The sequence below is a fragment of the Chenopodium album genome, chromosome 6, assembly GCF_948465745.1.
Source record: "Chenopodium album chromosome 6, dcCheAlbu1.1, whole genome shotgun sequence".
Classification (NCBI taxonomy): Eukaryota; Viridiplantae; Streptophyta; class Magnoliopsida; order Caryophyllales; family Amaranthaceae; genus Chenopodium; species Chenopodium album.
Window position 1 is genome coordinate 3,111,779 of NC_137839.1, and position 60,675 is coordinate 3,172,453.

At 35.3% G+C, this 60,675-nt stretch overlaps 5 protein-coding genes across 6 annotated transcripts; 3 read left to right on the forward strand and 2 right to left on the reverse strand.

Moving 5' to 3' along the window:
• The first annotated feature begins 276 nt into the window (after nucleotides 1–276).
• LOC145635582 (FRIGIDA-like protein 4a) lies at nucleotides 277–3,741 on the forward strand. Its single transcript, XM_081686889.1, has 3 exons — nucleotides 277–1,219; nucleotides 2,592–2,767; nucleotides 2,871–3,741. Exons 1-3 carry the CDS (start codon nucleotides 361–363, stop codon nucleotides 3,510–3,512), a joined length of 1,677 nt encoding a protein of 558 aa, XP_081543015.1. The 5' UTR covers nucleotides 277–360; the 3' UTR covers nucleotides 3,513–3,741.
• Nucleotides 3,742–4,591: 850 nt separating this feature from the next.
• Nucleotides 4,592–20,994, forward strand: LOC145634284 (DNA mismatch repair protein MSH7-like). Its single transcript, XM_081685707.1, has 17 exons — nucleotides 4,592–4,929; nucleotides 5,672–6,218; nucleotides 6,342–6,437; nucleotides 6,530–6,585; nucleotides 7,571–7,637; nucleotides 8,481–8,576; nucleotides 8,657–8,788; nucleotides 8,881–8,914; nucleotides 8,997–9,044; nucleotides 9,592–9,791; nucleotides 9,879–10,005; nucleotides 10,097–10,374; nucleotides 11,584–11,778; nucleotides 12,131–12,538; nucleotides 12,654–12,750; nucleotides 19,503–19,630; nucleotides 20,322–20,994. The coding sequence occupies exons 1-17, from the start codon at nucleotides 4,592–4,594 to the stop codon at nucleotides 20,796–20,798; spliced, it is 3,324 nt and encodes a 1,107-aa protein (XP_081541833.1). The 3' UTR covers nucleotides 20,799–20,994.
• A 1,130-nt stretch (nucleotides 20,995–22,124) lies between these two features.
• Nucleotides 22,125–26,499, forward strand: LOC145635584 (ARF guanine-nucleotide exchange factor GNL2-like). The gene is made up of 2 exons (XM_081686891.1): nucleotides 22,125–23,122; nucleotides 23,378–26,499. Exons 1-2 carry the CDS (start codon nucleotides 22,125–22,127, stop codon nucleotides 26,418–26,420), a joined length of 4,041 nt encoding a protein of 1,346 aa, XP_081543017.1. The 3' UTR covers nucleotides 26,421–26,499.
• Nucleotides 26,500–26,648: 149 nt separating this feature from the next.
• Nucleotides 26,649–28,698, reverse strand: LOC145635583 (trihelix transcription factor ENAP1-like). Its single transcript, XM_081686890.1, has 2 exons — nucleotides 27,637–28,698; nucleotides 26,649–26,967 (listed from the first exon to the last, which is right to left on the reverse strand). The coding sequence occupies exon 1, from the start codon at nucleotides 28,612–28,614 to the stop codon at nucleotides 27,646–27,648; it is 969 nt and encodes a 322-aa protein (XP_081543016.1). The 5' UTR covers nucleotides 28,615–28,698; the 3' UTR covers nucleotides 26,649–26,967; nucleotides 27,637–27,645.
• A 4,164-nt stretch (nucleotides 28,699–32,862) lies between these two features.
• On the reverse strand, nucleotides 32,863–39,580 carry LOC145635585 (putative sulfate transporter 3.4). Of its 2 annotated transcripts, none has more exons than XM_081686892.1 (13): nucleotides 39,023–39,580; nucleotides 36,925–36,973; nucleotides 36,633–36,840; nucleotides 36,039–36,210; nucleotides 35,610–35,681; nucleotides 35,370–35,483; nucleotides 34,584–34,700; nucleotides 34,321–34,447; nucleotides 33,916–34,202; nucleotides 33,635–33,825; nucleotides 33,459–33,544; nucleotides 33,279–33,355; nucleotides 32,863–33,182 (listed from the first exon to the last, which is right to left on the reverse strand). In XM_081686892.1, the coding sequence occupies exons 1-13, from the start codon at nucleotides 39,356–39,358 to the stop codon at nucleotides 33,030–33,032; spliced, it is 1,989 nt and encodes a 662-aa protein (XP_081543018.1). In that variant the 5' UTR covers nucleotides 39,359–39,580; the 3' UTR covers nucleotides 32,863–33,029. The 2 variants fall into 2 exon arrangements, with proteins under 2 accessions (XP_081543018.1, XP_081543019.1); XM_081686893.1 differs by having other exon boundaries at nucleotides 35,610–35,675; nucleotides 39,023–39,579.
• Nucleotides 39,581–60,675: the final 21,095 nt, after the last annotated feature.

Sequence of the window (60,675 nt, forward strand, 5' to 3'; positions counted from 1 at the left end):
CCATGAACAAACTAATCAACATAAAATGGATCAGAAAAAGGTTTTATTACTATTGACAGACAATTAAACAGGTAATTTATGGTGAAACTTTATATAATTTGATCCAAAATATGACAATTATTCAATGAGCCTATGAGGCAAAAGGACAAAGGGAGTACAATAAGGAGACTGTAGATAACTAGAATGGGCTGGACTATGGTAGGATATTAATGGGCCGTTTAGCCCAATATTCTCCTTGGAAGTACGGGCCCATTACCATAAAATATCATCTTCAACATTTTTCCCTCGCATAATTTATCAGATTGTCACCTTCTCTTCTCCACCGAATTTCTTTCTTTCTCTCTCCTCCTTCCACCATCAATGGCGGCAACAACAGCTAACAAAGTCCATAACATCTTCGAAAATCTCGAAGCTCAGAAAGCTCTCCTCTCCAAATCCACCGACCTTTACAAAGCCCTAACTTCCCATTTCACCAATCTCCAACAATCAATCGATTCCAAAACCCTAACCCTAGAATCAAACCTCCAAAATCTCGATTCAACCCACCAGAAATCTCTCCAAGACCTCCATGATCGCGAAACTTCAATCCCAGAACGGTTGATTTCTCTCTCCTCAGAAATTGAGTCTAAGAAGCAATCCGCCATTGCCGAGGTCGAGAAACCTCTAGATGAATCCGCGCCATTGTCGGAGGTTCTGAGGTCGTTGTGTAGAAGGATGGACCATAGTAATTTGCTGAGGTTTGTGGTGGGTAAGAGGAAGGAAACGGCGTCGTTGAGGTGGGAAATGAGGGAGGCGTTGAAGGAGTGTGTGGACCCTGAGAGGATGGTTCTAGAAGCGGTGAAGGAGTTTCTGGCGGCGAAGGAAGCGGGAATGCGAGGAATGGCGGACAAGCGGTGGGCGTGTGGGGTGGTGGTGACGGGGTTGTTTCCGGCAGAGGAGTTGAAGAAGAAGAAGAAGATTGTTGGGGTTGATTTTGCGAGGAAGACGGTGGAGGAAGCGGAGGAGGTGGTAAGAGGTTGGAGAGAGAAAACGGAGAAGGTTGGCGGTGAGGAAGGCGGTATGGGCTCGGCCGAGGCGGCGATGTTTCTGCAGATTGTGGTGGGGTTTGGATTGAAGGAGATTTTTGAGGAAGAGTTTTACAGGAATATGGTGGTGGAGTTTGCTGCTAGGAGAGATATGGCTAAGCTTGCTGTTCCCATTTTTGGTGATCAAATTGCAGGTTTGTCTTCTTACTTTAGAGGAGTTTGTTTAATTGTATGTCTTAAATTATGTTGTTTCTTAACTTTTATTGTGTATAGAGTGATAATTTTGATTGACAATTAGGCAGAATGCTGAAATTAGTGTAACTATTGCATTTTTATTGCATGAACCTATCTTGTCTGAGAAATTGTGTGATGTTATCAAATTAGTTTGTTGTGTCAAGGATAGGTCTTTATGTTAACCGAGAGCTGAAATTCATGGCGATTTATGCAGTTGGTATTTGTATAAGGGATTAAGGGAAGAAGAATTGGAAGAGGAATGTAGGGTGTGTTCTTAACTGGTACTCTGGTAGTGTTTTTATATATTGAGTTGAGGAAAGTCTTGTTCTTTGTGACACCGAATATTGTTTGGTTAGAACGGAGTTTTTGAGTGATTTAAGAGTTTAAGTGTTTGGAATTGGAAGCTATGGAATTGATTTACAGACTGATCATGCTGTAAAATGTTAAAGCTGCTGCTGCTGCTGCTGCTTAATTAAGTTTCTAGGTAAGTTGTGAAGAGCGAAAATGATTTAATTGCATTGTTAGAAACACTTGAGCCAGTCTATATTCTATCATAATTATTATAGAAATCACTCCTTTTAATCATCATAGCTGCTAGATCCCATCTGCCAAGAAGTATATATATTCTATCAAAATGGAAAGGTTTGACGATCTGTTGACTAGACAAAGGTTTGAGCATATATACTCATCTCTTTTCTTGACTATTCAGTATTGCTAATTTGAATCAATTGACAGCATAAACTAAAACATACCTTACGTGCCCCCTCTATTGAGAAATATGAGTTATCTCACGAAGTTAATTTTTATAATCATTTGTCACACGAAGCTAAGTTTTATACTCATCTGTCACAATTGGCAACTTTTATACCAATGTGTCAAAGAGGTGCTACCTTTTATACCAATTTGGTTGTTTGGCTTATTGGCTATAGGTAATGAGATTGTTCGATATTAAGCTGGAGATTATTCAACGTAACAATGCTGAAGCCTATTGGTTTCATAATACGTTTTTTTTTTGTTTGTTTTGGTTTGGTTTTTTTTTGTTTTTTTTTTTTTTTGCCAGTTTCTCTAATGGGGTTGACTCTTGTCTTGCTTTCCTTTGATGTCTGTGACTTGATCATATTTGCAATGACGCCCTTAACTGATTTGGTTAAACCATGTAAAAATTGACTCTTGTTGACATGTCTGTATCATTTAAAGTTGTTTTAGCACTGCTGCAGCACCATTTCATGATTGTTTCATTGGTGCATGTATACTACATTCCTGCTACCCGTGATAAGCCATATGAAATAAGTTGCATCTTGTAAATTTCATAAGAAAATTTTCTTCTCACAGGTTTGATTGATCAGTTGGTAAAAAATGAAAAGGAAGTTGAAGCAGTATATTTCGTTTCTGAGTCTGGCTTAATTGAAAAGTACCAGCCTGTGTCCCTTCTCAAGTCTTCTTTGCGCCATGTCAAAAAGAAAACCACAGAAATATTGAAGAAAGGCAACCATAACGCTGGTGCAACTGTAAGCTAATTTGGACGATTCTTGTTTTTTCCTTTTTGTTGGATTTCCTTGTTATTATTTTTGCAATTCTGGTTCTGACTACAGATATTGCTTGACTTCTCAGGATGAAGCCAACACTTTTGAGATGAATTACATCAGGTCTATCATCAGATGTGTTGAAGACCATAAGCTTGAGGCTGAATTTTCTGTTAATAGCTTGAAGAAGCGGCTTTCTTTGCTGGAGAAAGCAAAGTCTGATAAGAAAAAAAGTTCTGCATCCAACAGCTCCAAATCTTCTAACAAAAGACCTCACAGCAGTGGGGGCCCCCCTCGGAGCAGAGGTGCACCGCCTCCACGTCCTGCAAAAATGCAAAAATTTCCGAGTCCACACCCAACCTATGGTCAGCGTGAGGCAGTCTCACGTTCACCGGCTCTTAGCCCAGTATCAAGATATCTGGGCCACTACAGTTTGTCTGGTCAGGCTGCCTATGATCCAGGTCTCACTGCATCAACTTATGGGGCAAGTTTACCGAATCAGACTGCCTATGATCCAGCACTCACTGCAACCACTTACGATCAGAGGTATGGTGCTTCTCTTGCTCCAACTGCTGACCAGGTTGCTCAACAACAGTATGGAGTAGCTGGTGGCAGTGCTCCTAGTCCTAGTGTTGGGCCACGGCTTGTCGGTTCTTATGGATTACAGAGTGCGTATGGAACATATGATTATGGTGCCACCCCGACATCTACTTATCAGCCTCCTTACTGAAAATAATATCCAGTACTAGGAGTAGACATGCTGATCCTAAGTTAGTACTAGCATAGAGTATAGTTTATTAGTTTACACTATACATTTTAGTCCAGTAGGTGGAAGTTGTACATTCTCTCTACTTTTGGAGTTGTATAAATTTTTATTTAAGAAAGGAAGTACAAAGAAGTTTGGACTGCCTTTTTTTCAAGGCTAATCCTTGCTTTAAAATATATGTTTTTTTTTTTTTTTTTTTTTTTTTTTTTCAAGTCTAATCCTTTTCTTGTTGCCTGCCTGCATGCCTGTGCCTGTGCTAAGGTCTTTGACCCCATGCCAATCTTAGGTATTCAAAGATAAGATGATACGAGAGGAAGACCAAGTTAATGCCTGTTCTCATACGTTGAAATTCAATTCAGTTCAGTTGAGCTCAGTTCAGCTCCCAATTTCATTCTCTTATGAAATATTCATTTCAGTTCAGTTCAGCTGAAATCAGTTAATGAGAACAGGCCTGTAATTGTTGGATAATGGGTCACCTACTCTATCCCTCACCTTTGTTTCTTTTGTACATTTTGGGGGATTTTCTCTTTTACGATTATGATTGAGGGCTAAAATTAACAAGAACTTCTCAACCACAAATCTCAAGGTTCTTAATTGTATATGAGTATATGACATAATAAGTTGCAAAATATTTTAAAATTACATGCTATTCCCTTTGTCCCAGGAGGCCAGGATAAAATCAAGTTAATATATGAATAATGAAAAAAGTTTTAACGTGTCAATTATTCTGAGATGGAGGGAGTATTTTATAGGTGCAATCGTTTAAACTATGAAGTTTATGTATAAGGCACAATCATCTAAACTATGAAGCACATTCTATTCGTAATTTTGTATATCATTAATTCATTACTCACTTAAAAAATTAGGAAGAAGCCAAGTAAAATTAGGGCAAGGGGGCAATCCAAATTCCAAATTAAGCGTGGCATAAAAATGGCGCCAAAAAAACTTCCTGCAAAATTCTGGCGAACAATGGTGACTACTTAAATTCTGACCCTCAGGTTTCTTCTACTTTCCCACCTTTCTTCTCTTTCTCTCTCCTCAAAATGCAACGACAAAGGTCAATCCTCTCCTTCTTCCAAAAACCCTCGCCGGTAAACCGCAACTCCACCGCCGGCGATAAGATCAACGCCGCCGGAAACCGCCACAGCCTCCCTTCTCAGCCGAGCTTCAATGGCGGTCCTAAGAAACCTAACAACACTGCTTCGGCATCAACTATTTCTCAACTTGAAGAAATCCGAGGAACTGACACTCCTCCCGAGAAAGTTCCTCGTCAAGTTCAATTTGATGATTTAACTCCTACTGACAATAAGAAATCTTCCGTTTTCTCTAGTATTTTGCATAAATTTGCTAAGATTGATCCAGTTGACAAAAATTCTCAGCGGTTCGTTGTTTTTCTACTTAAACCTCGCATTTCTAGGGTTTTTATTTTGATGTTTCTGTTGTTTTCGTTCAATTTTAATTGTTTAGATGAATTTGATTGAAATTGCTGTGTAATGAGAATGGATGAATTAGGTAATTCTAGTGTTAGTGTTGGAAATAAGGATAATTTGCGGATGTGCTGTTTGGAATTATTCTGTAATTGTAATTTTTTTTTATTTTTTTTTATTTTTTATTATTATTTTTTTGATTCAATTGTTATTATATTGGTGCTTTATAGGTTCTAGCTTTGTAAATTGCTTTGACATGTTTTTTTTTCAATTGTTTGGGTGTTTAGAATGAGCCCATTGAAGGATTTTGACAATTGATAGGACCTGGTGAATTACTTCATCTCATTCAAATTGTCTGGCTTCATTTGTGTTGTGTTTAATCATACTCTTCAGTGAAGGATGGAAATTTAAATGTATTATGTGAATTGTCGATTCCAAAAGCAAGTCGGATGATTAAAATGGTATGTTTTAAAACCGAAATCTAGAAGGTATTTGTTATTGTTAAACTTTTGTTTGATGAAAGACAGAAAGACTTGGCCATTCCGAGTCTATGCTCTCAGTAGCTCAAGTATGTTACATCGAAATGTGGAATGTTACAGTTTTCTGCCTTGTGATTTGCAGACCGTCTTTAGTTACTGTACCATTACTCGAGTTTTTGATTTAGCCTATCATGTACTTGCAATATATTCATTTGAGTTGTGACCCTTGCAGGAACCAAGACAAAGGTGGATCATCGGTTGTTTGCTCGATGTTTGATATGTTTAATGAATGCAACAAAGTGCCCAAGGAATCTGGCTCTTGTAAGGTTCCTGAAAAGAATTCTAATGGGGCGCTTAACAAGGACTATTCAGTGAAAAGCAACTGTGAGGTCATTAATCTTGAACCAGATACCCCATTGGGCCGGCCCTTTGTTCCACGCCTAAAGCGAATTCAAGAGGATTGCACTAATTTTGGCAATATAAGTGATTTCAACTTGTTGAACTCTAGCAAAAGAGTGAAATTTGCTGAAAATACAAAACCAGTAAACAAGAGTCCTCAGGAGGTTTCAGAAGTAGCTAGTAAGTTTGAGTGGCTCCATCCTTCAAAGATTAGGGATGCAAATGGAAGAAGGCCTAGTGATCCTCTTTATGATAAAAGGACACTATATATACCACCTGACGTCTTAAAGAAAATGTCAGCGTCACAGAAACAGTACTGGAATGTGAAATGTCAATACATGGATGTGCTGCTCTTCTTTAAAGTGGTATGTTCCAGTTTTAACTGGATTTTCTCCGATAGTGTGTAGGTTAATAACACAAATTTGTTTGTATTACAATGTTAAAGTTCTCTCTTTTGAAATTACTGGCTAATATACTGCACAATGTAGGGAAAATTCTACGAACTATATGAGCTAGATGCTGACATAGGGCACAAGGAACTGGATTGGAAACTGACCAATAGTGGTGTGGGGAAATGTAGACAGGTATATTTGGCTCTTATACTATTTGTTAGCTGCAAATTCTTGGTTTAGCGGCTTTAGTCAATTTGTGACATTTATTTGTCGACTCTGTTCAGGTTGGTATTTCTGAAAGTGGCATTGATGATGCCGTGCAGAAGTTGGTAGCTCGAGGGTAGGGAAATCTTAGCATAACTTATTTCTATTTCCATCCTGTTTGTGTATAAATCGTAAATGTTGCTTATTCTGTTTTAATTATGTATGATTTTTATTGGTGAAGCTGCAAAAAGGTAAATATATACCTTTTGATGTATGATTTTATTGCATGCCTTTTATCTGGTTTTTAAGCATTTTTCTTTGAAATGTGTGTGAGTCTGCATATAACTACTATTTTCCTTATGTTGAGTGGCAAATTGCAATAGATTTGTGATTATTTTTTCGAGTTATCTCTTCCTCTTCTACATTATCTTGGATTTTGGTTCATATTGAATTCTTTGAGAAAACGTTAGAGGCTTTTTGTTTATTTGTTTGTTCAAGTATTATTTTTTCCTAGTCTACAAAAGAACAATGTAATTTGCTATAACAATCTGATACTCTCTCCATCCTTTGATGTTTGCTCCACGTGCTTTGAGAGTCAATGTTTAAAATTGTTGACCACATATTTGCATTAATCTATAAGGAATAAAAAAATATATTTTGATGAATCTTATCTCTTTTTATATTCATCATAGCATTTAGTTTCATGATATCTAATTATTATTTTTATTTAATATTTTTAGTAATACGTAATTTAAGCTATAAACAATCAAATAAGGTTTAACATTAAGGAATGGAGGGAGTACTAAAGTATTCAGCCCAATTAGCTTCTTGCTTTCTATTGTTTGGTTTGTTCAATTCTTCATTTATTATTTATTTTTTAATTTATTTTTATCAATAGACTTGTTATCCATCACCTTTCAATTCAAGACTTTCTTTGTGTAGAAAGTTTCTCTTGTGTAGAACATCCATAGTTCTGGACTTTGGATTGCTCATGTGAACAAACCATTTCTTTCCTTTACATAATCACATGCTTTTGTGAAGGCATATGTAAACATTTCACTTTTGTGTAAATTGCTTGTTTGTGTTACTTATATTTGAGATTTGAAAATTTGTCATTCAAGGTATAAAGTTGGGCGAATAGAGCAGCTAGAGACATCTGATCAAGTTAAAGCAAGGGGTGTTAATGCTGTAAGTCCTCTCGGGCCTGTCTTAAGGTTTAAAGTTGTGTTATCTATGACATTATCTGTGTTTGGACTTTGGTTTCTATCTTTCCAACCTCATATATTATCCAAAGACTTCTCTTGATGAAATTCATCTTGCCTACCCAAAAGACAAGCAGTTTGGTGCATGAAGATTATTAAGACGAGTCAAGTTAATTTATTTTTGTTTAACAGCACACAGGTCACAAGAAAACTGGCAAGGAATATGTGGCTTTGTGTGAAACAAATACTTGATAATTTTTTTCCCATAGATAGCTTTGCTAGACGGGGAACATTAATTTCTTTGAACTTTTTACGACCTCATCCGTGTCATACAGTAGTAATGCAATTTATTGGATACGGGCGATCAACTTTATTAACTGTGTTCATGGTTCAGTTCAATAGCATCATGGAAGTATAAGGGATACTGCTATTTTTATGGATCCATCTATCTTATTATTTCCTCCTCACACTACTTTTGGTTCTTGAAACTGGGCTTGTAAGAGAAGTGATTAGTATAGCAAGTGCAGAGATCAGGTTTGCACCTCTAATGTTCTGCTTTCCGCCTGTGTCATAATCATCATTTCATCATATGTTAAACAGGAATCTTGTTTGGTGACTGGAATAAAGCATGAATACCACTAAAAAAGGCCATGTAGAGGAGGGTTCACTAACTGGAATACCTAAGACAATTCATTCAAGAGCTTTTGCTTGAAATGTTGATGCCCACTTCTCTTTATTATTGCAGAACATTCTAATGTCTCTTTTAGTTTTAGTTTGTCGACTTGTCGTGACAATTATATCCTTAAATAACTACAATCATGGTTTTCAGGTTATCCCTAGAAAGTTAGTCAATGTGATCACACCATCAACAGCAGCTGATGAAACCATCGGCCCTGATGCTGTCCATCTTCTGGCAATAAAGGAGGTTTGTCGATTTGAAGTCAACTAATTTAATTCACTCTTCTTGTTGCAGATTTTATATCATTTTATTTTGAAATACTGCAGGGATCTTGTGGGGTGGATGGTGGTACTTCAGTATATGGGTTTGCTTTTGTTGATTGTGCTGCATTGAAGATTTGGATTGGTTCTGTCAGTGATGATGCATCCTGTGCTGCTCTGATGGCCTTGTTGATGCAAGTACGATCTTGAATTTCATGATAAATACTCTTATGAATGTGTGGCTCGTGCAATTGAGATTTAACTTTAATATTCTAATTTTTTGATTCTAGGTTTCACCGAAGGAAATTATTTATGAAAGTAGAGGTAAACATTATTTTGTGATTGTATCCGTCAGCATACTTTTATGAATTTTCTTTTCCTCCCTCACCTGTGAATTCTTTTACAGGATTATCAAGAGAAGCTCAAAAAGTGCTTAAAAAGTACTCATCTACAGGTTTTTCTACTGATCTTGTAGATTTAGAGTAGATTGCTTTCAGATAATTCTTGATTTTATATCAGACTTTCCTTTTCAGCATTAATTGCTATATTTTCTGTACTAGCTCTCTTGGAGATAAAGTTTGTTTGTCAATATCATAAGCGACTAGTCATATGTATATATTCTGAGAAAGGTTGTATAGTCAAAGCATGTGATAAGTAGTTATAATTTTTTTCTTTGTTTCACCAATATAATGGCCAGGAATCTGTAATGCTCACATGTACTTTTCCCCACTAAACATTTAATTTGAATCAAAGCTAAATAGGAACTATCCTTGACCTTTGTTTTTTGCGGCTAGAGTAAGAATGCTACTGAGTTGATTACCGAGGGGCCTCACTGAACTGGCTCAGCTCTGTTGCAGTCTTACTCCTCATTATGGCAGGATACTGAGTCAGGGTGTCAAAGATGTAGCAAACACTTATATTTTGGCTATTTGTTTATCACTTTAACAGTGATGTCCAATACTTTTATTGTGGAGTATCCCTTAATTTATTAATGGTTTCAGGTTCCATGGGTGTACAAATTACACCCATGCTTCCAGTTAATGGTTTCTTGGAAGCCGCAGAAGTGAAGGCTGTGATCCAGACAAAGAAATACTTCAAAGATTCTGGCAACCTCTGGGATCATCTGCTTGATGGTGTAACAAATCATGAATTTACCTTGTGTGCTTTGGGCGGTCTCATTGATCATTTATCAAGGTTGATGGTATGTTTACTACTTTACTGTTTAATTTGTTTGTTATAGTACAATTTTGTCAGCATCTTTTACAATCCTTGCTGCTTCCTTTTATAGTTGGATGACGTTTTATGCTATGGAGCTGTGTTGCCATACCAAGTATATAGAGGTTGCCTCAGAATGGATGGGCAGACACTTATTAATCTTGAGGTTTTTCAGAACAATGCTGATGGTGGTTCAGCTGGTGGTCCTCTGGAACTTGAATGTATTAAAACAATTAACAATATCATGCTGCTTCAATGTGTATATTAAGAGTTTAATTATTTTGATTTCAGGTACATTATTCAAATATCTTGACAACTGTATAACCCCTTCTGGGAAACGACTTCTGAGGAGCTGGATTTGTCATCCACTAAAAGACATTGATGAAATCAATAATCGGCTGAATGTTGTTGAGGCCTTAATTATGCGTTCTGAAATCATGTTAATCATAGCACAATATTTGCGCAAGATTCCAGACCTGGAAAGGTTGCTTGGCAAGGTTAAAGCTATGGTTCATTCACAAGCTATACTCACGTTGCCCTTGGTAGGAAAGAAAACATTGAAACAAAGGGTAAGGCCGCTTCTATGTTGTTTCTTCTGCACTGTCTCAATTGTATTCCTGCATTTTGAGACCTCTCGCTTTGTGAAACTGAGTTAACCAACCTTATTTATTCAACAACTCTGTTGATTTGTCTGTGTTGATGCTTTTATCAGGCAAAAATAAGTACAATATTACATAACATGTAGAATTAACTAACAATGTCATGACGGATATGAAGAAGGATTTTCAATTCACCAGATGTCTATGTTACTTGTGCTCTTTATTTCACCTCAAGTACGTAGTTGGTTTTGGCACTCATACAAGGGTATGTGCAATTTGACACTTATTTGGGGCTGAGATTGTGAATAGTTGTGTCAGTTACCTGTACACTGCCTGTGTCCAACATGAGAACTTGTGGTCAACATTATACCCTAGTACAAGTGACATAGCCATGTCATATGACTGAAATATTTTAAAGTGCTGAATTTTTGTGAAGATGTGAGGGCTCTGAACCTTCTGTCCTGATATTTGTAGTCTATATAGAAATGTAGATATTTTTGTATAATTAATTGGCTTATTGTGTGTAATCATGTATTTTAGCTTCGCTGCTTGCTAGTGGAAGGATTGATTAGGTAGCTTGTGAAATCAAGTTGATGTTTTCCTGAAAAATTAAAAGTTTCATTTATAAAGTTTAACACATAATTCAGTCAATTTGTTACAGACTCCATTGCTCATGTCACCAATTTTTGTAGTTTTTATGGAATCTGGAGTGCTTCACTATGGTCATTGTTTTGTTTAAATATTTGCATTAGAAGTTTGTGCTTGTTATATGTTGCTAGTTGACTCAGCTTGCTATCCAATGCATTTACCACAAATTAAGACCCTAGGCATTCTAGGGAGCTAGATGTGTTAATTGAGAAAGGTGACCTTATTTATGAACTCTCTGATGAGTTAAGAGAAGATTCTCTACCATAAGCTCCTTCTTAAAAATTGTAATTTTTTTTTTTTTTTTTTTTAATGCACCAAACAAAATCTTAAAAGAAGGATTCAATCTTATCCTATACATGGTTAGCTTGTGTCTTACCACATTGCTGAAATGGCAAAGTACATCATTAAGTTCCTTGAAATTGTGTTTTGGGCCTCTTGGCTATTCAATTATGAAGTATTATTTATCATGTGTTGCTGCCTTTTTGCAGAGAAATTACAATATATAGAAGCTTTATGTTTGATATGCTGCAGGTGAAAGTATTTGGACTGATTGTTAAAGGTTTGCGGATTGGGATGGACTTAATGAATGTGCTATACAATGAAGAGCATCTCATGTCACGGCTATCGAAAATAATGGACCTACCCCAACTTAGTGAGCAAAATGCGCTTAGTGAGTTTCTTAGCCAGTTTGAAGCGGCTATAGATAGTGACTTTCCCAAGTATCAGGTCAGTTTCTTTCAGATTGGTGCATATTGGGTTTTAGAAAATTCTGCATTAGGTGCTTGAGATACGAAAACAGGAATGATCTAAAAAGCTTTCTGTTTTTTCTAATCTTAGAAATCCCCCTTCCTTTTTGTCATGTTATGCACCAAAGATACAGTAGAGGCCTCCTTTCCAATAACCATGCTATCATCATACATTTAGTAGAATAAGTCACCTTTACTGCTATATTTCCTCAGGAAATCAGAACAACCTATTCTCATCATATTTCTTGTCCACATGCCTGAAAGGCTGAAATCTAATTTTTTTTTAATGTATTTTTTTTATATATTAACTAAAAGTTTGTCTAACATTTCAGGATCATGATGCGACAGAAGCTGATGCGGAGACACTTTCTATTTTGATTGAGCTGTTTGTTGAAAAAGCTAGTCAATGGTCTAAAGTAATATTTGCTCTTTGTTGCATAGATGTCTTAAGATCTTTCGCCGCCATTGCTATTGATTCAAGTGGATCTATGTGTCGACCTTCTATATTACCCCAGTCAACTTCTATTGTTTGCCAAAATAATGAAGGACCTACATTGAAGTTCAAAGGATTGTGGCATCCATTTGCCCTAAGAGAAAGTGGGTTGCCTGTGCCAAATGACATAGTTCTGGGTAAGGATACAAATGGCCATCTTCCGCGGACTTTGCTGTTGACTGGACCAAACATGGGGGGCAAATCCACACTCTTGCGTGCTGCCTGTCTAGCTGTTATATTGGCACAGGTTCTTATATACTTTTAATTATTTTTGGTTTAATAAAGGACTGCCTGTCCAACTATTGTATTGAAGTACTAAATTGTCACATATTTCTAATTTTGTTGCTTATATTTTCATTCAGCTCGGATGCTATGTTCCATGTGAGACGTGTTCTCTATCAGTTGCTGACATTATTTTCACAAGGCTTGGTGCAACTGATCGGATTATGACCGGTGAAAGTAAGTTTCATGACAGCTTTTCCCACTGATTTTCTTGATTTAGTCTCTGATGCAATTAGATATAAGTTGATTGGATTGCCATTTAATGGTCCAAGTCATAAGCCTTCAGCCCAGGAAGAAGTTGCTTGTAGCTACATTGTCTGTCTTCTTGTCTTGATCAATTATGGACTGCTAAGAAGATAGTGCATCCAAACCTCAAACAATGCACTCTACTACTGGCTTCTGTGCTTTGTCACTGACATAATATGAACTTTCCTTTATATTAATATTATAGGTATGTTTAGAGCTGTCAAAAGTTAACCTGACCCGAAATACCGACTCAAACCCGTTTATTAATTGACCCATCTGAACCCGAAAAAATGGTTACCCAAACCCGACCTGAAACCAACCCTAGACCCGAGTTGACCCGAGTATGTGAGACCCGAACCCGAACATGAACAGACATGGAGATGACACGAATGTAACCCGTAAATTATTGACCTAAACCATACCCGACTTGAACCGAATTTGACCCAAACCCGTTTTAACCCGTCAAAACTCGAATTTAACCCGACTTGTTACTAACCTAACCTGAATTCAACCCGACCCGTTCCTAACTCGACCCGAATTTAACCTAACCTGTTACAAACACGACCCGAAATCAACCCGACTTGTTATTGACCTGACCCAAATTCAACCCGAGTTGTTATAAACCCGACTCGAATTTTACCAAACCTATTACTAACCCAACCCAAAAATTCAACCCGTTTGATTACTAACCCGACTCAAAATCAACACGACTTGTTATTGACCCGACCTAAATTCAACCCAAATTGTTCCTGACCCGATTTCAAATCACCTTAAATGCAATTTAAACTACCTTGTTATTGTTGATCAAAGCATTTTGTCTAGGGAGACCAAGTCGGTCCAGCCAGCAAAATAAAGGAGCATCATCCTCAAGCCTACCACGAACATTTATAATAACAAATAAAGATCATATATGGTTCCAAACGGCATTATATGACCCCAAGATATATCCCCTACAATTTCAAGACTTTTCGACTCCGGGCCCCGAAACCTCCAAAATTTTTCAAAAAGCGTGGATATATCTTGGAAAATTTTTCAAAATTTCAATTTTGGAAATTTTTGACTTTTTTTCGCCCAAATATAAAAATTGCCGAAATGTTTACCATGGTCATAAATACCCTCCGAGAGCCCAATAGGGTGGATGGAACCATCAAATTTGCCTTTAAACGACCAATTTACCGGTTTACAACTTACACTGATTTCATTAATCAAGACTACCACGAACTTTTATTACATTAAATAATATGGTTCCAAACGACATTATATGACCCCGAGATATATTCCTTAGAATTTCAAGACTTTTTCGACACTAGGCCCCGAAGACTCCAAAAATTCTCAATAAACGTGGATATAGCCTTCATTTTTTGAATTTTTTGATTTTTTTTCCCCCGGAAATTAAAATTGCCGAAATTTTTACCATGGTCTCTAATACCTTCCTGGAGTCTAATTAGGTAGGTGGAACCATCCAATTTGCCTTTAAACGACCAATTTACTGGTTTACAAATTGCGCCGTTTTCATTAACTCAAGCCTACCACAAACATTTATGACAGTATATAATGATCATGTATGGTTCCAAACGGCATTATATGACCCCGAGATGTATCTCCTAAAATCTAAAAGTTTTTCGACACCAGGCCCCGAAACATTTTAAATTCTTAAAAAACGTGAATATTAGCTTTCAATTTTGGAATTTTTTTACTTTTCTTCGTCCGGTAATAAAAATTGTCGAAATATTTACCATGGTCCCAAGTACCCTCCATGGGTCCAATTGGGTGGGTGGAACCATCTTATTTGCCTTTAAACGACCAATTTACCGGCTTACAACTTGTACCGATTAAATTAACTCAAGCCTACTACGAACATATATGACAACATATAATGATCATATATGGTTTCAAACGACATTATATGACCCCGAAATGTATCCCCTAAAATTTCAAGGATTTTCGACACCAGGCCTCGAAACCTCCAAAATTTCTCAGAAAGTGTGGATATTAGCCTTAAATTTTGGAATTTTTTTACTTTATTTTCGCATGTAAATAAGAATTTCCGAAATGTTTACCATGGTCCCTAATATCCTCCAGGAGTCCAATTAGTTGGGCGGAACCATCCAATTTGCTTTAAAATGGTGAATTTACCGGTTTACAACTTGCACCGATTTCATTTAACTCAAGCCTACCAAGAACATTTATGACAACAAATAATGATCATAAATGATTCCAAACGACATTATATGATTCCGAGATATATTCCCTAAAATATCAAGTCTTTTCGATACCGAGTCCCAAAAACTCCAAAATTTCTCAAAAAAGTGGATATTAGCCTTCAATTTTGGAATTTTTAGACTTTTTTTCGCCTGTAAATAAAAATTGCCGAAATGTTTACCACGGTCCCTAATATCCCTCGGGAGTCAAATTGGATAGGTGGAACCATTCAATTTGCCTTTAAACGGCCAATTTATCGGTTTACAAATTGCACCGATTTCATTAATTCAAGCCACCACGAACATTTATGACAACATATAATGATCATATATGGTTTGAAACAGTATTATATGACCCCGAGATGTATCCCCTAAAATCTCAAATCTTTTCGACACCGGGCCCCGAAACCTCAAAAATTTCTCAAAAAGCGTGGATATTAGCCTTTAATTTTTGAATTTTTTGACTTTTTTCGCCCGAAAATAAAAATTACCGAAATGTTTACCATGGTTCCGAATACCCTCTAGTAGTCCAATTTGGTGTGTGGAACCATCCAATTTGCATTTAAACGGCCAATTTACCGGTTTACAACTTGCACTTATTTCATTAATTCAAGCCTAAGCTACCACGAACATTTATGACAACATATACTGGTCATTTATGGTTTCAAACGTCATTATATGACCCCGAGATGTATCTAATAAAATCTTATTTCTTTTCGCCCCAAAACCTTCGAAATTTCTCAAAAAGCGTGGATATTAGCCTTTAATTTAGGAATTTTTTGACTTTTTTTCCCGAAAAAAAATTTGCCAAAATGTTTACTATGGTCCCTAATACCCTTTGGGGGTTCAATTGGGTGGGTGGAACCATCCAATTTGCCTTTAAATGACCAATTTACCGGTTTACAACTTGCACCGATTTCATTAACTTAAGCCTACAACGAACATTTATGACAACAAATTACGATCACCTGTGGTTCCAAACAACATTATATGACCCCGAGATGTATTCCCTAAAATTTCGAGACTTTTAGACACCAAAACCCGAATACTCCAAAATTTCTCAAAAAGCGTGGATATTAGCCTTCAATTTTTGAATTTTTTGACTTTTTTCGCCCGTAAATAAAAAATTGTCAAAATGTTTACCATGGTCCCTAATACCCTCCGAGAGTCCAATTATGTGGGTGGAACCATCCAATTTGCCTTTAAACGGCCTATTTACAGGTTTACAACTTGCACCGATTTTATTAACTCAAGCTTACCACGAATATTTATGACAACTATACTTATCATATATGGTTCCAAACGGCATTATCACTACGTGAAAAAATGAATTTGGCACCGGTTCAAACCCGGCCTAATACTCTTCGGTAGTCCAATTGGGTTGGTGGAACCATCTAATTTGCCTTTAAACTTCCAATTTACCGGTTTACAACTTGCACCGATTTCATTAACTCAAGCTTACGACGAACATTTATGGCAACAAATAGTGATTATATGGTTTCAAACGATATTTTTTTACCCCAAGATGTATTCCCTTTAATCTCAAAAGCTTTTAATTTTGGAATTTTTAGACTTGTTTTAGCCCAAAAATAATAATTGTCAAAATGTTTACCATGGTCCCTAATACCTTCGAGAGTCCAATTTAGTGGATGAAACTATCTAATTTGTCTTTGTTTACCGGTTTATAACTTGCATCGATTTCATTAATTCAAACCTACCACGAACATTTATGACAACAAATAATGATCATATATGGTACCAAACGACATTAAATGACCTTGATATGTATCCCCTGGAATTTCAAGACTTTTTGACACCGGGCCTCGAATCATTCAAAATTTCTCAAAAAGCGTGGATATTAGCCTTTAATTTTGAAAATTTTGACTTTTATTTTGTCCGGAAATAAAAATTGCTGAAATGTTCATCATGGTCCCAAATATCGTCCGGGAGTCCCACTAGGTGGGTGAAACCATCCAATTTGCCTTTAAACGACCAATTTACCGGTTTACATGTTGTACTAAACTCAAGCCTACCACGAACATCTATGACAACAAATAATGATCATATATGGTTCCAAACAGCATTATATGACCCCGAAATGTATCCCCTAAAATTTCAAGACTTTTCGACACCGGGCCCCGAAACCTCCAAAATTTATCAAAAAGCGTGGATATTAGTCTTCAATTTTCGAAGTTTTTGATTTTTTTTTTGCCCGGAAATAAAAATTTCCAAAATGTTTACTATGGTCTCTAATACCCTCCGGGGGTCCAATTGGTATGGTGGAACCATCCAATTTGCCTTTTAACGGCCAATTTAATTACCGGTTTACAACTTGCACGGAGTTCATTAACTCAAGCCTTTTACGAACATTTATGACCACATATAATGATCATAATATCATATATGGTTCCAAACGACATTATATGACCTGAGATGTATCCCCTAAAATATTAATACTTTTCTACACCTGGTTTCGAAACCTGCAAAATTTCTTAAAAAGCGTGGATATTAGTCTTGAATTTTGAAATTTTTTGAATTTTTTTCGCCCGAAAATAAAAATTGTCGAAATGTTTACCATGGTCCCTAATTCCTTCCGGGAGTCCAATTGGGTAAGTGGAACCATCCAATTTGTCATTAAACGACCAATTTACCGGTTTACAACTTGCATCGATTCATTAATTCAAGCCTACCACGAACATTTATGACAACAAATAATGATCATATATCGTTCCAAACGACATTATATAAACCCGAGATGTATCCCTTAGAATTTCAAGACTTTTCGACACCGGTCCCTAAAACCTCCAAAATTTCCCAAAAAGCGTGGATCTTGGCCTTCAATTTTGGAATTTTTTTGACTTTTTTCGCTCGCAAATGAAAATTGCCGAAATTTTTACCATGGTCCCTAATACCCTCCGGGAGTCCAATTGTGTGTGTGGAACCATTCAATTTTCTTTTAAACGGCCAATTTACCGGTTTACAACTGGTACCGATTTGCCGGTTTACAACGGTCAATTTAATAAACTTGCATAGAACCTGACTTGAACCGAAATTGACCCAAACCAGTTTTAACCCATCAGAACCCGAATTTAATGTCTTGTTACTAACTTGACCTGAATTCAACCCGTCTCGTTCCTAACTCAACCCAAATTTAACCCAACCTGTTACAAACCCGACCCGAAATCAACCTGACTCGTTATTGGCCTGACCTAAATTCAACCCGACTTGTTATTGACCCAACCCGAATTTTACCAGACCTATTACTAACCCGACTCAAAATCAACACGACTTGTTATTGTCCCGACCTGAATTCAACCCAAACTGTTCTTGACCCGATTTCAAATCACCTTAAATGCAATTTAGACCACCTTATTATTGTTGATCAAAGCATTTTGTCTAGGGAGACCAAGTCGGTCTAGGCCAGCAAAACAAAGGAGCATCATCCTCAAATTTAAGAGTTAAATATAGTATATATTTGTTGTATGGTCAAAGGAGATAATTATCTTCCTAAATGATAAACTATCGGTCCATAGTATATTGCCATATATATTGTAGTCAAAGGAATTAATTAGCTTGATAAAAATGATAATTATCTATTTATAGTTAGTTGAACCCGAATATGACCTGACTTGGAAATGATCCGACCTGATTGTAACCCGGAAATTATTGGCTTGAACATAACCCGACTTGACTCCGAGAATGTCCCGACTTGGAAATGACTCAACCTGATTATAACCCGCAAATTATTGACTTGAACCGAACCCGACTTGAACCCGAGAATGACCCGACTTGAAAATGACCCGACCTGATTATAACCCGCAAATTATTGACCTGAACTATACCTGACTCAATCCGAGAATGACCCAACCTGATTCTAACCCGCAAATTATTGACTTGAACTGAACCCGACTCGAACCCGAGAATTACCCTAACCCGTTTTAACCCGTGAAAACCCGAATTAAACCCGACCTATTGTTCACCTGACCCGAATGTAACCCGACCTAAACCCGATAAGAAGTATGATCCGACGTGACTCGACTCAAGCATGACCCAACCCAAACCCGACCCGTATAGGTTATGGAATTAATCTGAATTGACCCGACCCTAGTTGACCTGACCCTAGTTTACCCAACCCGTTTACCCGAATTGACAGCTCTAGGTATGTTGTATTTGTTTTATTGTGAGAAGTTATCTGGTTTGCCTAGAAAATCATTGCTCATCTTTAACCTGGCTATTGCTATTCATTTCTGTGTAATACTGCCTGATATAGATGTACAACAGTCACATTAACTCTTTTACTTAAAGAGTTATAAAAAAGCTTTTGTATTTTGACAAGGCTCCTGCATATCATGTTATACTTCTCAATGGTTGAGCTCCCTGTGATATCATTATTTTGGTTTATCATATATGCATAATCTTGTTTCAGGGTACTGAGTTGTAAAATTTACGGTTGAAACTTAATCGTGCTGAAATAATCTGCAGGTACATTTTACATTGAGTGTGCTGAAACAGCATCAGTCCTCCAAAATGCAACACAGGATTCTCTTGTCCTTCTTGATGAGCTAGGTCGAGGAACAAGTACTTTTGATGGATACGCCATAGCATATGCTGTAAGCAACTCTTTAAACTCTCAATTCCTACCACAATTTTTAGTAAGTGGTCATAAAATGAAATATTCTGCCTTGGCTTTAAATGGTCTACATGAACACATGATGTGCCAAGCTTCTTAAGTAGTTTGTTGTATCATAATAAATACCATGTCAATTGCATCACTTGCATATGCTAACTGCTGTAGCTAATATCATGTGGATCCACATCACTCAGGTTCCAAAATTAGTGGACTATAGGTAGCTATGTGCTCCTGAAAGTCAAAACTTGGGAGTAACCTAATGGTTTAAATGAACATTTGATAGATTTGCCTGTTGTTCTAAGGGAGTCTTTTCTGCTGACGTTAATTGTTATACAACAAATGGATGTCTGAGATTGATATGTATTGCAGCTTAAGACACAGTGACACACTGGCACCCACACAGATGGATTCATACCACCAACAAAGCTTTTTATAATTTTCAGAGATCAAACTGGGTATAATGAGTCTTCTTTAATGGTAAATCAATAATTGCATGTAATGGAAATTCTGAAGTCTGTCATGGAAGAGAATAGTAGCTTGTCATATGTGATCAATGTCTTGTCCTGCTTTACTTGATAATATAGGTTGGCAGAAATTAGTCTATTTTGAGAACAAGAATTTAATATAGTTACGTATCTTTGATAAGTCAATCTTTCTGGTCTTCTCTGCAGGTGTTTCGCCATCTAATTGAGAAGGTGAACTGTCGTTTGCTGTTTGCCACTCATTACCACCCGTTAACAAAGGAATTCGCGTCCCATCCTCATGTTTCTCTGCAACACATGTCTTGTGCTATGAAACCAAGATCCTCCACTGGAGAGGACTTTGATTTGGTGTTTCTCTACCGACTTGCAACTGGAGCTTGTCCTTCAAGCTATGGCTTACAAGTGGCTCTTATGGCTGGTATACCCAAGCAAGTAGTAGAATCTGCTTCGACTGCTGCTGAGGCAATGAAAGAAATGATAGGGAAGAGCTTCAAGTCAAGCGAGCAAAGATCAGAGTTCTCAACCATCCATGAACAATGGCTAAAATCCATACTTTCTCTTGCATGTTGCAAAGACAGTAATCTTGATGATGATACTTATGATACCCTGTTTTGCTTATGGCATGAACTAAAAATCTCATATAAGAACTCTACGGCTCCGTTATAGAACAATGCATTGTAATTTATAAGCCATTAGGAGGTTCAGGAGTTGTTCTCATTAGGTTTTATGGGCTAATTTAGGTCTTCTGCCAGGTAAAAATTTGTATGTAAGCTAAAGTTGTAATCCGTTTGGTGTAAGATTTAGAAGTGTATGTACTCTGGTGTAAAGGCTATTAATGTATAGTTGCTTGCTACTTGCTCTATTTCTCTTATTTTGTGCATGTAAATTTAGCTTTTTCGCTTGTGATTTGCGATTACACCACAAAGCACGGATACACCATTCAATTGTTATACTCGTATCAGGTATGATGTTAGACATTTTCACACATTTAGATATTTGTTAAGCGCACGAAAAAATTGTGATGTGTTTTTTGTTTATTTTAATTTTGTAACAATGTTGATGGTGTGCACACCAACAAATAAATTTAAATAATCTGTCGATCCATCCACATAACTAAGTGACAACTGTGGTTTTACAGAGCTTTTTTTAGCAATATAAATTGCTTTACATCTATTTCACTTATGTGTTCAAGAAAATACGCAAATGGTGTTTAACTGATGCATGATTATAGAATTTGTTTTCATTGGAGTTCCTATTATTCACAAATTCATTAAATATACCAAAAAGGGTATTATTTTGAATTATTTGTCAGTATAATTCATTCTTATAAAATAAATAATAAAAATACAATGCAAAAGTTTAAAAATTTCCCTTTTCGACTCATGATTTTCATTTTACTCCCTTTTTAATCATTTTTTTAATTTTTTTTTTTTATTATAATAACTTAACATGTGCCCATGTACACACTGGATTTTAAAATAGATAAAAGGTCTGAGAAACTTTATTAGTTTATTTTCTAATACTTTGTAATTGTTATGTAAAACAGATAATGGCAAACAATTCTTTTCTTTCTGAATTTTTTATATAATTAAAAATTCATAGAAATTAAAATTAAACTTTTAAACGTGTGGCTAATGACAAGCATATCTAAGAGAATTTTTAGGTAAAATTCCTTGATTTAGCTTATTTATTATAGCCACAAATCCAATCTTAACTCGTTAAAAATAAAGATTAATGTGAAGACTAATAAACAACCACTTGTTTTGCAAATAGTACGCTCGTTTTACTTCAATCATGAAGCTAATTCTCTCACTTTTGTCCAGTAAACAAACATATGGAAACAAATACAAAGGGAAATTTAGAAAGAAAAGAATAAAAGAATAATAATAATAATAATAATAATAATAATAATAATAATAATAATAAACCTAAAATTAGGTTATAAAAAAAAAACGTAAAATTAAAATCAAAATTTCTTGAAAGAAAAATGCCATGACCAAAAAGATGAAGAAAGATATTGGTTTTTCATGCACCATTAACACAGAAGTAGGTTCAGTTTTAGCAGCATTAAGAAACAATAACGAGCTATCCGCCTCAGAAGATAATTACCATGACACTGCAATCCTTCAACAATCCTTGAAATCATTGAGATCTCTCATTTTCAATCCTCGGCAAGAATGGCAATACATAGATCCTTCAATATACCTCTCCCCCTTCCTAGATGTAATACAGAGCGACGATGTCCCTGCAGCAGCAACAAACATTGCTCTCTCCTCGCTCATCAAGCTCTTAAAGATCCAAGTATTCGACGAGAAAACACCAGGGGCTCAGGAAGCCATGAATGCCCTGGTTATGTCCACTACAAGCTGCAGGCTCGAGAGGACAGATCCACTTAGCGAGGAAGGAATTCTTATGAAGGTCCTGCTGCTGCTTAACAACATAATGATGCACCCAGGCTCTTGCCTTCTCAAAGACGAGTGTGTTTGTAGGGTGATTAACACAACCTTCCAAGTCGTGCAGCAATCATCAAACCGAGGAAACTTGCTCCAAAGAGCCGCTAAATTTGCTATGCTTGAGATTTCACAAATGGTGTTCTCAAGGCTGGATAGCATAGAAGTGAAGGAAGGGGAGAATTCTGAGTCTGAGTCAGAAGAGTTAGATGACAATGACATTGTGAATAAAGGATTTGGTCTTCGATGTGTGGTGGACATTTTTCAGTTCTTATGTTCCTTGTTGAATGTAGTGCAGATGGTTGAGATTGATGGGATCATATCTCAGAGCAATGATGAGGATATCCAGATCCTGGCTTTGATGTTGATTAACACAGCATTGGAATTGAGTGGCGATGGATTTTCCCAGCATCCAAAACTACGTAGGATGGTCGGGGATGATCTATTTCATCATTTAATCCATTATGGAACTCGTTCTAGCGCCCTCATCTTGTCAATGATTTGCAGCACCGTCTTGAACTCATATAATTTCCTACACGGGTTAGAACTTGATTTCCGAGCAATGATAAATCTAAAATCGAGAATGTTTAACTAAATAAAATAGCTATGTCTAGGTGCATTGGTTTTCCTTTCAAAACAGGGGGCTGTTTTGGAATAAAAACATTAAAATTGGATCAAGTTATCCAACCCCATAAATTGGTAAAGAGCCTGCATATTATTAAAGCAATGCATAGAGAAAGTTGAAGAAAATTCCTAACCATATAACACAATTAAAATGTTTCCTTGATCTTGCAGGTCACTGAGGCTCCAGCTTGAAGCATTCTTCACCTTTGTATTATTCAGAGTTGCAAAATTTGGCAGCTCGGTGCGATACCAAGAAGTAGCACTGGAAGGTATCATCAATCTCTGTAGACAACCCACATTTCTAATAGAGACTTACGTAAACTATGACTGCGCTTTCATGTGCTGCAATGTGTTTGAGGAAATGGGCAAGCTCCTTTGCAAACTGGCATTTCCAATGACTACCCCTTTGACAAGCTTGCAACTTCAAGCCTTTGAAGGCTTAATCATAATCATCCAAGCCATCGCTGACAAAGTAAACAATGGAGATAACACAGTTTCCTTCGAACCATTTCTGGTTGAAATTACAGAGTATTCTCCCTTTTGGGAAGAGCCATTAAGGAAGGACAACTTGGAAAACTGGGTTCATATTTTAAGACTGAGGAAAGCACAAAAGAAGAAACTATTGATTGCAGGAACCCATTTCAATCAAGATGAGAAAAAAGGTCTAGAGTACCTTAAAATTTCACACTTAATTCCAAATCCACCAGAAGCAAAAGCTTTTGCCTATTTCTTTCGCTTTACACCTGGGCTCAATAAGACTGCAATAGGAGATTATCTCGGTGACCCAGATGAGTTTCACTTACAAGTGCTAAACGAATTCACACACACATTCGATTTTACAGGCTTTATTCTTGACACTGCATTGAGAACTTACCTAGAGAGTTTCAGGCTGCCTGGAGAATCCCAGAAAATTCACAGGATTCTAGAGGCTTTCTCAGAAAGATTCTTTAATCAGCAATCATCTGAGCTCTTTGAAACCAAGGATGCAGTGTTTATCCTTTGCTACTCTCTCATCATGTTAAACACAGACCAGCACAATCCACAAGTAAAAAAAAAGATGACAGAGGAAGAGTTCATCAGAAATAACAGGGCTATCAATAATGGGAAGGACCTTCCTAGGGAGTATCTATCAGAACTTTTCCAATCTATTGCCACACATGCAATTGCCATTTTTGCTCAATCGGCTACTTTGGTTGAGATGAACCCTAGCCGTTGGGTTGAGTTGATAAGTCGATCCAAATTTATGAATCCCTTCATTGTTTGCGACTTTGACCATAGACTAGGCAGAGACATGTTTGGAAGTATTGCAGGTCCTACAGTTTCTGCTCTCTCTGCAATTTTTGAGCATGCTGACGATGATGAAGTCCTTAATGAGTGCATAGAAGGAATGGTTTCAGTGGCTAGAATTGCACGGCATGGGCTAGAAGACATCCTTGATGAGCTTGTAGCCTCACTTTGCAAATTCACCACTCTGCTGAATCCATATGCATCTGCAGAAGAGACGCTATATCTATTTTCCAGTGAACTGAAGCCAAGAATGGCAACTCTTGCTGTTTTCAATATTGCAAATAAATTTGGAGAGTCAATCAGAGGAGCTTGGAGAAATATAGTTGATTGCATGTTGAAACTCAAGAGGCTTAAGCTACTCCCCCAATCTGTGGTTGACTACGATACCTTAGTGGCAACAGAGAGTGAGTTACAGTCAAGGAACATCAGCGAGGACTCTAAATTCGGAAGTAGCAGAGGAAACAACTCCATGGCAACAGGCCGACTTTCACATTTTTTATTGGATGGTAATGAAGAGTTACTAAATCCTGGTGGAAGTGAGTTTGAGCAAAACCTGAAAATCATACAACAATGCAAAATAGGGAATATATTTAGTAATTCATCAAAATTACCTGTAGACACATTATTGAATCTAGGAAGAACTCTTATCTTCGCAGCGGCAGGAAAAGGGCAGAAATTCACGACAGCACTTGAGGAGGAAGAAACTGTCACTTTCTGCTGGGATATAGTAGGAGCCATTGCTTATGCAAACATTGACAGATTTTCCAGTTTCTGGCCTGCTTACTACGACTACATTGGTGCAGTTACTCAATTCCCACTTTTTTCTCCTGTGCCATTTGCTGAAAAAGCAGCAATGATCCTTTTTAAATTGTGCGTCAAGCTCCTTTCTTCTTACCAAACTGACAAGTATGCTGAAGAAGTCATGTTCAAATCAATAAGTTTAATGTGGAAACTTGACAAGGAAATTCTTGATACCTGCTGTGAAACCATCATACAAACAGTGTGCAAAATTTTAACTGAATTCCCAGGTAATGTACAAACCCCAATCGGGTGGAAAACACTTCTGCAATTGCTGTCAGCCAATGGTCGACTTCCTGAAAACTATGATCAGGCAGTCAAGGCAATAATTCAGCTATTGTCTGATGGGAAAAACATGAACAGAACCAATTATGCATATTGCATTGACTGTGCTTTTGGTTTCGTTGCCCTGAGAACCAGCCTGGTGGAGAAGAACATACAGATGATGGATCTAATGGCTAATTCTGTCAAATTATTGATTCAATGGTACAAAGATAACTCTGACCCTGGAAGCAGTATCAGCAATGGAAGCATCGCAAGCAGTTCAGAAGACAAAATGAAATTATTTGTCAAGCTAGGAGAAGCCTTAAGAAAGACCAGTCTAGCACGACGTGAAGAAGTGAGAAACCATGCAGTAGCAAGTCTGAAAAAGAGCTTTGAACTAGCCAGAGATCTAGAGCTGACATCAACTAATACCATCATCTTCTTCAACCATGTAATATTTGCTATGGTTGATGATCTGCATGAAAAAATGTTGGATTACTCAAGAAGAGAGAATGCAGAGAGAGAAATGAGGAGCATGGAGGGTACCCTGAAAAATGCAATGGAGTTGTTAACTGATGTATTTTTGCTATACTTAAAGTCAATATCAGGAAATCCAGGATTCAGGAGTTTTTGGTTAGGGCTGTTAAGAAGGATGGACACCTGTGTGAAAGCAGATTTGGGTGTGCACGGTCCATCAAGAATGCAGCAAGTAGTCCCAGAATTATTGAAGAAGATAATTGCAGTAATGAAGGACACAGGAGTTTTGGAGCCAAGAGAAAATGATGACTTTTGGGATATTACATACATCCAAATTCAATGGATAGCTCCATCACTTGAAGGGGAGATGTTTCCATATATTCCGTAAAATGTTTTATGGTCATAAAAATACTGTTCTAATTCAATAGATGATCGAAGGGGAGATGTATTCGTGCTTTCTTTTAAATTTCTCTCATATATTTTGGTAGCAGAATATAGAGAACTAGCCTAATGCAAACCCGAAATCTTTAGAACTAACTTATCCAGCACATTTAGATGCCTGAAATACGGAAATTCCAGAGAACAAGAGAAAATAGGAAGAAAAAATAAATAAATGTAGATCACAAAAACAAGATGGAAATATTATATAGTAACCAGCTGATGCTGAAGAAAGTTTTTCTATTGCTGTAATTTTTCTAATAACAGTACATTTCTGTTAAATTAATGCTTTGCCAATTGATACCAAAACAAAACATAGATCAAAAGCTAAAGGGACAATGAAAAAGTTACATGTTAGAAACTTGAAAAGAAACATCCCTGAGGCTTTGCACATTTAGGCATTTCTGCACACAGAAGGCACCTGTCAAGCTAGCCCATCGAAAAACATACGGCAGTCCTCATCATATTCGCCCTCCCGAAAGTTCCAATAGCATCCACTGAGAAAAGTAAAACTTAAGATTAGTACTATGACAGTATGACTACTATCATTGCAGAGAGCTACAGGTGGAAATGAGATAAATAAATAAACAATAGCATAGTTAATTTACACATGACAAAGATCTAGTACTCTCAAGGCAAGATTTTTGTTAGTCAATAAAATGAACAGAAAATCTCAATTTAAATTTTAAACTGCATAACAAGCATGGAGATTACTGAAGAACAATCCCTTCTCTCTCTCTCTCTCTCCCCCCCCCCCCCCCCCCCCCCCCTCCCCCAATTGCATCTATACAGTATGTTAATGAACCTGTATATCACATTATCATCACTCTTCCTCAAGTTGTGCCCACGAATTTGAGCACAAAATGCAAACTTGAAAAGGATGCAGAAAACAACTAGCATGCCTTCAGCAAATAGAATATTGGTTGCTTCCAAAGCTAAAGCATACACAACCATCATGTAATAATACACATTTTCAGCCAACATTCTCAAAACCAAATATAGAAGTAATATAGTTTCAAACTTTCAAATGTATAGGATATATATTGAACACTACCTTACCATATCTTCCATTTCTTACACTCAATCACAACATCTAACAGACCTACATATACAAATGCTTAACATAACAAAATTACCAAAAAAAAAAAAAAAGGTTTAAGAGCAACCTTCATCTCTCACACATTCTCAACAGAACAATCACTGTCCTGTTCCTGATCATCCTTTTGTCCTAATTTCGCAATCTCAACCTTAGTTCGATCAAGCATCTCCTTCTTTTGCAATTCCAATTCTCTCTGAAACTCCTCCCTCATCCTATCCAATTCCTCCATATGTTGCTTCTTACTATCCTCCATCTTCTCATATATCTCCCCAACCCTCTTAATCGACTCCGATAACATTCTATACGACTCTTCCGCCTCTTCCTCATCCTCGTCTTCCTCATCATCATCATCTTCCCCACACTCAGACTCCGAATTCCCTGGACTATCCCTCATCTCATCAGATGCATTAGAATGATCCAAGTAAACTCTCGGGTTCATAAACACGAACTCGCCCGAATCAACCCCACAAGCTAACCCACATTGCTCTTGCTGTTGCAATTGCCTAGGTGACATTGTCATCAAAACATCCATTTTCTTGAAGAACACCCATTTGCTACTCCCAATTCCTAAGCCAATCACTTTAGCTTTCTCTCTCTTATACTTCATCTTCAATGCATTCAACCTACTTCTACAATCCGAAACGCAGCGTTTCGACCGCGTCGCCTCTGAAACTCGCTCAGCGACTTCGTTCCAGTCCTCACTCCTCAAACTACTCCTACCCAATTGAAGAAACCTCTCACCCCAGATTTCCAAAAGGACGAAAGTACCCTGCTCCGACCAATCGGAATCCATGCCGGAGGAATTAGGGGTAGAATGGTAATTCCAAGTAGAGAGCTTTCTCTGCTTCTGGCGATGTCGAGTGGATGTGCGGCGACGCCCAGGACCGTTGAAGTCTTCGTCATTGATGTCGTCATCTTCTTCTTCATCGGAATCGTCGATTGCTCCAAGAACGACGTCGTTTTCATCGTCATCATCTTCTTCTTCGGCGTAACTTTTTTGGGGTTTTGATCGGCGAGAATAAGGGTAATTCGATCGACGATCCATTGATAAAATAAAGGAGAATTGAAGATTAATTTGATGAAATTGCAGGGGATTTTTGTTGTCCAGAAAAACCCTAGAACTATAGCTAAGAATTGATGATTGAAGAATGTAGTTGGCAGTTTTGCGACAGTTTAACCAACCTTTTTTCTTTTTCTTTTTAATTTTTTGCCTTTTGGCTTGGATAGCTTATTGAGGGGATTTGACATTTTGATCCATTAGAAGTTCTGAATCTGAAGCCCAACAAAGTTCATGCTCTAAAGACTAAAGTCTATGCAATCAGATTTGACAATATGACTCGATCCGATTTATCAATCCATATCTGAATTGTATCCGAAATCATCTGACTTTACTCGAAATTGAATTTTCATAGAATTGATCGGTTTTACATGATAAATTGATTGACTTAGAATTCAATCGACTCTAAATCAATCTGAAAACCAACTAATAGAGTCAACTTTACCTCTAGTCTAATTAAAAAACACACAAAAGTATACTATACATCCTTTTGAAAGTTTTTTTTTTTTTAGTTGGGTTACTCTCATCGAGCACATATAACTGTTGTGTTTTTAATAAAAAATTGTAAACAATGATTGAGAGTGGTACAAAGATGAATAACCTTTTTGGAAAGTTCTCATACTGGTTTATGTAGTCGACTCCGCTTATGGGATTAAGTCGTTCAAGCAGAAGAAGAAAAATTATAAACAATAATGTAAGAGATTTTCCTATATAATAGAAATCATAAATATTGGTTTAAGTGAAATATACATGATTACTTTTAAGATCTTTCTTTTTGCTTAAATTTGAATATTAATCTAACAAACAATGGTTGAAGCTTATAGTTTTTATATTATGAAATCAAGGAGTGTAAATTATTCTACCTTTATATTAATACAAGTATATTAGTAAGTTTTTTCTGATAATGATTGTCAACCAAGTATATAAGATAGTTCGAATTGAATCAATAAAACCCTAAATAAAAACTAAAACCTCAAGTAAAATTAAAATAGGATTGTCTATATGAATTGTCGTTTTTACGATCCCAAAAGAACAAACCAATCATTTATGTTAGCCAGGTTGTATTCTACATGTGTTGTAAGACTTGTAACTCAATTAATATCTTCAATCCAATGGGCTAATATGGCAGTATTAACTTCCTTGCTCTTCCAGGCTTGCGAGGCCCACCTCTCATATTTTACTCACCCAAGTACCCAACTCACTTCTCAATTATTGTTTATATATAGGGGACTTGTACGTGGTTGGTCTTATAATTACTCTCTATTTTAATTTTCGAGACGAAAAATACTTTTTCCGCTTCATTAGAGTTACAACATGGGATTGATAACCTTTCCAATACAAGGTTTACTTGAAATCATGTTAGGGTATAGTTGATCAACGGTACCATAGTTCACCCTTATTTTGGTCGGGTTACTTTATACGTAGTAGATTAAATTTCCGACCTATAAATTGGACTTTCATTATGTTGTATGTGTATAGCTATTTTGGTCATAGGCCTAAATATTCCAATTTGTTAAGGGTACGAATTCTTGGCCACAATTTAAGGCTTGATCTCAGTTCTAAATTAGCTATATCTTGGATTGTTTAAAGAAAATCAATCAAACTTATGATAAATTCAAAATCAAGTATACCGGATTAGCAGCTTTTCAAAAAAAAAAAAAATGTTCTCCAAATTGGTTCGTTGCTTATACCCAAACCAATTCAAAAAAATCTTTCTTGGGAAGTAGAAAAGAACTGAATTAAGAACCACAGAAAATCTAGATACAATTTTTAACCCTTGATCTTGAATGCTCCATACTACAAGTAGTATATATGTACGTATATATTTATATTTATGTGGTTTGGTTGTGTTTGTGAATTGTGAGTGGTCATTTGTACAGTTAGTTGGTACTCTGTAACCTAACTTTGTCCTCCTGTTAGATTGCAAAATTTCGTATGTAGATGCAATGGAATGCATTTATTTCAACATGTGCATAAAAACTTACTAGCTTAGCAAACATAAATGTTGATATGCATCATGCATTGATGCATGCCATCATTATTAATTCATTTATATATATAATCGACTGTTATTTATAAAATTTAATTTCAAAACGACAAAAAAAGGACATCAATGATAGACAATTTAGATTATGATGTAACTAATTAAAATGTCGTCTAATAAGGTTCACATGACTTCCTCCATCCAAAGTACGACAAAGTCATATTAACAATAAGTGCAATTAGTCATAAACTTAATCAAATTCGAGTTTTTTCATCGCAACATAATACACTTATCAATTCCATCAATTCAATTTTCTATAATGTTCCCTAGTTTAAAGTACGTAGATCATAAAACAGTACACCATAATGAGTAGTACAACTGTACAGTTAGGAGTTCGAGAAAATAATTTAATGATGATGTACCGACAAAAAGTTAGTTGCAGGTTCATCAACAACCTAGCTAATTTTCATGAGTTTGCGGTTATTACAAAGGAGGCGGGCCGGCGGGGGCAGCTAGCTAGTTAGTACGTGGTGCCATGAATGCAGTAATTAAATGCATGCAACAACTAACATTATATATATTCACGTAAATATGCATGCATGCATGACGAGTGTTTGTTGCTTACCTGGACGTGGTTGTAAAGCTTTGTATTTGTCAACTACTATCATTCATGTATCATAAAATTGTATGTGTAGATCATGAAGAGAAGATAATACAACTGTACTACTTGCTTCCTTGGACCGCCCCACATTAAATTATCAAGACATTAAATGTAGTCTAGGGTTAAGTTTTATTATATAATCATGATGTGGAGGATGTGTAGTGTATGTTGAAGTAGAGGATTTTCATACATTATTGCTCATTTGTTGTTTGTAGTTATGGCTAGAAGGGTGGCTTTAGTTCTATGGCTTGTTGCTACAGTGGCTGCTTCTTTGGGTGTCGAGGGTAGGGATGTTAGTAAGATTAATGATGGAGATGTGAAAAAGCCAGAGACGTTTTTGGGTGGAGTTGGTGGTGGTGGGGTGTTTGGTGGCATAGTAGGGTGGAAGAAGGGGTGGGGTGTTGGGATTGGGAAGGGTGTTGGGTTTGGGATTGGGAAAGGAATTGGGTTTGGGATTGGAGCTGGCAAGCCTGATTGCTACGGGAAAGGAGGACTAGGTGGTGTAGGTGGTGGTTCCGGAGGTGGTATAGGTGGTGGTTCTGGAGGTGGAGTTGGTGGTGGTGCAAGAGGTGGTGCTGGTGTTGGTGGTGGAACCGGAGGTGGTGCTGGTGGTGGCACCGGAGGTGGTGTTAGCGGAGGACATGGGAAGGGTGGCTACTATGGAGGTGGTGCTGGTGGTGGCACTGGAGGTGGTGGAGGACATGGAAGTAAGGGAGGAAGTACAGGTGGAGGGGTAGGAGGAGGTTCAGGAGGAGGAACTGGTGGTGGTGTAGGTGGAGGTATTGGCAAAGGAATTGGTGGAGGAATAGGCAAAGGAATTGGAGGTGGTATAGGTAAAGGTATTGGTGGAGGAATAGGTGGAGGTATTTGGAAGGGGGTTGGAGGAGGCATTGGAGGTGGTATCGGTAAAGGAATTGGAGGTGGAATTGGTGGAGGTATATGGAAAGGAGTTGGTGGAGGCATTGGAGGAGGCTACCATAAAGGGATAGGAGGAGGAATTGGAAAAGGAATTGGTGGTGGAGTAGGAGGAGGTGTTTACAAAGGTATTGGAGGTGGATTCGGTAAAGGGATTGGAGGAGGAATTGGAAAAGGAATTGGCGGTGGAGTAGGAGGAGGTGTTTACAAAGGTATTGGAGGTGGATTCGGTAAAGGGATTGGAGGAGGAATTGGAAAAGGAATTGGTGGTGGAGTAGGAGGAGGTGTTTACAAAGGTATTGGAGGTGGATACGGTAAAGGTATTGGAGGAGGAATAGGAAAAGGTATTGGCGGTGGCATTTGGAAGGGAGTTGGTGGTGGAATTGGAGGCGGTGTTGGTAAAAAGTTCGAAGGAGCAACTGTCGTTGCCCACAAATCACCATCACAACACTGAAGGATCAAATCATCTAGCGTTTGTAATTCCATTTGTTGTAGTCTTTAATTTCAAGCATCATTTTAATTCCTAGCTTAGCAAAACTTTTGCTACCAATTGAATGTTGTTTCTATTTCCCTAATTAATATTAGTAAATGTAAGATGTTACATTTGCATATAATTGTACCGCGTATGATTGATAATACCACTTTGTGCAAATTTCTAATATATACCAACTCAAAATGACAAGAAGAATCTCAAACTAATATTTGGATCAAAATTATTCACATATTTTTGTTTGTACTATATATATATATATATATTTATATAAGATTTAATTAACTCTAGTTGAGAAATAACTCCAAATTATGGAGTTCTTACATCTCTTTGAAAAGTTAGATGCCACAAACCTAAGCTAAGCCTTCTACTTTCCTTGAAGCTGTCAAATCCAAAATGGCTTCTCCAACGGACATGTAAACCCCATTATTAGAACCAAATAATTCAAGCACCTTTGATTTGTGAAGCTTCTCCATCACACTCCCAACAGGATTTACAAGAGTCAACTGCAAGAAATACAATCACATTAATCCCAAAAATAAGCACAAATTTAAATGTAACTTGAAACAATCCAAATCAACCAAATCTTAGCCCCTAATCACCTGTAATGATCTCTTTCGGATGATCTTTCCGAGCTCTTGGATGGTGTCGATTCCACTCGTATCAATGGCTGTAACCGCTGCAAATGTGGACGATTGTTGTTTGGTTATAACTAGCATTTGGTGGTAAGAAGTAAGTAGTAAGATTAACCAATTATCAAGCAGTATTTTGATGAAATGTACCTGTCATGTCTAAAATTACATATTTTAGCATTGACTCTCTATTGGATTTGATCCAATCTTCCTCTTCCCTTATTGATCTTAGTATACTGCAAGAAGTTCAGTTGATAATTAGGGACAGACTTGCACCAAAAAAAAAAAAAATTCAATATACAATTTAAAAAAATAATGCTAATTACCGTTCTTGGAGGTAAGTTGAATTTGCAAAATATATGGGAGCTTCGACGCCTAAAACAAGGAACGATGGGATCCTCGAGGCATTCTTGTAACGTTCAAGGCTCTGAAACATTTGAGTGCCTGGAATGTTGCCTAAAGACACAATGTTTGGTCTAGTTATATGCAGGAGAACCTTGAATACTGATATTCCAACCTGAAAATTTAAGCAGTCAATTAGATTACTTAAATTTACATAATAAATTTGGGATGTATTCGAAAATTTGTAAATTGAGCATATTATTACAGCAAGGGAAAGCCCTGAAGGCACTGAGATGAAGAGAACGCCGAAAAAAGAGCTCAAACAAGCCACGAAATCAAGTTTGTCAACTTTCCATAATCTATAAGCGCCTTGGTAGTCTATCAGTCCAATAACAGCTGTTATAATGATTGCTGCTAATACAACATTGGGAGTGTAATAGAAGAGGGGCATCAGGAAGAGCAGAGTGACTAATACAGCAGTTGCCATCACTATATTGGAGAAAGCGGTCTTAGCTCCAGCATTATAGTTCACAGCAGATCGAGAAAATGCTCCTACAGGTTTAGGAAGTTTATATGTTAATCGTTGAAGTTAGATATATGAGGATGATTATTAATGAGATGTGCATACGAGAATTCTTATCAGTCAGTTTGTTTCTTCATTTTAGTTTACCTGTAGTCACATAGCATGAGGAGCATGAACCAACGACGTTCATTATGCCTATTGCCATCATTTCTTTGTTACCGTCAACTTGATAATTTTCCAAGGAAGCAAATGTTCTACCAACTGCAATTCCCTCCTAAAGGTAACCAAATTGTACGAAATTCAGCACGCATGATGGGGAATATATATTCAAAAGCACAACTTAAAATCTACAAATCAGGGGTGATTTAATAACTTGAACTAAAGAAGGCAAGGAACTAATCATCACTTACAGTTAGAGACAGAATACCAGTTATGAGACCCGTTTTAGCAGCCAGAGCAACATGGGAACTGTGGAAGTATAACATGTTTACTGAGGGAGGATTCAGACCCTTGGGCAGCTGACCAATCTGTTCGACGAACAAAATAATTCAATTAACACAATCCATCAGCAAAATTGTTGCTTATGACAGTACAAGCAGTTTATTTATTATCAGTTTGTACATAATTGGATATAATTAACAATAAAATTAACCATTTTTATTTGTCATGATAACACTAATAATATCAGCTTGTTTGATCAACTGGTAGTGTTAGGTAGTTTTGTACTCAGGTTGGTTATTAACCAAGTGTTGTGGTAAAACGTACAAATAAAAGGCAACCAACAGAACCGATTACCAAACAAGGCTGAAGTTTCATCATGAAAACTTTTCGTGCATATAGTGACTTAAAAATTATTACTACGGCAGCAGATGTGACACTAGTGCAACAAATGGACCTGATATACATGAACTATCAACAATCATGGTATCGGACCACCTAATAACTTTACGTGGCCAATATTCAACAGACCAAATCTCACATACTTTGGTTTAAAGAAAGACAAAGAGATTCCAAATCTTTTGAAAAAAGTTGATTAAGATTCAAAGTTCCACTTCCATTCCTTTTGAGGCATGTAAGGGCACATTACAATAAAGCACTACAAGGTTTAATGGATAGAACTAAACGTCAACCAAAAAGAAAAAAACAAAGTATGAAAATGAAACAAATTAAAGCAACCAAAATGTGACCATCCTTACTTTGGGAATCTTATCTGCATTAGACTTGAGACAAAATACTATGAAGGTTGATAAAATCACTGATGCTAAAGGAGCCGCGGCTGATATCCAGAAGAGCCTAGGCTTCTTCGTGCTCTGAATATCAAAGATATAGAAACAAGAACAAAATTACAAACAAGAAAAAAACATAACGAAAAACATCAATAATGCATTTACATACACATGAATAATGGTATAAAATCTAGGATATGAATGGCTTACAATTTGTCTTGCTGCCAAAAGAAAAAACAGAAAACTGATCCCCATAACAATTGTTTGCCATGACCACTGCAACCATTAAAAAAAGACATGATCATCAGTAAATTATTCAGAGTACTACAATTTTTACTCTCCTTCAACAATCATGTTGATCAAATATATACACTGAAGGTATTCAAACTTGAAGCGGTCATGTATTTGTGGTAGTAAATAAATGTAAAACGAAGCATGTCACAAGTATTCGATTAACAGAAGTACGTAGAGCATAATCTTTTTATTTATTTTTTCGTATCAATTATTGACCATTAAGGACTTTAACATGACATTCAACTATTCAAGGGTGCCAAAATCATGCTCAAATGTAAATCATAATAGTACTTGTCATTTGTTCGCGATAATACGTGTAACCTTGCACATCATATAGTAAGCTACCTCATTTCTGTGGCTAAAAACGGAAGACAAGACAGGGATAATCTGCATCTTGCTAGTAAAATGATTTATTCCAAGCAACCCTTTGAGCTGTTGAAGAGAGACAATGACTGCTGCTCCAGCCATGAACCCAATTAATGTGGCCTTTGATAAGAAATCAATAATAAAACCCAACCTACAATATCATATGATTAGACATCAGTCAAAGCATCCAACATAATACATGATATATGTTCCAACAGTCCTACATAACCATTATTTTGTCAATATTATTTCTCATACGCATTTTATCAAACATATACAATGCACATTGTTACCGCGAATCATCAACACTAAAAACCCATCAATATCATAATGTAAAAGATACCCATTAACTTAAATTCACTGAATTTATTTTGAATTAGTGAGCTTTACGTGCATTTCCAGTACAAGAAATTTAAACATAGATTCCTTTCCTATCATTTATATTTTTTTTGTCAAAAAAAAGGACACAACTTTATAACAAAGTACCACTACTCTATGTGTCACCCCTTTACCAAGTTGACTATTAAGTCGATATATAATATACCCGTTGTATACAAGTTTTACGCGCCATACCTGAAAAAGCCCAACGAGGCCTGAAATAACCCGGCAAAGAGAGTTGAAGTGAAAGCGAGTTTGAGGTAGAGGACTGAATCATTAACCGGTGAGACGAATTCGGTAAGCATTGCACCCATTACAAGAGATGCAATGGAAACTGGACCAACACCCAAATGTTTGGAACTCCCAAGAACAGAGTATATTAATGGTGGTACAAAACTTGAATCTGCAGAAATTAGAGTCTTTAATTAGTTAATTAACAAGGAAAATTCAAGGATTAGTAGTGTAATTAGTGATTAAGTGTGCTTACATAATCCAATTATAGGAGGCAAATTTGCAAGCTTTGCGTAGCTTATACCCTGCCATTAACAAGCGTAAATGCATCAATTTAGGTTCATAAAATCATAATTAAGTTTTGAATTGATTATTTGCCAAACCAAAATTATTTTCAACTTCTATTATATCCCGGAGTCGTAAGGGCTAATAATGAAAATCGATGTCAAGATCACATGAAACTGAAAGGAAAGTACTAAGCACCTAAATTATCCTTCACTCTTTGGTATTTTACTCTTTTTGGCTTACAAAGTTTGTCAATTGTCAAATTTTCTCCTGAAGTCTAAACATATTTGACTAATATTTTTCTTTACACGCTTGACAATTAAATAGACAGTATTTATGATTTGAATACGACCCTTAAAATTTAATATGCCGATAAAGGAAAGTACTACAGTACTCCGTAAATAACATAAATATTGAAGAGGTAGCATAGCATCATTTTATAGGACCCTTGAATAATATTTGGTCCTACTTGTTAAACATCTTTCTATGCACTACTTCCCTTAACTCAAATTTAATAAAAATGTACTACTAGTAGTTAATAAAACATACTACTAAGAGTACTAACGAGTAGCCAACAAATTCTTAATTAATTTGCACAATTAATTAATATATATATCAAGAAGCATCACATTCTAAGGTTTATAAATAACATGCTTTACACTAATTTTAATAGGGACGAAATAAGGTTTTTAACTTTATATAACTATGACAAAAGAACAAAAATTGTTCAGCAATGAATAAAGTTTCCAACTTGATGTTTACACGACTTTAGGATGGTTAATAGGTTAGGGTTCGATTCTCATGAGAAATATGAGCCGATAGGGTGGGGTCGAGGGGAGCTTGGAGTATGTGTTCAAATAATGTGAACCATGACTGATGGGTCTATATTGTACAATGCACTACTCATAAAACAGACCTCGTACGACCTTTAACTATTAAAATACATAGAGACTTTCAAGTTTTGGGTTTCGAATAATTATTAATACGAAAGTATATGAAATTAATTTAAACACCATATATCATCGGTGAATTCCTGAGCTTTCTATATTTCAATCGAAAATTGCTCGTAAGTCGTTGCCTTATAATTGGTGCACTAAGATTCTACCAAAGTAATGATGGATGAAGAATTATTTGTTTTATATATACTCGTATATTATGGTTTATTTCATTTTTCACATGCCAAACAGTATTAGAAGTACAATTTTTACCTGTAAGCAACTAATTATGTTTCGACGTCCTCTATATTATCAAAATTACTATTCATTATCGAAGATTTGTGTTAATGCATGGAATCATTAAGGTCGAATGATATGATGAGTAACTTAAATCAAGTTACCAAGTATAAAATGTGGACTATTATTTTAAGACGACTTTAAATAAAAATTTATATACTTGTGTTATTTACTAGACACACAAGAAACATACTATAAAAATAGACTATGCTAATCATTATGTAGTATAAAGTTATGTGGGGAAAAAAAAAACATTTATGAAAAAACAGGAAATTATTTTATCAATTAGTTCAGAGTATATATTTCAAGCAATATTAGTATGGAATTGTAATAGTTTGCATTATTAGGCTGCACCAATCAATAAAATTGGAAAAGTTGGCATTATTACTTACTTCTAACTAAGGTTGATAATTATGAGTACCATATAATCATATATGATGATTATAACCAAAAGCAGATAAAATTATGTAGATATTCTAAAGGTAACATTACCTTATAATTTGATGCTTACCATTTTAATATGATTTGTTTCATTATTTACCATAATATGGTCAATCTATTGCTCTTCTATACAAAATAAATTATTATATAAGATATGCGATGTATATATATTGTAAGAATCACTTTACTGTATGTGGTATCCATACATCAAATTTACATAATTTATACCACTATACGTATTTAAAGAAATAATCGATCAAGCATATATATATGGTGCATATATACTGCACGACAAAATGCAAGTAAGCAGAATAAAAAAGAACGAAAGGAGTATCAATTATCCATAATACAAACGAAAAAGGACAAAAAAAAATATATGATTAAAGAAATGATTACCTGTGGGATAGCTAGGCTAGCAATGGTGAGTCCAGCAACAAGATCAGATCTAAAGAGCTGAAAACCATAAGTAGGCAACCATTGAAGAATAGGGAAGATGTATTGAAAACCCAAAATTAATTTGGTTTTAAGATTTTTGTTCTTGAATTGATAAAGTGGATCATCTGGGAAGAAAATTTCATTAAGTTTGTGTTTGAGTTTTTGTAATGTGGTTTTTTTGGGTGGCAAAGAGACACTATGTATCCCTAGACTATTCGGTACGTTAATCGACATTTCTTCTTGCTCGACGGACATAGCTTGATGGCCTTGATCCTCTAGTCCCATACTCGAGTTCATACAAGAAACACTCTCTCCTCGATCACCAAGTTTTTTTGAGGGGGAAAAGAGGAGTATACTTGAAATATTAAGGTGTAAAGTGTGTATATATAGGGAGTTTAGGACATTATCTAGATTGAAATAATAGAATATAAATTAGGATTATAAATTATTGGACCCATCTTATAGTTATGTGGATGTGTGTGTATTTTTTTTTTTAAGGGAAGGGGAAATGCTACAAGTTATAGACCGTTGGTGTGTTGAAGAGGGAATATATATTTTTAAAACAAATATGAAGTATATTAATTAGAATTAATGGACATTATTTCTTAATGGTTATTTGGAAAGTAAAATAAGAATTACATAAAAAGGAAGAAATTATAATGACCGTGCATGGAGGGAAAATGAAGTGGCTCAACTACTACTGTTTTTGAATAAAGTGAGACTTGAATGAATATGTTGATAGTTGCACACTTGCACTAGAAACAAATAATTCATATTGATCGACATTTTTTATTTTTTTTTTTGTGTGTGTCTGTGATTATGATCATATATATGCCATGAAGGTGTCATATGTCATTGTAACTTCCTACTCTAAGGTGCTTAGCTTGATTTAATTCTCACCATATTCATAGGGTAGTTCTCACCAAAAGTACATACGTCGTGTCAGGGATCTTAAAGGCGGATGTATTGTGTTTTGTACAAGGAGGGGCTAGCTTTATACATCTAAGATCGATATTGATATAGGTTCGCCTCAAGTCCACCCACATGCTCTAATTATTAAACGTGAAAACTTAAGTTATGCATTAACATTTATTTTGATAGTTAATATTTCGCAATTGTTCGTTTTTATTTCATATCATCTGATCACTTAGTAACTTTCTATCTCTTTTGTATTAGAAAATAGGAACCGCTACTTGATGATTCATATAACCTGATATGTGCATAATGTAACTCCATGAAATTGTGCCTTGCAAGTAAGCATCGAGAACAAAGTACTATGTTTAACATAGTTAATTAATTGCATGATTCTATATAATTATATACATTCATAACCGTCCTAGTATTGCTTAAAGACCGCATTTCAATTTCTTTTGTTTTTTTCCCCTTGGCTTGTGCACAACAAGGACAAGTAGACAAGGAGATAATTTCAAAAAACCCATTTTTGTAGTAGAAGATATTAATCATGCAATTTGAAGATTCTATTCATACACACAATTAAATAATGCAAAGATGTTATATGTCTTGATCACCTCAAAATTACATGATTAATACCTTAGATGAACTACATCACCTAATAAGAAGATGCAAGCTTTCCATTCCTAGAAAATATGGAAGGTAAAGTTGAACATCACAACTACTTTGGTATTGAAGTGTTTTTGTATTATGTTGTCTTTTTTGGTGATTGTGCTAAAAATAAAAAAGGCAGTGAGAACCAATTATTAATATCCTAACTAGAAATATGTTTTTTCTTTCAAAAAAAAAAAAAAACTAGAAATATGTTTTTCAATGATTCGTATTTATCACTATCTAGAAGACCCACCCACTTTGGTTGAAAAAACTCCTTATAGCAAAAATGTGTTTAACTTGCCATAACATGACACATGGTCTCTATATTATCTATTACAATTCTAAGATTCTTTTGACATCAAAATATCATTTTTGTGAAGCAAAAAGGATAACGTATTAGCAAATTGTTGTCCCATCATCCAATTAAATATCAATTTTACAATATACTTCTTCATTGTTTCAAAATATAAATTCTTGATTCTTATAGAGAAGAGAACAATTAAACTATTAGTTTAATCCAATGTATCAAATATAAGTAATAGATATAAAAAAAAATTGTTAGGTTATTATTAGCTAATTAACTAGATAGATAAAGTTTTTAAAAGCGTGTATGTATCAAAACATTTGAATCGAAATCTTATCAGCATATATTTTTTTTTATTTTTTTGTGTGCCTGAACAAAATACTAACTATTCATATTGATCAAATATCTTTTTTTCATTTACTATTCAAATGAATCGCTCTAATTATATCATTTATAGTTATTATAAATTTTCATGTCAGTAAAGATATACATGCAGTATATTCTTATCAATTATTTTCTAATTTTATATTTGAAAAGTTAATTAGAATAAACATTCTAAAACAATTAATGTATAATATCATTAAGATCTTTTATAAACTATAATCTTTACACTATTCGATTCCAATAATGGACTAGCCATACAAAGGTGGCACCAAACTTATAAAGAAATAGTTTGCCCCAATACAATACAAAAATTCCATTATCACTTATTGTCCCCTAGCATGAGGCGAATACACAAGCACAAATGATATACTTCGTATTGTATAGAGCTAAGAATAAATTATTTTATCATTAAGTTTGATATTATTAGTAGTCCCATAATTATATAACAAGATACTTCTTGACCTATTGAATTTATTTTAATCTTAAATTTTATCATGGAGTGCATAGCCTCATTTGGTACGTAGGAATTCCTTTTTGTAGGTCCAAAAAAACAATTTTTGGGGGATTCCTTGTGGTTGTGTTTAGATTATTGGATTTTGAAGAACATACTCCCGTGATTTTTTTTATAGTTCTTTTTCTTTATTTAATTACAAAAAATTAAAAGAAAAACATTCTCTCGTGATTGTAAACTACTACACAATTTTATTTAGAAAAATAATGACAAGTTGATAACCTTGAGTTTGACAAATGACAAGTTATTCAATTATGAGCATATGCAAGTTGTAGCACCGGATTTATGTCTTTATGTGATTTTGATTTGTGATCAATCTTGTCTTTCATTCTCATATGACCTCGTCTGTCTCTTAGCCTTCACACAATAGCCCATCACACATGCATGCTTATATAGAGTCCGGCATGAGGGTCGATCAAGAAAACCACGAAAATGGCACAAGCCTATTGCCACAAGTTCAGCTCGACATGGCAAGAAAGACCTCTCATGGGTAACCGATGTACATGGTTATCATTTCCAAATAAAATTTGACATGAACCTAACATGACTACATCAGACATCGATTCACTTATTATTTTCACGACCAACTATGAATAATTTATTCAGTACTTCAGACTAGTCTGCTAGATAAATGAATTTTTGTTAATCTGATGGCATTTTTGTAAATATATTGAAAAAGCATGGTTATTTATTCAGTACTTTTGGTGAGCTGTCCAAATATTGTTTGCAACTTGCTTTTACTGTTTGGTGAGAAAATTACACATATACCCCTCAACTAGTACATGAAAAGACACATGTACCCCTCAATTGGTACTTGAAAAGACAATTATACCCCTAGATAAACAAATTTTGTTTATCTGGGGAATTAATTGGGTACAGCTCATTTATAAATAATAGTCAAATTAGTCTTTTATTGAGTTAATTGATCAATAGTCTGTTGTTGATGATAATTATCTTCATCTCACAAATCAATTATCACACAATAATAATCATCATTCTAATTCAGCTTGATCAATCCGAACAACCACTTGCTACGTTAATCACTTCAAATAATTAAAAACATGTTTATGCAAGTAGCATTGAATGCATGTTTATGTAAATAGCATGACATAATTATTATTAGAGCAAGCTAAGAAGTCATCTCATATTTCTCATCTAGTGTAGTGTAGGTCTTGGATCGTGACTTATTTTGTAGTTTATTGTTTGGGGGATCTGAAAATCTTCTGTTTTTATTCCAAAACCAAATTAAAATACTAATTAATACTGTTTCTCTGAAACATCGATAAAGATAGGTATACATACAGTACTTTTTTTAAATATATGCTACGAATCAGATAATGAAAATTTTGACTTCTATTTTTGTAGAATTTCTTAATCTAACTTTCAACTCAATGATTTGAAAAATGTCATTCTTGTAATCTCTTTCAACAGTCCTAAAGTCAAAACTGAATATAATAGATTCAACGATAGTATACTACGTAAATAGTAACACATGCAACTTGCTCAATTAATTTGGTGCTTTGAAATGTAACACTGAGTGCCAAAAATGGAGTTCTAGGGAATAGGAATATTGCATAAAAGATGATTTCACATAATAGGAAATTTAGAAAGAAGACTTCTTATCGACCAATAATTCTAGCCATATATTATACCCTCCTTTCTTGGTGGAATTGTTAGTAACTCCCGTGACTCTATGAGACTATGAGTTACTCCACACAACGATTTTGGAATAGTAGCGTAAATATTTTGGGACAACTCGCGATATCTTATGTGCCCATATGATTGGGAATTTGGTGTTATTATACAAAATATAAAGAACATTGCTTATTTATTAACCGACCTTGTTAGGCTATATTCGTTCAACAACTTATTTCCATTGGAATATATGTGTGTGCATGACTACATGCGCGCGCACTTTACCACATCTGAGAGTTAACTTTATGATTTAATGGATTAGCGCCTTTGATATTCCATTCAAATTGAACAACATAAATTATGAATGGATTTAATTTGTGTCATTTATCCTTCAACTATAACAAGGAACAAAGAACTTGCATTGGTGTTGCTCATACCCCACGGATTAACTCCACCTAAAGGTTTGATGGAATTATACAATAAACAGAACAATAAAAGAATCTTCGAGGAAGACATGACTATTTTAGTAGCCCTTTTAAATAATCATAATTGGAATTGAATCAATCTTTGCTATTGGTTGGTGTTCCGAAAGATGCATATTAATTCCAAATAATCCTATTTATTGGGATGGACTTAGAGATATTTATAAATTAAACAATAATTTATGAGAATAATGAAAATTGCATTTCGGCAAAATGGTAGACCTTTTTCTAAAAGTACAAGAAAAGATTATGTTCCTCTACCCTTAATACTTGTAATTCAACGTATCAAAGAAAAGAAACTAATTCGATCAATGTCAACATATGCCTATATATGTTAGTGTTACCTACAAATTATATACATATCTTTGTCTCTCACGTTTATCCTCTTATGAAAAATTAGTCTTTTATATTAATACTTCGTGTATTACTTACACTATCTATATTTAGCGTTTAATTTGAAAGTTAATTTAATCCGGTAAAGTGACATCTATATATGTATCAATTATATATACGTGAACGAAGTAGATCGAAAATAAAGTTTACCTACACCATGTTTACATCGCGCACGCCAAGCTTTAGGTTCCATTTTCGTACTCCCATGCGTGAGGACCGGCCTTGCACTAATAACCATCTATGTTGCTCAATCCAGGACCTCTTTTACAATAAGGACCACGCAATTTTGGGTTTCTTGCAAAGTTGACTCCATCAATTTTTTTGGTAAAACTAACGAGTTTGTTAAAATTCCACACAAAGAAACTTTCTTTTTAGGTTTGATATGAAATGACTTTTTTGTTCCTTTTCTTTTTACTTAAATTCATTACATAAGCAGATAAAAGAAATTTTGTTGTCCACACAACACAAATTCATTCTAATTATAAAGTAGAGTCTCCGTTCTTTTGCAGTTGCTATCGCAAAGGTCACGTAATAAGTTTTTTAATTTATGTAATTGATAAACGGGTCTGGGTCACAACTGTCCACTTTATTACACGGCCAATGAGGTTCCACCTCAAAACCATATGCAATAAGGGGAGTAGCCCCTTAGCCTTATAAAGTAGAATTTCTTTTTTCAATGTGGGATACACATCTCAATACAAACTCTCACTTATACACTCACAACCATAATAAGGCTAAAGGGCTACATACTCCTATTGCCATATGGTTTGGGATGAAACCTCCTTTGAATTTGTGAAGTGGACTCTCTCTCTCTCTCTCTTGGTTTGCGGGTGCGGCCTAAACCTGTATTTAACATGGTATCAAAGTCAGACCCACGATATGAGACCCTAAATGGCTTAAGTTTACTAGGTCAACAGTAGGTCCATGTGAGGGAGAGTGAAAAAAGAACTCTTGCCCGAAAAATCACATGAGACAAAGTTAAAAGAGACTTTACATGTGAGGAGGAGTGTTGAAGAATAGACCTCTCAAGTTATTACCACATTTAAGTGTCCCACATTGGTTAAAAGAGAGAGTTAATCACTTTATAAGGCTAAGGGGCTACTCCTCCTATAGCCATATGGTTTTGGGATGGAACCTGTTTTGGACTTGTGAAGTGGATTCTCTCTTTTTGTTTCCGGGTGTGGCCCAGACGCGTATTTAATAGTAATTACAAAAATTTTAAAAATTGATGTGTATTTTTCTCCCAGTAATTAATTATATTACTTTATTTTTGCTATAAAATAATATTATCAACATGTTTAGTTTCATTTATGTAATTTTTATTCTTATTTTATAGTTTGTTGAAAAATATTTATTTATAATGGATTATAATTTTCAAAAAAATTATATTTGCATTATAGATAATAGAATACTAATTGTGTTCAATTTATACTGTGAAATAATGGATCGCTCATATTATTTTAAAATAATATGATAGTCACATTTCAAACGACTGTTGTAAAATATTTTTAAAAAATAACTAACTACTTTTACAATTGAGGGTATCGTCTCCCAAAGGCCAAGCCCGCCAAGGCAACGCCTAGGAAGACAAGGAAAAACAAGTCAAGGCAACGCAAGAACAATACTTAGTAACAAGACCAATGCAAGACCAGGGTACGGTGAACCAATGCATGAATGAAATGTATGATTCCGAGCACCTAGTTGGCTTCCCGTGGCCCTTAAGGGACCCGGAAAAACAACTTGATGCATAATCTTAATGAGTCCAAAAATGTTCTCTGAAAGTCAAATTTAATTTAAAGGGTATGATATACGAAATTGGATCAATTTCATTCAGATATTTTGGAACTCGGTGATGAATTTTTTTTTTTGGATGGTAACGGATGCATCTTGGAATCATATAATGTTGTTTGGAGCTATATAAGGGCATTTAGTGGGTAACCAAAAAGTGTGTGGTTGCCTTGAGATGATAGAGAGAGGCATGTACGTAAGCACCATACAGATAGTTAAAGACAAATTGAATGGTTCCAACTTTTAACCGCCCAAATAGCATCTCGGTGTGCTGAGAGAGGTCCATATAAAACACCCTAACCACTTTCAATTCCAGAACCTAAAAGGTAGAAAATTCTCCAAAAATGAAGGCAATAATAATACACGAAATAAAATTTTGATGGTTTCGGGACTAGATACCGAAAACTCTCGAAATTTAAGGAAAGTGATCCCATATATTGTTATTTAGAACCTTATAAACTACTAATTGATCAATAAAATCCCTGCGATAGCCTTTAGTTAATGAAAGAGGTGTATATGTAGACAACTAGATTAGTAGTTTAAGGATAAAGTGGACGATTCCAACCATCCAAATGACATCTCTTGGTGTCATAGGGTCCATGATAAGTAGCATCGACGTCTCACCTCTTACCTTTTTAGGCTCAAAAAAGTTGAAAATTGTATCATTTTCAGGCAATTTTGAGAATTTTTCCAAATTAAGTGATTGCGTAAGATATTGACAATGGTCATTTGAGTTGGTTTGGAACTACAAAGGCCTATTTATAGATCAATAAAGTCAGGAGAATGAGTTTGGTTCAGTTATAAGAATATTTCGGGATTTTGTTGATTGCATTGGTACTGGTAGTAAAGAGTAAAGCTGTCAAAAGTTGACCCGACCCGAAATACCGACTCAAAACCGATTATTAACCGACCCATCTGAACCCGAAAAAATGGTGACCCAAACCCGACCTGAAACCAACTCTAGACCCGAGTTAACCCGAGTATGTGAGACCCGAACCCGAACATGAACTAACCTGGAGATGACTCGACCCGAATATAACCCGTAAATTATTGACCTGAACCGAACCCGACTTCAACCGAAATTGACCCAAACCCGTTTTATTCCGTAAAAACCCAAATTTAACCCGACTTGTTACTAACCTGACCTGAATTCAACCCAACCTGTTCCTAACCCGACCCGAATTTAACTCAACCTGTTACAAACCCGACCCGAAATCAACCCGACTTGTTATTGACCTGATCCAAATTCAACTCGACTTGTTTTTGACCCGACCCAAATTTTACCAGACCTATTACTAACCTGACCCAAAAATTCAACCCGATCTGTTACTAACCCGACTCGAAATCAACACGACTTGTTATTGACCCAACCTAAATTCAACCCAAATGATTCCTGACCCGATTTCAAATCACCTTAAATGCAATTTAGACCACCTTATTATTGTTGATCAAAGCATTTTGTCTAAGGAGACCAAGTCGGTCTAGGCCAGCAAAAGAATAGAGCATCATCCTCAAATTTAAGAGTTAAATATAGTACGAAGTATATATTTGTTGTATGGTCAAATGCGATAATTATCTTCCTAAATTATAAACTATAGTTCCCTAGTATATTGCCATATATACTACAGTCAAAGAAAATAATTAACTTGATAAAAATGATAATGATCTATTTATAGTTAGTTGAACCCGAATATGACCTGACTTGGAAATGACCCGACCTGATTGTAACCTGCAAATTATTGACTTTAACATAACCCGACTTGACTCCGAGAATGACCCGACTTGGAAATGACCCAACCTGATTATAACCCGCAAATTATTGACTTGAACCGAACCCGACTTGAACCCGAGAAGGACCTGACTTGAAAATGACCCAACCTGATTATAACCCGCAAGTTATTGTCTTGAACCGAATCCGACTGAAACCGAGAATGACCTAACCTGATTCTAACCCGCAAATTATTGACTTGAACCGAACCCGACTCGAACCCGAGATTTACCCTAACCCGTTTTAACCCGTGAAAACTCGAATTAAACCCGACCTATTGTTCACCTGACCCGAATGTAACCGGACTTGTTATTAACACGACCTAAACCCGACCCAAACCCGATAAGAAGTATGACCCGACTCAAGCATGACCCAACCCAAACCCGACCCGCATAGGTTATGTAATTAATCTGAATTGACCCGACCCAACCCGAGTTGACCCGACCCACTCTTACCAACCCAAACCCGACCCGTTTACCCGAATTGACAACTCTACCCAAAACCTCCAAAATTTCTCAAAAAGCGTGGAAATTAGCCTTCAATTTTGGAATTTTTTGACTCATTTTCATCCGGAAATAAAAATTACCGAAATGCTTACCATGGTCCCTAATATCCTCCGGGAGTCCAATTGGCTGGGTGGAACTATCTAATTTGCCTTTAAACAACCAATTTACCGGTTTACAACTTCCACCGATTTCAGCAACTCAAGCTTACCACGAACATTTATGAAAACATATAATGATCATATATGGATCCAAACGGCATTATATGACCCCGAGATGTGTCCCCTAAAATCTCAATGCTTCTCGACACCGGGCCCCGAAACATTTTAAATTTCTCAAAAAGCGTGAATATTAGCCTTTAATTTATGAATTTTTCTACTTTTTTTCGCCCGTAAATAAAAATTGCCGAAATGTTTACTATGATCGCTAATACCCTCCGGGAGTCCAATTATGTGGGTGGTACCATCCAATATGCCTTTAAACGACCAATTTACAGGTTTTACAACTTGCATCGATTTCATTAAGTCAAGCCTACCATGAATATTTATGACAACATATAATAATCATATACGGTTCCAAACAAATTATATGACCCCTGAGATGTATCCCCTAATTCTTAAGGCTTTTCGACAGCGGGCCGCAAAACCTCCGAAATTACTCAAAAAGCGTGGATATTAGCCTTCAATTTTTGAATTTTTTTGACTTATTTTCGCCCGGAAATAAAAAATTTCCGAAAGATTTATCATGGTCCCTAATACCCTCAGGGTGTCCAATTGGGTGGGTGAAACTATCCTATTTGCCTTTAAACGACCAATTTACCGGTTTACAACTTGCGCCGATTTCATTAACTCAAGCCTACCACGTACATTTATGACAACAAATAATGATCATATATGGTTTCAAACGATATTATATGACCTCGAAATATATTCCCTAAAATTTCAAGACTTTTCGACATCGGGCCCCGAAACTTCCAAAATTTGTCAAAAAGCGTGGATATTGGACTTCAATTTTGGAATTTTTTTTTAACTTTTTTCGACCGCAAATAAAAATTGCCAAAATGTTTACCATGGTCACTATTACACTCCGGGAGTCCAATTAGGTGGGTAGAACCATCCAATTTGCCTTTAAATGGTGAATTTACCGGTTTACAACTTGCACCGATTTCATTAACTCAAGCCTACTACGAACATTTATGACAACATATAATGATCATTTATGGTTTAAAACAGTATTATATGACCCCGAGATTTATCCCCTAAAATCTCAAAACTTTTCGACACCGGGTCCTGAAACCTCAATTTCTCAAAAAGCGTGGATATTAGCCTTCAATTTTGGAATTTTTTTGACTTTTTTTTGCTAGAAAATAAAAATTGCTGAAATGTTTACCATTGTTCCTAATACCCTCTGGTAGCCCAATTTGGTGGGTGGAACCATCCAATTTGCCTTTAAACGACCAATTTACCAGTTTACAACTTGCATCGATTTCATTAACTCAAGCCTACCACGAACATTAATGACAACAAATAATGATCATATATGGCTCTAAACATCATTATATGACCCCCGAGATGTATCTCTAAAATTTCAAGACTTTTCGACACCGTGCCCCGAAACCTTCAAAATTTCTCAAAAAGCGTGGATATTAGTTTTCAATTTTGGAATTTTTTTACTTTTTTTCGCCCGAAAAGAAAAATTGCTGAAATGTTTATACCATGGTCCCTAATACCCTCCGGGAGTCCCATTGGGTGGGTGGAACCATCCAATTTTCCTTTAAACGGTCAATTTAATTACCGGTTTACAACTTTCACGGATGTCATTAACTCAAGCCTTCTACGAACATTTATGACGGCATATAATGATCATATATGGTTCCAAACGACATTATATGACCTCGAGATGTATCCCCTAAAATATTAATACTTTTTTACACCAGGCCCCGAAACCTCCAAATTTTCTCAAAAAATGTGAATATTAGCCTTCAATTTTGAAATTTTTTGATTTTTTTTTGCCCAAAAATAAAAATTGTCGAAATGTTTACCATGGTCCCTAATACCATCCAGGAGTCCAATTGGGTGGTTGGAACCATCCAATTTGCCTTTAAACGACCAATTTACCGGTTTATAACTTGCACCGATTTCATTACTTCAAGCCTACTACGAACATTTATGACAACAAATAATGATCATATATGGTTCCAAATGGCATTATATGACCCCGAGATGTATCCCATAAAATTTCAAGACTTTTTGACACCGGGCCCTGGAAACTCCAAAATTTCTCAAAAAGCGTGGATATTAGCCTTCAATTTTGGAATTTTTTGACCTTTTTTCGCCCGAAATTAAAAATTGCCGGAATATTTCCCATGGTCCCTCATATCCTCCAGGTTTCCAATTGAGTGTGTGGAACCATTCAATTTGCTTTTAAACGACCAATTTACCGTTTTACAACTTGCACCGATTTACCGGTTTACAACGGCCAATTTAATTAACTTGCACCGAACCCGACTTGAATCGAAATTGACCCAAAACCGTTTTAACCCGTCAAAATCCGACTTGTTATTAACTTGACCTGAATTAAACCCGACCTGTTCCTAACCCGACACGAATTTAGCCCAACTTGTTACAAAACCGACCTGAAATCAACCCGACTTGTTATTGACCTGACCCAAATTCAACTCGACTTGTTATTGACCCGACCCGAATTTTACCTTAACTATTACTTACCCAACCTAACAATTCAACCCGATCTGTTACTAACCCGACTCGAAATTAACACGACTTGTTATTGACCCGACCTAAATTCAACCCAAATTGTTCCTGACCCGCTTTCAAATCACCTTAAATGCAATTATTTATACCACCTTATTATTGTGGATCAAACCATTTTGTCTAGGGAGACCAAGTCGGTCCAGGCCAACAAAAGAATGGAGCATCATCCTCAAATTTAAGAGTTAAATATAGTATATATTTGTTGTATGGTCAAACGAGATAATTATCTTCCTAAATTATAAACTATAGTTCTCAGTATATTGCCATATATATCATAGTCAAAGGAAATAATTAGCTTGATAAAAATGATAATTATCTATTTATAGTTAGTTGAACCCGAATATGACCTGACTTGAAAATTACCCGACCTGATTGTAACCTGCAAATTATTGACTTGAACATAACCCGAATTGACTCCGAGAATGACACGACTTGGAAATAACCCAACCTGATTATAACCCGCAAATTATTGACTTGAACTGAACCTGACTTGAACCCGAGAATGACCCGACCTGATTATAATCCGCAAATTATTTTAAACCGAACCCAACTCCAACCCAAGAATGACCCGACCTGATTCTAACCCGCAAATTATTGACTTGAACTGAACTTGACTCGAATCCGAGAATTACCCTAACCCGTTTTAACCCTTGAAAACCCGAATTAAACCCGACCTGTTGTTCACCTGACCCGAATGTAACCCAACCCAAACCCGATAAGAAGTATGACCCTACGTGACCTGACTCAAGCATAAACAAACCCAAACTGGACCCGCATAGGTTATGGAATTAATCTGAATTGACCCGACCCAAATCCGACCCCTTTACCCGAATTGACAGCTCTAGTAAAGAGCGGTAAGAATGGTTATTTATATCACCAACTTGGCATTATGGAGTCCTTTAAAGGAGTCAGAAATTAACCCTGAAACCAATGAAAATGTTCATTACAAAACATGTTTAACTCAGGCCATAATCTTCTTTAGACAGTTGATCATTATTAGGTCATCCATCAAAGGAAAAAAAAATAACTAGCCGCGATCAGTAGATTGGGTTGACCTACCTTGATAACGCAAGTAAACTCCAGTCCAGAACTAACAAATCAACAATTGGGCCGGTCCACATGATACATGGGCTAAATTGGACCATGATTCGGATAATAGATCTAGACTTAGCCCAAGGCCATCTTTAAGATCCTTATCCCTCTTTGTAGCCTTACAAGGCTACAAGAAAATCTATTACTATGAAGGAAAACAAATTTTTCATAGCTGTGAAAATAATCAAATCAAAACACCACTTTCTACTTTCGTAAATAACTTACAAGTACAAACTAATACAAATTACACAATACGGATCAAATGGTTTGGAAAAATTAAAAATTAACCCAATTCTCTACATTATAATTAGAACATAATGCCCCTCTACTTCACCAAAAAAAAAAAAAAAAAAAAAAAAAAAAAAAAAAAAAAGAACATAATGTACGTCCCTACTAAAATATAACGGTGATGAATGAGAAGGTTTATCACTTCTATTTTATTAATAATATTACCCTATTAATTAATTGATTGAATTATTATGAAACGGAAGGCGTATATGAGTTGACGTGTTTATCATATTTATTTTAGGAAAAATTGCTCCCATTAATCTGAACTTTGCCTCGTCCGCCGAAATTAATCCCAACTTTCGTTTATTATCTATTGCACCGAACTTTAGGGGGTATTAATTTCTATTGCACCCAAATGACTTGAAACCGGTTGAAGAGGTAAATTTTACTGACTTGTGATTAATTGCACACGTGTCGCAACCAGATTGGTTCAAAAGTTAAAAAAAAAAAATCAGAACTTAAAAATTAATTAAAAAAAAAAACCACCCCGTTTCCCCCGGAGCACCGGCCATCCCCGTTTGCCCCCGAGCACCGGCCACTAAAGCAGCAGCCGGAAATCAGAGGGGAAGGGCGAAAATCGGAGGGTAAAGCTCCAGAATGGCCGACGAGAAGAAGCCGATCGAGGTCGGAAATCGAAGAGGATGGGGGTGGATGGAAACGAAGGGGAAGAGGGCGGAATCGGAGGGAGGAAGGGAGGAAAGAGGGCGAATCAGAGGGAGGAAGGGAGGAAGGGGGTGATCTGAGGAAGGGGACGAATCGGAGGGGGCGGAAACAACCACCCTCATGCCGGAAACGAAAGTTGTTGGGGAGGGGTTTTCGAGGGGGAGGAAGGGTTTTCGAGGGTGGTTGGGCTGCTGGGGAGGGGCTTTCGTGGGTGGGGAAAGGGAAGGGGTGGCTGGGCGGCGGTTTCCGGCGGCGGGGGAGGGGTTTTCGAGGGTGGGCGCGACTTTCCGACGGGGTTGGGGGTGGTGATGTAGTGTTTTCCGGGATAGGGGTGGGGGGTTGGGTTTGGCAGGTTTCTTTTTTTAAAATTTTTTTTTCTTTTTTTTAAATTTTTTTTTACCTATCACGTGTTGACACGTGTCTAGGTAACCTGCTACATCAGGTTGGATGACCTGTTGGGTGCAATAGAAATTAATACCCCCTAAAGTTCGGTGCAATAGATAATAAACGAAAGTTGGGATTAATTTCGGCGGACGAGGCAAAGTTCAGATTAATGGGAGCAATTTTTCCTTTATTTTATTAATAAAATATAACTCCTTTACCGTTAGTTAATTGATCGAATTATTATAAAACGGAAGGTGTATATGAGTTGATGTGGATATAAAGGTTCGTTAAAATCGTTGTTTATTTACATATTGTATATTTGTATGATTGTATATAGGGACATAAGGAAGTTGCATTTGGGCGTAAAAAAAAATGTGAAACGCAATGATTAGGCCATGGCCCCATATTTGTAACATTTGAGAAGTTGGGCAATGTCAAGACATAATACACATAACCACCCGTCTAAATAGACCTAACTAATTTTGTATAGAATTATTGATGACTATTTGAGGTCAAATTTGACCTAACGTAGGACCATTTCAGTATCTTAATTTGATTTTGCTTGGCATTAAGCCATCGATAATTGTATTATATATTACTTTTAATTAATCACACTTAAATGATTTTGAATACATTTTGCTATTGTCATTGCCAATAGAAAAATTCTTTAATTTATCCTCTCTAGATTGTATTTCATGTTATTTTAACAATCTTTTACCACATCTCGAGTTCAATTTATGTTTCGGTTCAACCCTATTACGGAGTATTAGAGTATCCATAAGGATAATTCATTCTTAGTTTAATCAAGGTCGAAACTCTTATATTTAATAAGCAATGTTTATAATATAGATTAATGTTGACTAGTTCAGTAGTTCCCATAGTACAATTGTACAAATCCTTCATTATGATACTGCTATAATTATTAGACCTACATCAAAATTAAAAGACTAATTACTTTTCCATCTAAACTTTGAACTTTATCTAGTTATCTCTCTCTCTTTATTTAAAAAGTAGATTTCTAAGTTGATTAGCCCTCGTAGGAGCATTATTAGGAGCGCCCTACAATTTTCTCTTAGCCTCATATTATCGAGCACAAATGATGAGAGGATACCCCTCGAACTTGTTTGGGTGGATAGCCTCACTCTTAAAAGACTCCAAATTAAAATTTTCTCCAAAGTACCTTCATATATTAAATAAATATTCTTATTCCATAAAATAATTTATATATACTTCTAAGAAGAAAAAAAAATTGTTTAATTTTTTTTATGAACAAGTATATGCATGTGGTCCTTCAAAAAAAAAAAAAAAAAAAGGTATTTGTGTGGAGTCAAAATAAGCCCAACTATCTCAAGTGTTGGACCTAGCCCACAAATAGCACTCTATACCCCAATAAAACAGTTTTCCTCTCAAAAGTATTGAGTATACATTAAGGGTTTGTTCACATTTACTTAATTTTAGTTCAGTTCAGTTCAGTTTAGTTCAGTTCAGTTTAGTTCAGTTCAGCTCCGATCAGTTCAGTTCAGTTCAGCTCCTAGCTTCCTAATTTCCCTTTCTCATAAAAAATTCATTTCATTTCAGCTCATTTCAATTCAGTTCAGTTCAACTCCAATCAGTTTAGTTTAGTTCAGTTCAGTTCAGTAAATGTGAATAGGCCCTAAGAGAAATCATTGTGTTAAATCTTGGGGGCAACACCAATTTCGATTGCACTATAGTTGGGGCAAAATTTGCTTCTAAGACAGTGTTTTACACATGTCTTATATATACTAAATAATTCGACTCACATTTCATTTTGTAAGTTGATTGTATAAAGTATATTTTATTTCCTATAATATTGATTCATTTCTTGATACAAATCTATAGTTTTAACAATCACAACATAAATTTTGTTATAGATTTGGTCACATTCAATATCATTAAGAGAGAGTCCAATTTATAATATGCCTTTTTTTTTTCAATGCGCGACACTCACATATGAGGATTCCCATAATTCCATGCATGTTCATAAATTTTATTTTTTAATTGCCCACTATTTCACGAATAACACACATACATATACTTTTGACTTTTCTGAAGTGTGAATGGGCATGTATGAGTAGTAAAAGACATAGATAATCCTCTAGATAGTGGAATATTATATGTGGCTTTTGGTTGAATTTAAGGATCGATCTTCTATGATCGACTTACTACTGATGGTTAGTGCTCTAGATCTCTATCGGATATGTATTGCTCAATGATTATAATTTTACAGTTAAGTATATGTATTATATTTTATTATTACATACAAAAGAACAAAAAAAATTATATTATTATATACATTCATATTATAAAAAATCTTACAAAATGTGACAAGTGAGGGTTTTACTAATGGGGTACAAGTAGATTTCCAAATTCAACAAACATTCTCTTCTAGGCTTCTAGCATATTGTAACCCTAAATAACATTGCTCTTTCGAATTTACTTTCATATATGACAGGTTAACATACATCATATATATATAGAGACGACATAAATAAATCCATTTAGTTAGCTCGTGCTTTAAGCCTTAAAATTTTAAGTAACAAAATTAATAGAATGTCGATCACCAACTAATTAACTCATTACATACACTTAGCTTACTTGTATAGTCAATCTAGCATTACTCCTTAATTGTACATGGTACACCCTTATTCTCAAGTCGCGATATTGGGGTGAGGAGAAAACACTCCACATGACCACTCGGCCTCTTAGAAAACTCAATAACACAATTATAACAACATGAGACTTCTATTCCACCACACTATAACAACTACTGGCTAATGAGTAGAGTGACGCCAAACAATTAAGATGTTTTCTCTTCACTTTATGCTTACATAAGTTGCAATTAGCTAGCATGTATGTTCTATTCTATATCTCATGTTGCATCCTTTAGAGCACTATACAATAACACCTCCGATCTTATCCAATGGCTTACAAAACTACGCCCCCAATCTCCTACCTACAATCCTACGTACAAGTACTAGCTCATCACCGATGAGCCACCATACATAAGGCCTATGACTGCATAACTCTTAGCCATCTACAACTCTACGAGTGATTTCTATATTTGTACATCCATCATAAGATCTCTCGTTGCTCAGTTGCCAATTTCTTGGCTACTCTTACCTCGCTTGCTATATCTTGGAATTCAAGGAACACATGCTTCATCACTGTAATATACGAAGTTGGCCTAATTTAGGCAATCTATTCGTTCTTAGCATGCACAACTTATATGACCAATAAATTTTGATGTATTCTTTATATATATAATCACTAAATTATGGGTAGCTAGATATAAATATTAGAAGAATTCATGAATTGGGAAGTAATAATGAAGTATCTGATTTGAATAAATGAATTGGAAATCTTAGATCGTTTTGTGTCTTAATTAACAATGAAAGTTAAGTTTTGAACACTCTTTTTAGCCTTTTAACATGCAATGCTATTTTCCTATAGTAACATGTGCTTACCGTAAGAATATGTACACAAAAATAATTAGCTAATGCATGAAACAGTTTAAATAGAGAAGGTTGCATAACTAATGTAAATAACTAAATAAGAACAATAGATTAAATTATTACGGAGTATTTTATATATAAAAGATATACTTCGTACAACATATGCAGAATGTTTATACATACATTAAAAATAAATTAAATGAACAAATAAAAGACTAAAATTCGGACTCAATATTGTATTAGCGCTAACCACGTATTTAAAACTTACATGTATCTAGATTCCTAGAGAGGAATCATATAAATAAAAAGATTTTGGCACATGAGCTAAGGTAGCTCCTATCGAAGGCTTAAAACAGCTTAATATAGTTTGAACAATAAGTTGCAAGGTCCGAATATATATTTTCTCTGTTCCAAAATACTTACATACACCACCTTAAAATCTACTTTATTCATTCATAGATTAGGTTTATCCTATCTTCTTACTACGAGTAGTTGTTTAAAATAGATATTATCGTGTAAAATGTTGTTAGATTAATGTTATTGTATATATCCAAATACTCAATCACTTTAATCATATTTAATTTTATAAAATTAAATTTTAATGATCAAAATTATACTTTATTAAATGTGGAATTTCATGATGTAACAATTTTTAAAAAGGATAAAGTATATAATTGTTGTCCCAATCGAATATACAAGTTGGCCTGGTGAAAACTTGCTTGAGAAAGTGAAGAAAGAAATGGTTAAATATATAGAAAGAACAAAAGGGAATTGAATAGTTTAATTCAAGCTAGAGTGGATTAGAGAATCAGGGATTAACTTAACAAAGAGATATTAATGTAAACTTGTAAAGTAATCTTTTGTAATTATGGTGGAAAGTGGGCTCATAATTCATATTAGAGGTTTAATTAGCAAAAAAATGATAGGGTCGAATCACAATTAGCTAGCTACTTAAAAGAATCCATTATATCTACTTTTTTTGTACTATATGACTATAAAATAAATTGATCCAAAGCTTCCAAAAACTCGTGACATTATAAATATCTACAAATAATGCACACTATGCTAATTAAGCTAAGACTAGTAATCGACCTTTATTTTCTTAAGTATAGCTAGCCTAACCACCGTCAAAAAAATAAAAATATAAAGTATAGCCTAAGTGCCTAACCAATCTAGAAATTTGCTGTTAATATAGTCATAAATTAGGTTAATTAATTAATGGTAACATATTATAATTTTAAGAACTTAGGTCACCTACTCACCTCGTAACCTCTAATTATGAAAGTATCATGAAAGTTCTAAGTTGGTCAAAATTTCTTCAAGCTTAAGACACCACTCACTGTAATTTTATATTAGTCCAAACATAAGCACAATGGTCTTATTTTCTTGTCTGAATTTTTGATTTGATTAAACTTTATTTAACCTTGATTTACACCTATATAAAAAAATTAAATGAATTTTATGAGATTCATGTTAATAAGTACGGTCATACGGATAATATGTAGTCAAATTACTATTAATTTACAAGAAGATAAAGTTAAATTCACACTCCGTATTAAGGTCTAAATTTTGTTACATTAACACTTTCATTAAGAATTATCATCTATCAAACGAGTACTATACGATGTCGTTAACATGTTTATCCTTAAGACAGAAATTCTCTAAGTCGACAAATAGAAAGTGAAATTTTGCACCACGTCGAGAAGACATTGAAAAAGAAATAGGAAAGAAGAGCAACAACGATAATGGTAAATTAGATTATTGAAAAGATAGGACATCACTAGCATTAAAATTTCAACTTTTATTAATTTTGCGTGTAATAACTTTCAACTTTATATGCCACATAATTTATTTTGTATTTATTTGTCGAGCTTTATATGCCACATCATCATCAAAGATGGTCAAATTAATATTTGACGTAAAACATAATCAAATAATTTGTCACATGAATTATTTTAGTCAAACTCAAATGTAATTTTGTCTAGCTTGACAGTGTTGAATCTCCTGAAAGAATTTATTTTCATCACGTAAATTAAATTAAAAATTTATGTTGCCGCGTTGATAATTATAGTATTTCTATGGTGCCTTGAACCTTTCACTTTCAATTTTTCGAATGAAAGTGATCTACATTTATGCATGCGTAGAAATGTCCTAGGTATTCTGGTAACTTAACTAAGAATAATAATGCATATTTTGGTCGGCTAATATGTACAAACTATAATAATTTGTTACTCCCTCGGTCCTTTTATTAGAAGTCTATTTTTAATATATTTATTATTCACATAATAAAGATAAATAAGCTTCTAATTTAGAAACGGAGTAATATATACTTGTATGATACTAGGAGTACTATACAGAAGTATTGAATATTGACATGAGATTAATTAATTAATATAATCCCTTGACTCTTTGTATATATACTTAATTCGATCAATAATTCGTAATGAGAACCATTGTATCAATGATGTAAAAATGTGACTTTATTTTATATTATCTAATATGGTTGAATAGTGATACATTTGCCCTCTTAATATTATATTACATGAAGTATTATTGTACTGATTGTTATATGTTAGGAGAATGTTACTCTTATACGTTATTCATTAACATTGAATTCAGTTGTAATTAAACTAATAGGTGTGTGTATGTGTACTTGTGTCTTTTATATTACTATGTTAACACATGCGATGTCCCTCTTAATAAAATAATGAAAGAAATTGTTAATGGCGGCACCCGCAAATCAAGAGAGAGAGAGTCCACTTCACCAGTCCAAGGAGGTTCCATCCCAAAACCATATGGCAATAGGAGAAGTAGCCCCTTAGCCTTATAAAGTGTTTAATTCTCTCTTGTTCAACCAATGTGGGACACTTACATGTGGTGACACTTGAGAGGTTTATTCTTCAACAGTTACTCTCTCCTACAATAATTTAAAAAAAAATGTCCATATACGTGTATAATACTCTTACATACGGAGTACTCTTAAATAGTGAAATTTCCATATATACTTTAAATTCTTAAATATGGCCTAATGTGATTGAGTTTAGTCCACCAGGCCAGGAGGTATTTCTATCTTGAAATCAATTGATGATTAAAGGGGATTATCCTCATTTTAAACAATGAATTATACGTATCTTTCATGGAGTCATATAAAACGATTAACTCATACATGTAACAAAAAAGGGATTTTACTCGATTTTCATACTATTTAGTATTTACCTACCAAAAGCAAGTAGTAAGCTAAGTGCTTTCAATCACGAGTATCATGCATTTATGTTTTATGCTCTAGTTGTATACTCCACGAGCACGATTGAATATTCTAACATAGAGAGCTAAAATGAGTTGAATGGAGGCTTTTGAGCTATAAAATGTTTACAGAAAGGCAAATCGGTGGATTGGATAATTTATCCACTTACAAGTATTTTTTTTATTTTATTTTTTTTGTCTTTTTTATTTGGTTTTTATGCCTTTTATAGCATCCCCATGAATTCGAATTGATATTTCTGTTATTTGTACAATGTATTAAAAATAAACACAAGTGATTTCGGCGGAAAATGGAAGGACGGAACACAAATCATAATTTGCCCCTATATAATGCTCCCAAAGATAAAA

Excerpts from the sequence above, each read along its gene's own strand:
- LOC145635584 (XM_081686891.1), top strand. The coding sequence starts at position 22,125 with ATGACCAAAAAGATGAAGAAAGATATTGGTTTTTCATGCACCATTAAC. Across the intron at positions 23,123-23,377 it reads TCATATAATTTCCTACACGG|GTCACTGAGGCTCCAGCTTG; the intron begins GTTAGAACTTGA and ends TTGATCTTGCAG.
- LOC145635582 (XM_081686889.1), top strand. The coding sequence starts at position 361 with ATGGCGGCAACAACAGCTAACAAAGTCCATAACATCTTCGAAAATCTC. Across the intron at positions 1,220-2,591 it reads TTTTGGTGATCAAATTGCAG|GTTTGATTGATCAGTTGGTA; the intron begins GTTTGTCTTCTT and ends TTCTTCTCACAG. Across the intron at positions 2,768-2,870 it reads ACCATAACGCTGGTGCAACT|GATGAAGCCAACACTTTTGA; the intron begins GTAAGCTAATTT and ends TTGACTTCTCAG.
- LOC145634284 (XM_081685707.1), top strand. The coding sequence starts at position 4,592 with ATGCAACGACAAAGGTCAATCCTCTCCTTCTTCCAAAAACCCTCGCCG. Across the intron at positions 6,219-6,341 it reads TGCTGCTCTTCTTTAAAGTG|GGAAAATTCTACGAACTATA; the intron begins GTATGTTCCAGT and ends TGCACAATGTAG. Across the intron at positions 11,779-12,130 it reads GTGACTTTCCCAAGTATCAG|GATCATGATGCGACAGAAGC; the intron begins GTCAGTTTCTTT and ends CTAACATTTCAG.
- LOC145635583 (XM_081686890.1), bottom strand. The coding sequence starts at position 28,614 with ATGGATCGTCGATCGAATTACCCTTATTCTCGCCGATCAAAACCCCAA.
- LOC145635585 (XM_081686892.1), bottom strand. The coding sequence starts at position 39,358 with ATGAACTCGAGTATGGGACTAGAGGATCAAGGCCATCAAGCTATGTCC. Across the intron at positions 36,974-39,022 it reads CTAGCCTAGCTATCCCACAG|GGTATAAGCTACGCAAAGCT; the intron begins GTAATCATTTCT and ends TGTTAATGGCAG. Across the intron at positions 36,841-36,924 it reads GCCTCCTATAATTGGATTAT|ATTCAAGTTTTGTACCACCA; the intron begins GTAAGCACACTT and ends TAATTTCTGCAG.